The sequence below is a fragment of the Rattus norvegicus genome, chromosome 7 (genome assembly GCF_021556685.1).
Source record: "Rattus norvegicus strain SHRSP/BbbUtx chromosome 7, alternate assembly SHRSP_T2T, whole genome shotgun sequence".
Classification (NCBI taxonomy): Eukaryota; Metazoa; Chordata; class Mammalia; order Rodentia; family Muridae; genus Rattus; species Rattus norvegicus.
Window position 1 is genome coordinate 32,731,316 of NC_141540.1, and position 72,089 is coordinate 32,803,404.

General features: G+C 43.8%; 1 protein-coding gene and 2 pseudogenes across 3 annotated transcripts; all 3 read right to left on the bottom strand.

The window, feature by feature from the left end:
• Window positions 1-22,655: 22,655 nt before the first annotated feature.
• Gapdh-ps33 (Glyceraldehyde-3-phosphate dehydrogenase, pseudogene 33) lies at window positions 22,656-23,507 on the bottom strand (annotated as a pseudogene).
• Window positions 23,508-37,801: 14,294 nt separating this feature from the next.
• Window positions 37,802-45,682, bottom strand: Spic (Spi-C transcription factor). Of its 3 annotated transcripts, none has more exons than NM_001400954.1 (6): window positions 45,446-45,495; window positions 42,930-43,026; window positions 42,210-42,303; window positions 40,748-40,863; window positions 40,108-40,216; window positions 37,802-38,579 (listed from the first exon to the last, which is right to left on the bottom strand). In NM_001400954.1, exons 2-6 carry the CDS (start codon window positions 42,930-42,932, stop codon window positions 38,173-38,175), a joined length of 729 nt encoding a protein of 242 aa, NP_001387883.1. In that variant the 5' UTR covers window positions 42,933-43,026; window positions 45,446-45,495; the 3' UTR covers window positions 37,802-38,172. The 3 variants fall into 3 exon arrangements, with proteins under 3 accessions (NP_001387883.1, NP_001387882.1, XP_087413248.1); NM_001400953.1 differs by having other exon boundaries at window positions 42,210-42,327; XM_087557122.1 differs by lacking the exon at window positions 42,930-43,026 and having other exon boundaries at window positions 42,210-42,327; window positions 45,446-45,682.
• Window positions 45,683-50,927: 5,245 nt separating this feature from the next.
• On the bottom strand, window positions 50,928-64,221 carry LOC148004608 (small ribosomal subunit protein uS5 pseudogene; annotated as a pseudogene).
• Between the last annotated feature and the right edge of the window lie 7,868 nt (window positions 64,222-72,089).

Consider the following 72,089-nt stretch of genomic DNA (forward strand, 5'->3'; position numbering starts at 1 on the left):
TCCACATAGTGCCTTCCAGGCTATCCAGAGCTACAGAGTGAGTTCTGTCTTGAAACTCAAAAAATAATAATATAAAAAAGTAGTTAAACATATTAATAGGAAACAATATATACACACATTCAGAGATTTGCTGCTGACCTGTATTACAATGCCTTCTCACTTTTCATGCCATGTATTATGTGCAACCAGGATAAAAGAGGAAAGAAATAGACACTACTTTTTAAAAATACTTTATGTGTACGTGCATATGTGCATACCTGCAGGGGCCAGAAGAGGGCGTCAGAGTCCTTGGAGCTGGAGTTACAGGTGGTTTGTGGGCTGCCCAATTGTGGGAATGAAGCTGATGACATCACCTGTCAGGCCAACCAGGGGGATGCTATGACAGAGGGGCTTAAACCTGAGGACTGCCTAGGATACACAATGAGTTCAAAGTTAGTTGGAAGCCAGCACGGTGGTGCTTGTTTTTGATCCCCAGTACTCAGGAGGTAGAGACTGGTAGATCACTGTGAGTTGGAGGTCAGCCTGGTCTTCACGGGGAAGGGCAGGCTAGCCTGGTCCACATAGCGAGACCCTGTCAACAAACAAACAAACAAACAAGCAAACAAACAAACAAGCAAACAAACAAATAAATAAATGCAAGCTATTACTGGCCACATAGTGAGACCAGGTCTAAAACAAAAGAGCCAAAGATGATGAAAATAGCATCTACTCTAAACAAAGTAAAAAACAAAACAAACAAACAACACAACACAAAACAAACAAAAACCAACAAGAAGAAAACAGGAACAAGAGGAAACCTTTTTTTGTTTATATGGGTGCTTTCTCTTCTAGAAACTCATTCTATACAAAAGACACTTGAAGGAGAGTAGGGGGGGATGGACCACGAGACGTAGCTATAGATCAGGTTCCAAAGAGCTATAGAAAATTAAAAATTCCATTTACTATAGGGGCGGAAAATCAAACAACCCCAAACGGCAGGACTCCTTTCTTTGTATAATCTTCCCACTGTCCTGTATCCATATACTTTATGTACAGCTTTTCTTCAGAAACTACCCGGTTTTTATTATTTTTAAAGGCACCTGAGAGACGGCTGGGAAGTGAACGGCTTGGGTTGCTCTTCCGGAGAACCTGGATTTGACATCCAGAGGACCTGGCTACCCCACATAGTAGTTTACAACAACCACCTGTAACTCCAGCTCTCGAGGATCCAACACGGAGTCTGGCCTCCTCGTGGACCAGGCACTCACGTGGCGCTCCCAAGAGCGTGCAGGCAAAACACTCATGTACATAATAAAGTGATTTAAAAAAAAGCATTTGAACTGCAAATAATGAAGCTTTTGCCTTATCTCATTGTACATTTATTTTTATTTATCTTGTGAGAATTTCATACACGTATTCAGTGTATTGGGATCAAAATTACCTCCACCAGAAGTTATTCAGTTTTAAAGAAAATCTCTCATTTTTAATCTCCCCAATCTTTGTCTAAGTATTTTTTTTTTAAAGACATTTGGAGTTTTCCTTTTCCACCAAACTCTTCCTCTTTGTCAGCCTCGTTTAAATCTCGCTGCAGGCCGTTGCTAAGGGAAAAGCTCCCGCATCTTCCAAAAGAGAGACCGAGGAAACGATCAGATTTCTTTACTGTCCAATGAGGCCAATAGCTGCGGGAATACGTTCACACGGAACGGTGGTGTACCCGGCCACGTGAATAAAAAGGCTGTGTGGAAATAATTTCAATTCTTGCTAAAGAAGTCGGCAAAGTCACAGAAAAATAGATCCTCGGGTGGGCAAGGAGCGGTGTAAGTCTCTAGGGAAACACGAGGGAGAGAGAAAGCCTGGCTGATGATATACCTTACTCCGAAACTGACAAAGTGACGTGAGTGGAACAGGAAATGCGGAATCAGAAGGGCTCTGCCACAGAGTGATGATGGAAAATTCTGTGAGGATCGGGTGACAAGGTCGAGTCGAAAGCCTGTGCACTGAGCTCCGTGAAGTTCTACTGTTTCATGCTCAACAAACCTTATAACTTCAGTTACACTAGGATTTTTCTAGCTCTGCCCTTAATGTGCTGTTTTGGTGGGAGCTGGATTTGGGGCGGGGAGGGGAGGGATGCCCAGGGCACGTGTCCAAAGTCAATTTTCCTTGCAGAGAAGCAGTTTAAGGCTATTCCAGCCTTTGAGTCTCTGCTACGGCAAATACGGAAGAACACGTTTAAAACACAAATACAAGGATAATTTTTTTAAGGATCAATAAATGGAAGGCATGGTGGCCTATACCTCAGGAGAGCTGTGAGCTCTGAGGGTAGCCTGGTCTACTTTGTGTGAGTAAGCTTTCCAAAGATGATGAGGATGAGAGAAGTGGGGGGCGGGGAGGTGTAGGCACATACATGTTAGTTTGCTGGTTGAACGAATTCCATAGTTAGCTGGACAACAGTAAGAGTCTTCCAAGTTTGACACCGCTAACCACTGTGGAGAACACCAAGCCCTATCTCAGACTCCAGTTACAGGAGTCGTTGCTTCCCTGTTACTCCCTCTGCTCGAACTTGACTATGTTCCCAAGTGAGCAAGGATCTTTCACATCAGCTGCAGACAACCAGGGCAGTTATAAATATAGGCTCAAATGGCCTCACTTGAGAGTTTGGGTTTTGGCTTCTGAGTCTCCATGTGCTTGCTAATGGTTGCAGCAAACGGCTGGCCAATAGTCCGCACCCACTCTGTTTGCAAGTAATTTATTACCACAGCAGTATCTGAACTAGTAAGGAAATCTCCCCAGCCTCGTCCCTTTTTCCTTTACTCTATTCATGTTTCAGTTCCGTGACCAGAGAAGAAAGCAAGGCACGGTGGGTGGTACTTGCCTTTAACCCCAGGCCCCAGGAACAGAGGCAAACAGATCTCAGAATTTGAGGTTCAGCCTGGTCTATATACCAAGTTCCAGGACAGGCAGAGCTAGGCAGTGAGATCATGTCTCAGAGAAATAATAATAATAATAATAATAATAATAATAATAATAATAATAATAAGAGAAGGCCATTCTTGGCTCTGTCTCAGGGCTACTGTAGTAATGAGTGATTTTAAACACTGGTACAATTTATCAAATATGATAGCCCTGTGTGGTAGAATTATCAGTCCCATTGTACAGATATAGAAACTTGGGAATAAAGGCATCTGTATTTTGTTTGCTTCTAGGCTGTGCAGATGTGACTTCAGACTGTCTGGCTGTGAGCATCCTGAATGCTGGCCAACGAACGTACAAGCTAGTTTGCACACTGGACTGCATGCCGAGTCTCAGGCCTTACTTTCCTTTCCTAACAATAAACAATGTGTTCACTTTGGCAAGATCAGGTGATATGCTTATTCCTGGTGTGATTTTTTTCTCAACAGTTCACTGTCATGTGTGACACGTGACCGTATTCAGTGTTCCGTCTCCTCAGGCTCCTGGGGACACCACTGAACAGTTGTACAAATTCTCCCAAACCAGGAGCCTCCGACAGCACGCCCGCCTCAGAGGTGGTATTTTAAGTTACAGTGAGGTCATTGTGTAATCCCCTCCTGCTCCCTATTCTGACAGACCCACCTGCTGTCCCTGCTTTCACGTGTCTTTCCGCTCTTCACTCGGTGTTCCCTTACTTTTGATCTGACACGATTTTTCCTACTGTCACCAAACATCGTTATGATGATAAAAAGCAGGGGGTGGGGGAGGGAGGGGCAGGGGCAAGGGAGTACCTACCATTTTATTTTCTTCCCCAGGGTGCCAAAGGGAATTCTCCCTTCTCTCAAAGCCCTAAAGAGGGAGGTTTCTTGCTTAAGTCAGAAAATCCAGGAACAGGAATGGGGCTGGAGAGATGACTCAGCAGTTAAGAGACTGACTGCTCTTCCAGAGGTCCTGAGTTCAAATCCTAGCAACCACATGGTGGCTCAGAACCATCTGTAATGGGGTTCAATGCCCTCTTCTAGTGTGTCTGTGTATTCATATAGAATAAATAGTTTTTTTAAGAAAGAAGGAAAGAAAGAAAGAAAAAAAGAAAGAAAGAAAGAAAGAAAGAAAGAAAGAAAGAAAGAAAGTCCAGGAAGAAGGCAGCTGGAGACAGCCGGTGGCAGGAGGTTAAAGGAGCAAGCTTTTGGAGACTGAATGACAGAGAATCTTCTGGAACACACTGTAGGTGGGAGGGGGTATTAATAGTTGTTGCTGAGAGATGCTCTTGGGTTCTCTTGAAAGCCTTTGCAAGTAAGTGTTTGGGAAATTCGGGTGGAAGGCTGGACTTTTGCTCCTTTAAAAACAACCCCATGAAGAAAGTGGTACTTAGGGACCCCCACCCCTCTTCTCTACATATTAGCTCTTGGGATACCTCCCCCCCCCACACATGTTGTAAGGTATATCCCTGTATTCTCAATTGTTTATTGCTGGGCTGCTGTGCCAAGCTAGCTGGATATGTAAATGTTTGTCCCCTCATCATCTGCCCATAAAAGACAGGCTAGGTCCGCTGGCGAAGGTCATTTAGTCCCCCCATGCCAACTGGGTGAGTAAGAAGTGTGGCCTTTTGCATAATAAAGAGCAGGTGGCAGGAGCTGGGGCAGAAGACTGGGCAGGAGACAGATACAGAGAGACAGAAGGGAGACTGGAACTGAACAGAGAGGTAGAGCAATGAGAGCCTTGTGGAACGATGAAATGGCCGAGAAACCGGGTTAAGTGAGAAGCTAGCCGAGAGGCTGCCCTAGCAAACAGACCAACAGTCTTATATGACACAGATGACTCCTTAGGTCTCCTCCTCTTTAGTATTAAACCTCAATCCAGTCCCCCAAAAGCCTCCCAATAATTAGCACTACATTATCAGGCACAGATCAGGAAGTGGACCTTTAGAGGGATTCAGAGGAAACCATGCTGCCTTCATGGAAATAAGGCTTAGTGCACAGGAGAAAGTGTGAGCCCTCTCCTCAGGGCGGGATAGATCATGGCGGTGAGAGATTTCACTGTCTGAGCTCTCTGTCATGTGCAGACACAGCACTAGCAGATGGCTCTGTGTGAAACAGGGTCCTCAGCAGACGTGAGGCCTGTTTGTTTCTTGACCTCTGGGTTCCCAGCTTCCAGAACTATGACAAACAGGCAGATGTCATTTCAGGTCTTCAGTCTACAAAAAGGTCATGGGCTGGAGAGATGGCTCAGTGGTTAAGAGCACGGATTGCTCTTCCATAGGTCCTGAGTTCAATTCCCAGCACCCACATGGTGGCTCACAACCATCTGTAATGGGATCTGATGCCCAAGTCTGGTGTGTTTGACTGAAGAAAGCAACAGTGTACTCATGCATGTAAAATAAATAAATCAAAATTTAAAAAGTTATAAGTCCAAATCAAGCAAGACAAATGGATTAATTTATTTTTTAGATTTCCAATTTACTGTCAGGTGCTTAGATTTTGGGGTGCAGGTGGTAGTGGGATTGTGGATCAGTTAAGGGACTTTCCAATCGGTCTAGTTGGCCTCCATTCAGCCACAGGGAAGCACCTTCACGGCACCAAGGTACACAGTGCACAACCACAGCCTCATTCAGCTGGGGAAATGCTTACAGTTCTAGGCCAGACTCAAGGACACTTGTGGCAAGGCAGAAATTGATGGATGCTGTTAGCACTTCCTCTAGGCTAGGCTCAACAGTTACCTAGCAACAGCTACCCCACACCCCCCCACACACATACCTACAGGAGCCTGACTGACTTGTAAGAAGTCTCTCTCTGTGTCTCTCTGTCTCATGTCTCTCTCTGTGTCTCTCTGTGTCTCTGTCTCTCTCTCACACTCCTGTCTCCTCTTTCCTACTCTCTCTCTCTTACTTCCATGTCCCCAGCCAGCCTCTTCCTCTCTTTCTCCCTTCCTCTCTCTTTCTATCCTTCTCTGTCCCCCCTGACTTGTCTAGGAAAATGAATTAAGGGCCTTGAAGCCAGGTGCCCTGGATACAGCCCAGTCTCTGAGGGTTCTCCCTTGGTTAACCCATAATGTCAAAACACAATTGATCACACTGCTGCTCCCCCACCCCACCCTCGGGTCCCCCTCAGCCTGTTTCCCATCCTGTAAAAATGTTGTACAATCTCCCTTCAGCGACAGGACGAAGTTCAGACCCCGAGCTGGCTGCCTCCCTGAGGGCTCAGAAAATAAAGCTTTTGTTTCTCAAAGCTTCCACCTCTGAAGTGAGTTTTCTCAGTCAGCTTCCACATCATGGAAGACACTGAAGGAACTCGACTTGGTACATCACTGTGTCCCTCTCAGGCATGTATTTGAGAGAAGTCTCCCAACTATTAAATTCTGTTCTACCAGCAAAGGTACTCTATCTAATTTGTAAAAGGTGAAAAAGAACATATTTGTATAAATAGCTTATATTAGCCAGGGTTCTCTAGAGTAACAGAACTTGTAGACTGAATATTTACACACACACAAACACACACACATACACACACATACACACACATACTCACACATACACATACACATACACACACATACTCACACATACACATACACATACACACACATACTCACACATACACACACATACTCACACATACTCACACATCACACATACTCACACATACACATACACATATACACACACATACTCACACACATACTCACACATACACACACACACACACACACACACACACACACACACACACACACACACACACACAGTGTTCTAGGCAGAGGGAGGGAACAGCATCATAAACACCATGCAGTAGGAAAAGACTTGCTATATCTTGGAACTGAAAAAAACCAGAGAGAACGGATGTGTGGTGAGTCTCCCCTTCCCTCCTTGTGTTTGTGTGTGTACATGTGCATGTGTGTGTATGCTTGTGATGTGTGTGCATATGCGTGTGTGTGTGTGTGTGTGTGTGTGTGTGTGTGTGTGTGTGTGTGTGTGTGTGAGGGATAGGCAGCCTGGTAGTTTGGCCTAAGTGACTGTCCTACAATGTCTACAATACATCTGTTCATCGAAGGTGATTATGTCACTCCTAGAAGAGGAAAACTTAGGACTGGCACTCTCTGTGCCTTAGCCTCTGAGAAATGTCACAAGATTGAGAATTGGATCATCTACTTGGGCAAAGATGAGCCAAGTTTCAGGTAGAAGTAATTCTTTCTTGAGAAGGAATATAGATGGCCCATGTGCCAGGCATTTGACTAGATCATTTGGGGGCGTCGTTATCTGTGGGGACACATGGGATAAGTTACTACAGCCACTTTGTGGATCTTTTGGGTTTTCCTCACACACCATCCTCACTGAGCTCTGGGCTCTGTGTCCCAGCTCACTCCTGGTTTTCCTCATAAACAGCTATGTGTGCTGTCTTTCCTAGAGGAGAAGCGAACATGGGGCATAGTCACCAGGCTGAAGAAACACTCCTACCTTGGATCTAACTCAGTGAACAATTTATTGACATCATCTAGAATAGCCGTGGCTCAGAGTTTCCTCAGAAGAACATGGATGACTCCGGCAGCTGCATCCCTCAAAACCGCACCCCAGCATGGATGAACAGGCATAATAGCTTCTACGCTAGTTTCTCTCACAAGTCCATTACAGAGGGTACCACCCTCTCTCTGCCAGCCCGTGCTGTAAAACCTTGGGAAGAGGAGGTGGTGAGTTGGGTAATACTCTTGTGAGTTCCGTGAGCCTCTCGGTCTCTGCAGGAGAAACTCAACCTAAACACAATAATGCTGTCGCCTTTCTCTGCTTTGCTGACCCACCTCTGAGCATGGGCTCTGACTTGATGGAGTGCTTCCACAATCTGCTTGCATTTTCATCTAGTTCACCCCTACCCACTCTCCTCTCCCTGAGGAGCACCAGCCCCCCCACCCCATCCCCTAGGGCCCTCTCTCCAATCTCCTTGACTAACCACGCCCCTTGTCATGCACAGGCACTCACAGCACCATGCTTGCCTTCTCCGACAGCCCTTGTCATAGTCATGATGCCAGATTAGTGGGTACGGTCTGTGGATTTCTCCCTAGAAACCTACCTCTCTGAGAACAAGACCTCTTCTCATTGGAGGCCAACAGCAAAACCATCTTCCTTAACAAAGCACCTCAAGGCAGAGTCCGCCTCTCCAGGGCTATGCTGGTCTAATCCTATGCCCTGCCTTCTTGGAACTCTGAAACTTCTTGGAACTTTTGGAAAGGGGACTCTGTGCTTTTCCTTTTCCACTGGCCCCACAAACTGTGTAGCCAGTCTTGAAAATTAGTCTGAGAGCTCAAATTATTCTGACCGCTCAAGATGGCGGTAGGGACTGACTCCACACAACCCATGGGTTCCCTGTCTTGTTGACGGTTACGCTCAACGATGGGTCTGAATCGGACTCTATCTGCCCAAGGGCTTTGCTTTCCTACTCTTTCCTCCAAATTGTTTTCTCCTGGGACAGCTCTAGGGTAGTGTTGCATCGGTTGCATTCTCTGGCATAAACAGACCTCTGAGTCATAAAGCAAGCCCATCGAGAGGGCTGCAGCTGTCAGGCATCTGTGACTTACTTTGCCATGGCATGAAAAATATCTCCCGATTGGTTCACTCCACCTTATGTCCTGCGCCCAGATTTGTAGGGTTGACATTTCTGCAGAATACTTTTATATATGTATGAAAAAAAACAACAACAAAAAACAGCACCAGCTGCCAAAGGGAATGGGCCCCAGGCCGCCCTCAAATTCAACTGAGATAATCTGTTCCTTCAAAATTAATTTCATTCTGATTTGAAGGTCACTGAGCCGTTTCTGGTCACTGGTCACTTAAAGTAGTAACAAGAAGGGATTAGACTCAGAGTCAGGAACCCGAGGCAGGAATAGATAGAGCGTTGGTTTGGAAGGGGTAAAAGGAATTTGTGAAATGGCTTGCCTTCCCAAAACGCAGGAGCCTATCTTCGTGATTAAGATTGCAGCAAACAGGGCTGGAGAGATGGCTCAGCGGTTAAGAGCACCGACTGCTCTTCCAGAGGTCCTGAGTTCAATTCCCAGCAACCACATGGTGGCTCATAACCATCTGTAATGAGATCTGATGCCCTCTTCTGGTGTGTCTGAAGACAGCTACAGTGTACTTACATATAATAAATAAATAAATCTTTAAAAAAAAAAAAGATTGCAGCAAACAGATTCCTAAAAGCCTACCTTGAAACAGCCATCAAAGTAGAAAAACTCAGAGCCACCTTTGGTGCGCTGCCCACTGGGCAAACATTTAGGTCTTAGAGAGTGGCGGAGATGAACCGTGTGCCAAAAGCTGCCTTCAAATGGCATGCTGAAAAGAGACTTACTTGGGTATTTCAGCCAAAAGGTAGCAGTCATATTCTAGGTGAGGGGCAGGGAACAGGAGGTGCCACAAAGTTAGACTTGCTCTGGGCAAAGCATTGCAAACCGTTCTTTGATGAAAAGGCCATTTTTCCTGGGGCCATTTTTTTTTTTTTCTTATCAGCAATGATTTGCCATCTCAACCAGATCCTTAACCCATCATGAAAGTTCTCAACCTGCTTTTCAGTTTGTCCTCCTGGGGTTGTGGTAGTGGATAACAAAATGCTTACAGGTTCCTTGGAAGGTTTAATCTATGAGCTGCTCCACTCTGAAGGACTCTGTTAACTCTGTATTCTAGAGAAATTCATGAGTCTCTGGAGGATAAAGACTGCATGATACACTCATCCATTCAGGAAAGATTAAGAACTTTCAAATGCTGATTTATTCTGTCTTTGATAGCTTTCTAAAAACAAAAAACAAAACAAAACAAAAACTCTTCAGGAATGATTTCCTAACAATGACTTGTCTTTCATAAAACAATAAAGACAACAATAATAACACTTATTTTGTTTTGTGTGCTTTGAGGGAAAGCCCTCAAATGTAGCCCAGGCTGGCCTGAAACCTGCTTTATATCCTAGTCTGGTCTTGAACTTACAATCCTCCTACTTCTGCCTCCCAGGGGCTAGGGCTATAAGTGCGTGCCACTAAATCCGTATTATCGCTGGCCGATTTTGCACGGTTACTATACACAGAGGCTATTGTGGTTATTTCACTCACGTTAATGTATTCCCTACAGTGACTCTCTAAAACAAGGTCTATGGTCACCGTCTTGACAGATGAGGGAAATGGGCACAGGATGACACAGGGTCATTCTACCTTGAAAAGAGACCACAGTGGTTACCATAGAGATGTTGTTGTAAAAATATAAAAATAAAAAATTATAGTTGTCTTTTACCCCACTAGGTCCGCACCGAGGTGCCCCAAGATATCTGCTAGATATCTTGGCGGAAACACAGCCCAGCCGCACACTTTCCTACACTCAAACCCTCACATAAAAGAACACACAACACAACAATCTTAGATCCAATTGATAAGATATAATTGCCCACTTAAACATACAAAGCCCGGTACCATCCATCCCTTAAGAACATTGATAACAACCTGTAAATACACCGAGCAGAATCTTGTCCTGCTGCGGCCTCTCTCCCTCCTGTCTCTTCCTCTCTCCTCGTCTCCTCCTCTTCCTTCAAACTTCTCTTCTGCCCATCCTTCCTTCTCCTACAAAGACAGGCCTCCTTCTATCCTGTACCTGCCCCTCACCTGTACTTTACAAATTCAATGGGGAAAAGGTTCCGATCAAGTCACCTGATTCCTGAGTATGTGACTAGGCAGCTGTCCTTGGGGCACTGGAATTAGCATCAAAATACAGTTAACTTCAGGGCAAACCACAACATAGAGATACTTTTTTTTTTTTTTTCAGAATTCTGTATAATAGGGTCCAACAAAGGTGACTTGATAAAATATTTTTAAGCAAACTGAAAAGGTTGTGATATTAAAGGATAGGGTTTACATAAAAGGCAAAAAAATAAAAATAAAAACAAAAAGGGAACCAATCTGGTGTTAGAATAAAAGGCAGTTGTATTGTTATGGCCACTATTCCGATCGTTACTTGAGGTCCTAGGGAGGGAAGCGTGTTCACTCATGCATGCTAGCATTGAACTCATGCATCTCATGCATCTACCACTGAGCTGCACCCTCGGCCTGAGACATGCACTTTAAAAAGTAAAGTAAAGCTTACAGCCAGTCTAGGAAACTCATGCCCAAGTAAGATAAAGAAGGGTTTTTCTGTGTAGCCCTGGCTGTCCTGGAACTTGCTCTGTAGACCAGGCTGGCCTCGAACTCACAGATCTGCTGGCCTCTGCGTCCTGAGTGCTGGGATTAAAGATGTGAACCACCACCACCCAGTCTGTCTGGTGTTATCCCTTTCTACATCAGAGCAGACCACTTTAAGGCTACGCTAAATGTCATTCAATGCTCTTCCAAAGAATATGGGGTGACTGTCTAGTGTTGACCCCCTTGGGGTCTCACATTGAAGCCATAGCGGTGACTTATAATTTTGAGATCCCAATCTGCCTTCTTTTAACTTGTTCAATGAGTTCAGTTCACCTAAGCCGCTTTTAAAAGCATCATCAATGTCGAGAATCAGACATAATGGCATTTGCCTATTATCCTAGCACTCAGAAGACTGAGGCAGGAGGATCACAAAGTCTAGGCTAGCTTGGGCTACATGGTAAGGCTGTCTCAGAAAACAAAAAGCTTGTGCATTGGGAACTTTTGCACGGAACTAATTCCTCTTCGAACCTTCCATAGGATATAAATCAAGCTGTCAGAATAATTAAGGGAAACATTAACAGAGAAAGAAGACTAGGTCTTTAAGTTTCCATGTCAAAAGAGACCTGCCCAGGCTGGAAATACAACTCTCTTTGGGCAGGTGCAGTTTATTGCTGCTGCCATTCCTGGTGACATTTGACTCCTGCATCTTCAGCCTTCAACTCAAACTCACACTGGCGACCCGCCAGGGAGCTTATGGGCTTTTAGCCTCAGTTTGGGGCAGCACCATTGGTCCCCGACTCCTGGACTTAGCTGCTACTAGCTTCACTCTCCAGCTTGCAGACCAGCCATTGTGGACAATATGCAGTCTTAAAAGTCAGGCTAGTAAATTTGCTCCCATAACTGTTATTCTTTTATTTCCCATCTCCTGAGCTGGAGAGATGACTCACTGGTTAAGAGCAACTACTGCTCTTATAAAAGACCTATGCTTGGTTCCTACTACATACATCAGGGAGCTCATGGCTGTAACTCTAGCGAGGGGTCCAACACTCTTTTTTAGCCTCCCAAATCACCTGGACTCACACCCACAGGCATAAGCTCTGATCTATACATATACAAATAATTAAAAAACAAAATAGCCAGGCGTGGTGATACACACCTTTCCCAGCACTTGAGAGGCAGAGGCAGAGGCAGAGGCAGGCAAATGGATTTCTGTGGATTTGAGGACAGCCTGGTCTACAAAGTGAGTTCTGGGACAGCCAGAGCTGTTACACCACAGAGGAGCCCTATCTGGGAAAACCAAGCAAGCAAGCAAGTAAATAAAGATGAACTTTTAAGGGGTTGGGGATTTAGCTCAGTGGTAGAGCGCTTGCCTAGGAAGCGCAAGGCCCTGGGTTCGGTCCCCAGCTCCGGGGGGTGGGGGGGGGGCGGATGAACTTTTAAAATAAGTTCTCACTCCAAACTGTAAGGCTAAATGGTGGCAGTTGTAGAGGTAGCTAGAATTAGTGCTGACAATCCAAAATAAAAGTGAATCACTAAGACCCTGTCATATCACACAAGGCTACTTGTTTATGCGGGAACACCCATAAGGTATATTGAGCACACACAAGTGTGCATGCGTGTGCGTGCGCGCGTACACACACACACACACACACACACACACACACACACACACACACACACACACCCATGGTAGATCCTATCTGAGAATGAAACCAGGACAGGGACCAGCAGAAACAAAACAGGGAAAAACCAAGTCTTGATGACATTGTCCTTGAAGCTTGGTATTGACCTGGGCTTAAACCAAAGTCTGTGCTTTCTTCTGGCCACTTCTCAACGGTGCCTCGATTTCTTTATTTTGTTTACTAATTTGAATAAAATTTCTCTTTTAAATCCATTGTGTTTTAATTCATAGATGGGATACTCCTTTCTGCCTTCTAAAGAATAATGCTTTTGCTGTTTTGATGTGCTTTAGAAGTGAACATACAGCGTTTGTTGTTGTTTTGGTTTTGGTCTTTTTAGACAGAGTCTCACTGTGTAACTCTGGCTAGCCTAGTACTCTCACTTTGCAGAGCAGGCTAGCCTGAGACTTGCTATGTAGCCCAGCGTGGCTTGAACTCACAGAGGTCTGCCCTTAGAGTTCTGAGATTTAAAGCACTTACCAGCACGCCCAACCAAATACAGATGTTTTATAAACTGGTTTTTTTTTTTTTTTTTTTTTTGGTTCTTTTTTTCGGAGCTGGGGACCGAACCCAGGGCCTTGCGCTTCCTAGGTAAGCGCTCTACCACTGAGCTAAATCCCCAGCCCCTATAAACTGGTTTTAACAGCTGTGCTCTCTCCAATGCAAGTGTGGCTTTAAAACAATCCATCCTTACAACAGCTGGCAAGATTAACGAGTTACTGATCTGTTCCTTGGGGATGACTCTGTAGTCAAGGGGCAGGTTCCATCCTGTTGCAATTTGTGTCGAGACGGTGACAATTTGCAACACTTCCCCGTGAAGGCAGCTTTGCATTCATTTCCTTTACACAGAAACTCGAAATAATTGTGAACTGGACAAAGGTGAAACACTCTTCTAGAAAAAAAGACCAAGTTTAAAAAAAAAAAATAGAGAGGGCTACGAGAGGGAGGAGCGTCTCTCTTCCTTCTGTTCCCTTTGAAACTCTGGCTTTGCTTTCTTGATAATTTTTAAGTTATGACACATTTTTTAAAAAAAGAGAGGGATAACAGATAAAAGAAAAAGAAAGGAAGAAAATGGGCAGCAGTTTCGTGTGAATCATTTGTCTGTTCAGCCTACGCTGGCTAGCCAGTGATCCCCTGGGAGCTACCTAAGTCAACTGGGTGACACTGCAGTTATAGACGCCTGCCTTTACGAGGGTGCTGGTGATAGGGACTTGGGTCCTTGCGTTTATACAAGTACTTTACCCACAGAACTGTCCAGCCCAAACAGTATGATTTAGTGAGCTAGGAATTCTATACATAAAGGAAATGATTAGAGATCTGGAAATTTCCAAGATACATAATTTTTTAAATTAATTTATTTTATATGTTTGGGTGTTTTGCCTGCATGTATGTCTGGGTACCATGTCCTTGCCTTGTGTCTGTGGAGGCAAAGAGAGTGTCAAATCCCCTGAAGCTGAAGTTACAGACCACTGTGAGGTGCCCGGTCTCCAACCCCCAAGACACATTTCAAGTGGACCCACACAGAGAGTCACATCAGCGTTTGTTCAAAAGCAATTGTACAAGGTTTCCCCAGGAACACTTCTATAGCCTGGGTCATCAAACAGACACGGTGATGCTGATGTGGGTTTGTGGCTGCAAGCCACAGTCTGAAGAAGACAAATGCTACATTCTTACCCTAATGAAGGAAGTGTGGTTTCGATCTCTTCAGACATCACCAAAAAGGAAGCTGGGAAAATTTACGACTGAGAACCTAATTTTATATCCTAGTAAAAATACGATACTGCTTGTTCGGAAAATTCAAGAAGAATCTATTTGCAGATCTAATTGTGTAAGGAAGTTTGTCGGGTTACAGGTTAGCCAAGCTCAAACCTCAGCCCTCCCCGGTAAGCTTGAAGGGAGGCGGGGAAGCTGAAGTAGCAAACGAGTTTCGCCATCTCAGGATGTGCTAAGACTTGTGGTCCTTGTGTAGAAAGCCCAGATTAGAACCTAACGGGAAGGTTGCTTTGCTCATTATAAAGAGGGATTAGAATTATACCGACGAGAGTAAGGGCTAAGTCACACTGAGCATGAGTACCAACCCAGTGGCACGCAATGCTTCCCTACCTGCTTAATCCATCAAACTTTAACCGAGGCCATAGTCATGGAACCCGGAGCACAGAGGGATGGTGTAGTTTCCCTTAGGGCATCTGGCTGCAGAGAAGACACCTGTACTAACCCATAACGATGTTGAACATGTCAACTGTGGCCAGTCACCATGGATATGTGTTATACTTAAAATCAGATTTTAAAGGCGTAACATAAAACAAATAAAATGTGCCGTTTACATTTTTGTGTTCATTGTTAAGGCAGTGTAATGTTTCCCTCCATGACTATTCCATTGCCAACATGAAACATAGATAACGCGTGACAATGAAAAAAAAAAAGCGGGGTTGGGGATTTAGCTCAGTGGTAGAGCGCTTGCCTAGCAATCGCAAGGACCTGGGTTCGGTCCCCAGCTCCGAAAAAAAGAAAAAAAAAAAAGCGATAGAGAAATCTGCCGTAATGACAATAGCTCGGTTAATATATATAAACATATATTTATATAATGTAATATTTATAGTATATTACATACAAATAATATAATGGTGTATTTATAATAATATAACAGTAATAAATGTAACTATATAATTTTCTCTACCTGTACCTACTCTCAAATATACATATATTGGGAACTGAAGAGATGGTTTGTAGAGACAATCTCTTACAAGCAACACCTGTCAATAAAAGAGCTCATGGCCAATGAGCTAAGGCAGAGAGTAGGAGGTGGGCCGTACACAGGAAGAGAGAGAGAGAATTCTGGAAAATCCTGAGAGGCATGGGAGATTCGAGCTGGAATGTGGAGGAGACAGATGTACAACAGCAGGCACCTGAACCCAGGCTGGAATTGCTGTTGCAATTTCCAACACCAATAAGCCCATTTAAAAAAGATACAATCTAATTATTTTAATTATACGCTTTAAGCCTAGATTGGGTAGATCTAACACTATACTAACTTAATCCCTCAGCTATTACACCCCTTGCTCCTTGTAGTTTGTCCTGGTCACTCATGGTTCTGGTCCATCATTGCCTCTTCCCCCTTTCCCCTCTTCCCCTTCCTCTTCCTTTCCCTCCTCCTCCTCCTCTTCCTTTCCCTCCTCTTCCTCCTCCCCCTCCTCCCCTCTTCCCCCTCCTCTTCAGTCCTCTCTCCTACCTCTCTGGTCCTCTCCTCCCTTCTACCTGCCCCCACACTCTAACCTCCAGTCCCACCTTTCCCCTCCATTGCCCAATCACAAGCTTTATTGACCAGTTAAAATGGGAAGAAGGTTCACGTGAGCTCACCTGCGTATGTGATGGGCTGCTTGTCAAGGGCAGCCCCTCTAGAAGAAGCAGAATTAACGTCAGAGTACAAGCAGCACCAGGACTACCCACAGCGTCCAATAAAAGGGATACTAAGTTACAAGCAAGTCAGAGAACAAGCTGAAGCTTACCGCCTAGGCGTTTATGAATAATAGTCTCAGGTCCTCACTCAGGGAGCAGGGCTTGGGAGGAGAAATTTGGGTATATTTTACAATGGTTCAACAGTTAAAAGCGCTTGCTGGAAGCCAAGGCCTTGAACCAGACCAATGGCTCATTGCAGTGAACATTTGCAAGTAAAGCTGTGTGGGCAAAGGGTGTAGTGTGACAAACACCAAGACACACTGCAGCTTCCACAGCAAGATATTTTTATGCTACTTTCCCTCTATTTTGTTGTTTTTATTTATTTTTGTTTTCTCTTAGGGGTGAGGTTGCAGGGCAGAGGGGAGGAGAAGGTGAATGAGATTGGGGTGTGTGGTGTGAAATTCACAACAAATTGATAGAAAGTAAAAGAAAAATGTAAAACTGTAGGACTTTGGAGGAAGTTAAGATTTAATGCGTTAGTAAATAATTGGAATTAATAAAGGTTGAAGATGAAGAAAAGAAAAAGAGGGGAGGGGAGGGGAGGGGAGGGGAGGGGAGGGGAGGGGAGGGGAGGGGAGGGGAGGGGAGGGGAGGGAGAAATTGACTTGCAGAGGACCAGAGTTTGACCGGTGTTACAATTGTTTCTAATTCCTGCTCTCCCTCTTCCAATATCTGTGAGTACAACATGCACCTGTGCACAGACACCCCACAATACAAAAAATTTAAAAATAATAATAATATTAAAATTTGTTAGTATGAAATGCTTCTTCATTTGGGCCTGCCCCCGCTGTTTGTTTGTTTGTTTGTTTGTTTGTTTATTTTGTCTGTTTGTTTGAGGCAGAACATCATGTAGCAAATTTTAAATGCTCAAGAGCTATGCTGTAAGTATTTAAAAAATGCTCAAGAACCATAATATTTAAAGGTACTTACGGGCTGGAGAGATGGCTCAGTGGTTAAGAGCACCCGACTGCTCTTCCAGAGGTCCTGAGTTCAATTCCCAGCAACCACATGGTGGCTCACAACCATCTGTAATGGGATCCGATGCCCTCTCCTGGTGTGTCTGAAGACAGCTTCAGTGTGCCTATATATAATAAATAAATAAATCTTAAAAAAAAGTAAATTTAAAGGTACTTACAGTTGCCAAATTGCACGGCACAGTATTAAGCATTCCTAAAACCCCAGATAGTTTTATCAGGTAGTCTGCTGCAAATTTACTTGAATTGTTGTTATTGTTATTACAAAATAACAACCCACACTTACTTTATGAAGATGAACATCTCTGAAACTCCCCCCATGAAGGTTCTATTGTAATTCCCATTTCCGGTGTGGAAACTAAGGCCTGAGAAGTGTTGCGGGGATCTGAATGCAGTCCATCAGGCACCACAGTGGGTTTCAGTCATTCTCAGAGTGTGGCCCCCAGACTGCCGCCAGCAGCAACGTCCGGAAATGTGTTCTAAGTACAAGGTTTGAATGAGCAGCTCCGGTTGGGACCACGCCCACCTGAGCTCTAACTGCCTTAGCCTGTGTTCTCTGATTTACCCAGCACAGGGCTACACCTTGGCTACCAGCATCTTTTAATTAGATGCTATGTCAAAATCTTTTTAGAGAAAGTAATGAACCGTTTGGTGATGTGGCTTCGTGGCAGAGCAATTAATTGCTTAGCATACACTAGGCTTTGGATTTGATCCCGGGTTCCACACGGGCTGCAGGAGTAATTGTCAATTGCTGGCAGACCCGCACCGGTTCTTACCCCACACAGATTCAAGAGTTTTTCTTTTTTCTCCTTTCACATGAGATCACAACAAGAAGTGCTCTAAATCAGCTCTCTGGCTCCTCTGTTTTCTTTTGTTGTTTGTTTCCTATTTATCGAGACATGGTTTTTCTGCATAGCCCTGGCTTTCCTGGAGCTCACTCTGTAGACCAGGCTGGCCTCAAACTCAGGGATCCTCCTGCCTCTGACTCCCAAGCGCTGGGGTTGAAGGTGTGTGCCACCATGCCCCGCTAGCTCTCTATAAAAGAAGAACTTTATTCTCATATTATTTGTGGGAGAGGCAAACGGTAAGGAAGCAAAGAAATAAAATGGTAGATGCGGATTTGGAAAAGGAGCAGAAAGGCTGCCGTAATAGGGATAACCACAGTCACCTGGGTAGCGTTTCTGAAAACACGTGACTGATACACGAAGGAAGAGGAGGAGCCTGTTAGCCAAAGGGCCTTGAAGACAGGATTCTAGACTGAAGGACCACATGTTCAAAGACCCCGAATAAGGAGCTCGACTGACTCTAGGAACTGACTTTTGGTGGGACAGGTGGCCTGAACCGGAGGGAGCCGCTGGAAGAAACAACGCCATGCAAGGCAAACCGGGGAGATGCTCTCATCCTTTGAAACTGAAGTGTGTTTTAACAAGGAATGGCTCAACCTGGTCATTCTCTTTCCCAGTTTTACAGGATTACCCCGGCATGAAACGGCTTAAGAGTTAAGGGTAGGAGCAGGAAGAACCCTAGGTTTGCGTCTGTGTCCTTGAGGTTCAGGACATCAGAGGTGGTCGTGAGTAGATGCTGTGTACCCGGTTCTGGATACTCAGGCAGCAGTGCATATGTGTTCGCTGAACGAATCGAATGGGCACGTCTTTCTGGATAAGTGGTTCTCATCCTTCCTAACCCTTGAATACAGCTCCTCATGTTGTGTGACCCCCAACATGGCTACTTCGTAAATGTAATTTTGCTACTGTTATGAATTGTAATGTAAAAGGGTCGTTCCGCCCCCAAAGGGGCCATGACCCACAGGTTGAGAACCGCTGTTCTAGATTGTGACTCTGAGTGATATCTTATTCAGTGTAACACCCCCCCCCCAATACTTACCCTGGTGCTTATTTAATATTTATTTACTGAGCAGATAAATCTGACAAGGGAATGGTAAAACTAGATTATAGTAAGAAATACCATACAGGTTTTCCCCCCTCTGAAGAAAAATAAAAGGTGGTTACTCTAACTAACTTGGATATCTTTTAATATGCTAATTGTCTTCATAACAACTCTCCGAGGTGGCGTCATCCTCACCTGCATTTTACAGGAGGGAAAACAAAACTGCAGACGCTTAATGCATTTATTTTGCAAGTGTTTTGCGAGCCTTGCGCAAAGGACTCGTGGACTGAGGCGTTGGGGTGAATATTGACCCCCCCAACCTGCTCCATAACGTATGAGTAAGAGTAAGCATAAACCAGAAAAGCAACAGAAGGTTGCGTTTTGTAGAACCGTGAAAGCCATAGCCTTGACCTTTCATCCCCAGCTCGGAATGCTCCTATATATGACACCAGGATCGCTTGTCCCAGGGTGGAGACAAGGAGTTGGCGGGCTCCATGTGTCTGCATTTCTCACTAGCTATCCCCAGGGTCCAACTGCCTGTAGCTCCCTGACATTACGCCTTGATGGCTAAGTCCAGCCTGGCACAGGGGACGAGATACTCCAAGGCTCCAGGAGCTGAGAATTCTTGCTGGCCGCTCGGGGAGGGCCAGATAACACCAGAGAGATGCTGGCAGGCTCCAGAGAGGCAGAAGCGCTATTTTGAGAATCTGGTCCCAGTAACGGTTCACAGTGGAAAAACAGTGGCACTCAGCAGCAGGATGTGACCCGACATGAGTTATGGCTCCGGCGTCAGTGCCCTGGGTTTCTATTTTTATTGCTGAACTTGCAGTTGGAACTTTGAAAGAGCCGGCCCCCTAGAAAGAGGTAGAGGTCGGTGTGGAATTAGACAAGTTTTCTGGAAACTTGACCACTTTACAGACAAGGTATCCCTGCCAATTGTGATCTTCTTAAAAATCTGACAGGGGTCTTCAAATGTTTCTTCAAGTCCTTCTGATAAAATTATATACCCAGTACTGGGATTCAGTAGCACGCATCCGAAATCCCAGCACCAGGGACATAAAGACCATTGGAGCAGGGCCAGAGAGACAGCTCGGTAGTGAAGGCCCCTGTCAGTTGTTTCCTGGGAGAAGTATCAGACCTCCACTTGAGTGTTGTAGCGCACACACACTTAAATAAATGAAAATGTAGTTTAAAAACAAAAAGTGCAGTTGGAGAAATGGCCCAGCGGTCAGGAGCACTGGATGTTCCTCTAGAGGACCCCAGCCCAATTCCCAGCACACACACAGTACCTTGTCTGTAACTCCAGTTCCAGGGGATCCAGGACACCAGACATATATGTAGTGTACATGTATATGCATGCAGGCAAAAGTAAAATAAATAAACCTTAAAAAATGGCCTCCAAGACCTCTTACTTCATCTCATCCCAACCTTTCTCTTTTCCTCCCACCCTCCTTTCTGTTCCCTTTCCCCACTGAATTTCCTTTACCTGCATCCTGGACCAACTTTTCCCACGGCTGCTGGCTTCTCCTTCAGATCTCAACGCAGATGCCATCTTCCCAGGCCAATTGGTACTAAGTATGTCACTGATCATTTCTGCCTTGCTTTCCCGCAGTTTTAATTCTCTGCAGAACAGGGCACTTAGGAGCTTTTCGTTGGTTTGTTTAGCTTCTTGTTTCATTCTCATTTGTGTCCCCCTTTTGGAAAGCAAGCCCCGTGACCCTGCCACCCTACCTCTGTGTCACTGTATCTTTATTTCCTTGGACGTGGCCTGGAGCATAGCAAACCCGGCTCTATGTGTGCTCAATGAACACACAGCATAAATTATATAACATTTATATCACCTAAATTACATAAAATTATGAATTTCTGAAATTTATACAGTGTCGTGTTCAAATTGTACTGGAGTGGTTTTTTACATCAGCGTGAAGATTTTCTTTAATAAAAACTGGGTGCTTCACACACTGTGGAGGCTGTACCGTGGGGATTGTGTGAGTGCTACAGAAAGAAGAGAATCTCGGCATTGTTTATGGATCTGGGGCTTGGAAAGAGTGCACGTGTGCACAAACACACACACACACACACATACACACACACATACATATACATACACACATACATACACATACACACATATACATACACACATACATACACATACACACATACACACATATACATACATAGACATATACATACACACATACATACACACACATATACATACACACACATACATACACATACACACATACATACATATACACACATACACACAAACACACATACACATACACACACACATACACACATATACATACATAGACATATACATACACACATACATACACATACACACACATATACATACACACACATACACATATACATACATATACACACACATACACACACAAACACACATACACACACACACAAACACACATACACACACACACACACACACACAAACACACACGCGCGCGCGCCACATGAAAGAATGCTTCCTTATGTGGCGAGTAAATTCCATTCTTAAGGTCCTTTCTGGGCCAATTGTCCAAGCCAGACTTTCTCAGTATAAAATGCAAATTAAGGTCTGGAGCTCTCTAGTCTGAAGCCTGGTCTTGGACTCCAAACCGGCCTATTCCTAGTTGATGGTTCCTTAGGCAACTTTCATAACCTTCCTGGCCCTTGCTTTCCTGGTCTGTGTGCCATGGGTAATAACTACTTCATGCCGATGCCAGGATTTCCATACAGTGAGGGCTCAGGGGCAGCAGTCGTTGGAGAGAGATGTGAGGAACCCTGTTTGAAGCAGGGTTTGCTCTTTGCTTAGAATGTTTATTTTAAGGTCCTGGTGGAGATTTGTCGGTCACAAAAGATCCCCCGAGATATCTTTTGGTGCCACACTGAGTAGCTGTGTGGATTTAGTAAGATAAGGCCTGAAAGCCCTTTGCAGAGTGCCTGGCACACAATAAGAGCTCCACAAATGTCCCCTGCTGTAGCAGCACCGTAGATGCTCCTAAGAGTGACATAATCTCACATCCTCCACAAACCATCAGCATGAACTTTCCAAAGTAACAGCAGAGAGGGTGGCATCTCTGAGGGGGAGGAGTGTCCAGACACGAGAGAGGTTCAAGTTGTAGACATTTAAGGACCCCCGTTGCATGGGTTCTCCTTCTTGGCTTTGTGAGAACTTTTAGTACGGAGTGTTCCTGCAATTATTTTGTTATGAACAAGATAAGAAATACATTGTGTCTTGGAGAAATCAAGGTGTGTGTTCAAGATTAAAGGCTTAAGCTCAAAGTTACTTTTGGGGGTGGGGTGGGGGTGTAGCGAACTTTATTGATGATATTCAAGAGAGTAGGGAGGGGCTTAGGGATTATTATTGGGGGTCTGGGATGGAAATTGTGAGGGAGATGCTAGTGTTGGGGGCTGAGTGGGACAGGGACTCCTCAGCAACTGAGTACCTCTCTCTTGTTCTCAATGTCCTGCCTGGTGTGGGTGGTCCAGGGTTTCTTATTCCTTGGTGGCCATGTAGGCCATGGAGTCCTCCACCCGGTTGCTGTAGCCATATTGTCATACCTGGAAATGAGCTCTACAAAGTTGTCATTGAGAGCAATGCCAGCCCCAGCATCAAAGAAGGAGGAGTAGAAGCTGCTGTTAAAGTGTAGCCCAGGATGCCCTTTAGTGGGCCCTCAGATGCCTGCTTCACCACCTTCTTGATGTCATCACACTTGGCAGGTTTCTCCAATAGATATATTAGGGGTAGGAACCCGGAAGGCCATGCCAGTGAGTTTCCCATTCAGCTCTGGGATGACCTTGCCCACAGCCTTGGCAGCACCAGTGGATGCAGGGATAATGCATCCCCATGGCCATCATGCCACAGCTTTCCTGAGGGGCCATCCACAGTCTTCTGAGTGGCAGTGATGGCATGGACTGTGGTCATGAGCCCTTCCATGATGCCAAAGTTGTCATGGATGACCTTGGCCAGGGGGGCTAAGCAATAGATGGTACAGGATGCATGGCTGACAATCTTGAGGGAGTTGTCATATTTCTCCTGGTTCACACCCATCACAGATATAAGGACATCAACAGAAGGGGTGGAGATGATGACCCTTTTGACCCCACCCTTCAAGTGAGCCCTGGCCTTCTCCATGGTGGTGAAGACACCAGTAGACTCCACGACATACTCAGCACCAGCGTCACCCATTTGATGTTAGCGGGATCTCGCTCCTGGAAGATGGTGATGGCTTCCCGTTGATGACAAGCTTCCCATTCTCAGCCTTGACTGTGCCGTTGAACTTGCCGTGGGTAGAGTCATACAGGAACACGTAGACCATGTAATTGAGGTCAATGAAGGGTCGTTGATGGCAACAATGTCCACTTTGCCAGATGCAGAGCAGAAGGCAGCCAATAGGCCAAATCCATTCACACTGACCTTCACCATCTTGTCATGGGACGAGACTGGTACTGGAGGAGACGATGTTCACCAGAACAGGGAGAAGCAGAGAGCTCAAAGTTATTGTTACTTTAAGTCTGATCTATATTGTGAGAAGAAATCTTATACTCTCCAATTATATACACAGCGTCTCTCTCTCTCTGTCTCTCTGTCTCTGTCTCAGTCTCTCTCTCACACACACACAACATACACAATTTTTAACTATATATATTATATACATATAAAATATAATTTGTTAGGAGGGGTGTGTGTGTGTGTGTGTGTGTGTGTGTGTGTGTGTGTGTGTCTGTGTCTGTGTGTCTGTGTGTTCATCCCAGGCAGGCTTTGAACTTGTAATCCTCTGCCCCATTCTTTGAATTAATTGCTCCCTACCACCAGGCCCAGCTACAGACATAATCTGAAGCTAAAGCTGGTCAACATGCCACATAACTGTATCTCACCTACTTGGAATGCTGAGACAGGAGGCTCACTTGAGCCCACCAGGACAGAGGCAGCCTGGGTAACATGGGAAATCCCTTTTTAAAAATTACAAAAGATGGGATGAGAATGTAGTGTGACATCTTAAATTTAATCCTCAGCGACACGTACGCACATACATGCTACCTCACGTTCTGCTATCTCAGGAACATTTGCCATGCCATAAGCCTTGATCTAATACCCTTTCAGCTGCTTCATTCACTTATGGTTGCCTTCTCCCCCAGGTCCCACACATGACCCCCCAGATAATATCTATTTCATCAGGAACCCCAGGCAAATCCGAGGGACAAATTTTAAAGTTCTCTCCTTTATTCCAAGCAAAATAAACATCTTCATACTCACCCCACAGAAGTCAAATACGCTGAATAAGTTATTCAGTTTGGAGGAAATAAGATAGCAAAAGTATTTTTATGAGGTGAATTGACATCCCATCCCAACTGTCACTCAGGGGACATGATAGGACATTCTTGCTCTGCAAAAATGTTTTTGCATCATCCTTCTATCCTGCAATCTTTCCATATAAATGCTTCTAAAAATACTCATAATAAATATTAAGTTGGGTTTTACCTTTGGAAAAGAAATACATAGAGAGGTTTAAAAAGGAAAAAATGTTTCTCATGAACGACTGCACAGAACCAGTGGTCTTTGTTGTATTCTCTGAGACAGGGTTTCTCTGTGTAGCCCTGGCTGTCATGGAACTTGCTCTGTAGATCAGGCTGGCCTTGAACTCACAGAAATCTGCCTGCCTCTGCCTCACCACCACCCCCAGCTCTTTGTTATATTTTCAGCTGCCTTATGGACTGGAAATACTGCAACGCCATGTCTTTCAAATAGTCCGTAAGACACTAATGTCTCTTGTATCTACCACTTGCTCCTCTTCTAATAGATTAGGTTGATCTCCTAGCCATTTAATAAGTGTCACATAAAAATATTTTAAAAAGAAGTGACACGTGAAATTAGTAAATCATGTCACTGGCATTGAGCAAACTAGTCAACTTACAAAAGCAGGCAAAGGAAAAAAATTATTGCTTGATAGGCAAGAGAGATAGATATAGGAACAGTTTATGCCATTAACTACAAGGAACTGCAAAGAGGCAAAGAATGAATGCACACAAAGTGTGTTTGACAGATAGAAAAGCCAGAAGTAAAACATGGATAGTTTAGAAACAGTAAGATGACGAATCCTAAAACAGTGTTTAAATAAAAAACATCCAACTCCCAGGTGGCCCAGACCAGCCACTGCACACTTTCTTACACTTAAATCTGCACATGAAAGACCACGAAACACAATAACCTTGATCCAATTGATAAGATATAATCGCCCACCTAAACATACAAAGCCCTGTACACATCCACCTCTTAAGAACATTCGTAACAACCTGTAAAGGTACAGTGTGGAATCCTAACACCAGCCTCCATGTTGCTACTCTTTCCTCCTCTTCCTTCAGACTTTTCTCCCACCCATCCTTCCTTCTCGTCCAATGACAGGCCTCCTTCTATCTTGTACTTCCCTTACCTGTGACATCATCCCACACTTGGAAGGTAAAAGCAGGAAGATCAGAGCCTTTTTGAGTATCTAAAGAGTTCAAGGGGAGCCTCAGTGACAAGGGGCGCTGACTCAAATTAAGGAAAAATGAGGAATAGTTCTAAATGTCTGTCGTGTAATGTTCTGAAGTTTCTGGAAAATGAACAATATAGAATGAAAGAAAATCAAAATTATATACAGTCGTTACTTCCAAAATGTTCTCCTAAAGTACAAAGAAAATGAATCCTGGGAAACATCTCAGAAGAGGGGGGGGGGAATTTACTTATTTTACCTTCCATTAGTAATACATTGGGATCTAATGGCATAGCTCAGAAGTAGAAGAAACAAATGAATGAGGCCCTAGATTTAGTGTTCAGTGCCCAAAACTAATAAACACCTTAATATTTTTTGTCTATACTCTGTAAATTTGGCTTTAAGAATCAAGTACTATATTAATTTTATAGCTTAATACCATGTTTAAAATGTATAAGCTTATAAAGTCTCCATCTGATGATTCTTCCTCTTCTCCCTCCTATCTCCCTTTAGAGTTTCTTTTCCTTTCTCCCTTCCTTTTTCCTTCCTCCCTTTCTCCCTCCCTCCCTCCCTCCCTTCCTTCCTTTCTCTCTCTCTCTCTCTCTCTCTCTCTCTCTTTCTCTCTCTTTCTTTCTTTCTTTCTTTCTTTCTTTCTTTCTTTCTTTCTTTCTTTCTTTCTCTCAACAGGGTTTTTCTGTATAGCTAACCTTGACCTCACAACCTCCTGCTTCAGTCTCATAAGATCTGAGAGAACAGACATGTGCCCACACAAATAGCTTGATTCAATGTTTAAGTCATGACTTTTAAATGAAGTGCTAAAATGCCATATGCATGTAGACTATGGGACAGTTTTACAAAGATGTAGGTCATACCTTGGAAAAACTGAACCCCAGTCTTCAATTAACTGTCTCTGGTTGGATTAAAGTGAGCTGTTCCTAATTTATCCTTCAATGGAAGTGAGGATAAATCCTTTTAGAAGGAAAATATGTCATCCAGAATTGTTATTTTCCATAGGCAATGCCTGACTGAAAAAAACACTTAAAATTATTAGATATGTCAAGAAACGAGGTCAAGAGGGAAAACAGACATTAGAAACAAAACCACAAATACTCAATAGAGGTTCAATGATTATCTTGGCCTAGAAGAGAAAACTTGAACATGTGTGTCCACAGAAAGGAAAACTCAAGAGCTAAGTCAGTTTTCATTTCTTGAGAAGTTCAAAATTTTGAGGCACAAGTGTTACAGAACTCATGGGTCAACATAGGCTTGAAAACAAAGTGATTGTCTAACAATTTCTAAATGGAGCCGTTGCATCTGTAGGCCCCCTGTCTTGAGAGGTAGCTATTCTTTGATTGCAGATTTCATGTGACACGGAAAGTTGGATTAAGTCGCTCTAGTTTAGGGTGGAGGACAGAGGAAGCCAAGCCTGAACACGGACATTGTGAGCAGCTGCTTAGGAAATAGAGATCCCTTGGTACTAATGTAACCTGCTCTGGAAGTGTGGAAGCCAGGCACGAGAACTTCAAGTCTGGATTCTGGAGTATTCTCCTTAAAAAAAGTGCCTTCTCCAGGTGATAATGTTCACCCCATCCCCAAGAGGAAATTTTCAACAACATAGGGTGTCTGAGTTAGGCTTTTACTGCTCTGAGCAGACACCATGACCAAGGCAAGTCTTATAAAATACAACATTTAGGGGTTGGGGATTTAGCTCAGTGGTAGAGCGCTTGCCTAGCAAGCAGAAGGCCCTGGGTTCGGTCCCCAGCTCCGAAAAAAAGAAAAAAGAAAAAAGAAAAAAAAATACAACATTTAATTGGGGCTAACTTACAGGTTAGAGGGTTAGTCCAGGATCATCAAGGCAGGAACATGGCAGCATCCAGGCAGGCCTGGTGCAGGAGGAACAAGAGTTCTACACCTTCATCTGAAGGCAGATAGCAGAAGACTGACTGGCTTCAAGGAGGCTAGGTTGAGAGTATTAAAACCCATGCCCAACAAGGCCAGAACTATTCCAAGGCCACGCCTCCTAAGAGTGCCACTCCCTGGGCCAAAGCAAATAACAAGGACACTCAAACCACCACAGAAGGTGAAACTTACTTTTGGTTTAACTTGGTATTTGGGGAATTTAAGTACATTACTAAAATTGTCTTCTCAGAACAGTTAAGGAACCATGTAAACTCTTATGGTTACAGAAGTACTTAGATCAAAGAGACTTTTTGGACAGTAGTCAGATGAGCAGAGGTCTTTAAAATCACTTCACATGCCCCGATCCTCATTCTTGTAGTTAAAATTTCAGTGAACTTACATCATTCTTTTGGATTCCCAGCATCTTCTGATTTCCTACATGTGGGGGATTTTTGATCTTGTGAGTCTGAGTAGCAGAGAAAAATTGGCTCCAAGTGCACAAGCTGAAAATTGCAGATAATAAAATTTCTACTTTTTATGCCAAACAGAGGCACAAGACTTTGTCGCATCTAATCAGAATCCCTCTTCCTAAAATTTGAATGGGGAATTACCAATACAGTGCCAGGTGCCATCACATTGCCCTGAGAGTAGCAGCAATAATATAAAATCTTTGTTCAGTGACATACGAGATGACAAAAGGTCATATACAGGCAAAGATATAATGTCTTAACTTGGCCAGATCTTTGATATACTTTGGGACTTTGGCTGACTCTAGTTTTCGCGGAAATTCTTTAAGCGATCTTTCAAATTTTTTTCTTTTATACTAAATTGAGCCAAAGCTGATGGTTTCAGCTAGTGATAACCAAAAAAATTTACTGTTTCAAAGACATGGAATTTTATTTATCCGTAAAGAAAATAAAAACGAGATTAAGAGGGTCGGATGATGGCACACACGCCTTTAATTCCTGCACTTGGGAGGCAGAGGCAGGAGGATCTCTGAGCTTCAAGGCCAGCCCGGTCTACAGATCAAGTTCCAGGGCAGCCAGGACTGTTACACAGAGAAACCTGTTGTGAAAAAGCAAATAGCAAACAAACAAACAAAAAATGAAATTAGGAAAATGAATGGAACTGGAAAATATTATACTGAGTGAGGTAATCTGGACCCAGAAAGCCAATCACTCTTGACCGGAAGAAGCCTTGATTTGGATAATGTTGCTCACAGACAACAGATAATGTTGCCATAGGTTATTAGACAAAGATCCCAGTATCAAATCTAGGTTAACATCCTATGAGTTGTTGGTTAAGAAGCTCATTCCCACCCCCAAACAATACAGGCTTGTGCCGTTCCTCTCGGTGGCCCACCAGAATGATAAGACTATTACTGAAGACACCACCGTGGTGGGTGTTGGTTGCAGGACACAGAAATCAAGCTAGAACTGAGCTGGAAACGTCTTCACAGCTGGTTAACTCCCATAGTTCCAAATTGCTAGGAGAGAAAAATCATCAACTGTACCTACCACCCTATGCTGGACCCTACATTCACTGGTACAGTAGCGGTACAGCTGTCCCAGAGGTAACCAACTGCTCTCTGAGTGAATCTGAGTTCTATTCCACAGGAAGAGATTCGTGCCTGCTACTGTAAACCTGATCAAAAGCCTGTGGTTTGGGAAGTCACAGGCCACAGGAAATAGGCTTTTTTATTTACCAAGAGGAAACCTACTATTGTTGTTTTGCTAAGTAGATATGCCATACTACCTTCCAAATTTTTGTTTCGTTTGTTTTTATGATTTTAGAGGCAGGGTTTCTCCGTGTAGTCCAGGAACTCAATACGTAGATCACAGACTGGCCTCGGACTTGGAGATTCGCTTGCCACTGCCTCCTTGATGCTGGAGTCAAAGCATGTGACCTGGACCTTGCTGTGTAACCATACTTTCCTGCCTCTGCCTCCTGAACGCTGAGATGAAAGTCAAGTGCCACCATGCATGGCACTAAATATTATTTCTATACCTATAGATTAGTGCTGCCCTCAACCTTAGTCAGTAACGTTTCTTCTTGTAGTGGACAGCTGTCGCCATAGTTTTTTATTTATAAATCCCAGCGGTGGGTTCGCCACCCCCCTCAATGCTTAACGTTCCCTAATGAAAGAGACACACAGCCTTTATATTTTGATATTGAAAGAGCATACCCCTAAATGGGGAGCCGCGTCTCTCACTCCAATCGCGGGGTGGGGTGCCCCCAGGAATCACGAGTACCCTGTCTTGATGTAACAGCAAGAGGTAGCTTTTATTAACGAGATCCCTATTTAGCGGGATCCCGGGTCGGTACGTATCTCACACAGGAGACAGAGGAATCGACCCCGAGCTTCCAAACTCGGGGGTTTATTTAGGGGAGGTTAGGGGCATTCTCACGGTTACACATGATTGGTCATTTCAAATGGTGCACAGTTACTTTTGGCGTGAAATTACATCAGTAAGGAGTACGTGCTATCTAGCAGCTCAGCAGCGCGGGTAGGGTGGTTCATCTCACTCAGGGGGATGACTCACTTCTGGGGAGTGAAGGAAGGGGAGGGGGTGGCTACGGATGGTCAGTGTCCTTGGGGCTGGTAGCTGGTCCGGCAAGTCCTATCTCTGGCTCTCCCTCAGGCACGTCCGGCCCTGCACATCCGGACTCTGACAATGAGTAACCTTTTTAAAACTCTAGTTCTACAATATGCCTTAAACAGTGCAAGAGCTGGGCCACTTCCTGACCTCCACTTGGCTAATCCACCTCCCGCCGATAATCCCAAGTTACTACTTACTAAATTCTATATTCTACCCTGGCTGCCCTGGACCCAAGAGGGCTGCCCCACTGGACCACACTCTCCCAGCTCCCTCACATGGGGGCCATGCCTGTCCTCAACTCTTCTCAGGTCTCTCCTCTCCTCCACCTTTCCTGGCATGCCTGAGCTCCTCTTCCTTTTTCCTTTCTGCCCCAAGCCGGGAATCCTGAAAGTCCTGCCTCTGTCTGCCCTGCCCAGTCACAGGCTGCCGCCATCTTTATTTACCAATCAGAACTGACTGGGGGCAGGGTCCCTCGTTGTCTTACACACAGGCACTTGTGCAGGCAGTTTTGGGGACCAAAATTAACATTATAATATAAGCAGCATTAGGCCAAACTTACTGCCCCATTGGACCACAGTGGTTACTGCAGAGACTTACGAGTGAGCAAAGCGCTGAGAAGAAGCGATCCTCAAGTGTTCATCCCTAAGCAGAACATCTGTTTATCAATCCCTCTTCTCTTCTCTCCCCCTCCCCACCCCCAAGGCTCAGGAGACATCGTGGGGAAAGGGGAGCAGAAGGAATGCAAGAACGGGAGAATGAGAAAGAGTTCTGGGAAGTTCCATCTTTTGGAGAAGACATGGCTATTACATTCATGTACTCATAGAAGTTGAGATGACCTGCACACGACCTGTACAAGACTGAGCTCTTCAACATTCCAGCTCGGACGGAGAAGGGGCTGATGAGGCTGCGACCCCTGGATGAGGAGCTATTGGTAGTTCGTGCTTTGTGGAGACAGCCATTTTTCTTCAGCATTGCGGCCATTCATAAGTTGTCTATTGTCCAGTAAATAACCCCTACCCACGTTCATACAAGCAACCCAAATGAAGCTCGGTGGGTCATTAAAAAAAAAAAGTAGGGAGTCTTGCTAGGAAGAAAAGTTCAAGTGGGAGTGGAGAGGTGTCTCAGCTAGGGTTTCTATCGCTGTGAGGCGACACTATGACCACAGCGATTCTTTTTTTTTTTTTTTTTTTTTCGGTTCTTTTTTTCGGAGCTGGGGACTGAACCCAGGGCCTTGCGCTTGCTAGGCAAGTGCTCTACCACTGAGGTAAATCCCCAACCTATAGGAGCCATTTTTATTCAAGCCACCATAGAATATGATTAAAAAAAGGGGGGGGAGGGCTAGTGGGAGGTGAATATGATCAGAATACATTATACATAGCTATGCTATTGTCTAAGAAGAATTTTAAAAGAAATGGAAAAATTATTTGTGTAACAATTGTTCTAAAATAAATTTCTTTATGAGTTGTCTTAGGGTTTCTATTGATGTGAAGGGACACCGTGACTACATAACTTTCTTTTTTAAGATTTATTTATTTTATATGTTTGAGTACATTGTAACTGTCTTCAGACACACCAGAAGAGGGCATCTGATCATATTACAGATGGTTGTGAGCCACCATGTGGTTGCTGGGAATTGAACTCAGGACCTCTGGAAGAGCAGCAAGCACTCTTTAACTGCTGAGCCGTCGTCTCTCCAGCCTACATCAACTCTTAGAAAGGACAACATCTAATTGGGGCTGGCTTACAGTTTGGAGGCTCAGTCCATTGTCATCATGGCAGGAAGCATGGCAGCATCCAGGCAGGCATGATACTGCAGGGTTAACTGGGAGTTTTACATCTTGGTTCAGAGGCAGCAGAATGAAACTGTGAATCACACTGGGCATAGCTTGAGCATGGGAGACCTCAAATCCTACCCCCAAAGTGACACACTTCCTCCAACAAGGCCACAACTCCCAATAGTGCTACTCCCTGTAGGCCAATGATTCAAACACGTGTTTATGGGAGCCATTTCTATTCCAACCACCACATGAATTATCTTCACAAAACAAACAAAAAGAACCAGGAAATGGGATGTTATCAATGGCAAATGCTAAATTCTGGATCCAGTAATCCTAGCCCACTGAACTCATTCATTTATTACTGCATGTCCTAAGAAAGAAAAAGAAGTCTAATTCTTGTTTCAAATACTGCTGTAGAGAAGATTTAAACAAGATTATCCCATAAGGCAGAACTAAGCAAAAAAAAAAAAAAATGAAATTAGGAAAATGAATGGAACTGGAAAATATTGCACTGAGTGAGGTAATCCGGACTCAGATTATCATATTTGTGAATATAATAAAGGATATTACAGCTTGTGTAACGGGAAAGGCCTATGATCCCAGTATTTGGGAGGTGGAGGCAAGATCAGGAGTTCAAGACCAACCTCTGCTACACAGGGAGTTTGAGCCCAGCCTGGGTTCAATGAGAACCCTTCTTTCTGTCTTAGTTAGGGTTTACTGCTGTGAACAGATACCGTGACCAAGTCAACTCTTATAAGGACAACATTTAACTGGGGCTGGCTTACAGGTTCAGAGGTTCAGTTTGTTATCATCAAGGCGGGAGCATGGCAGTGTCCAGGCAGGCATGGTGCAGGAGGACCTGAGAGTTCTACATCTTCATCTGAAGGCTGCTAGAGTAATACTGGCTTGCAGGCAGCTAGGATGAACATCTCAAAGCCCACACCCACAGTGACACACCTACTCCAAAAGGCCATACCTACTCCAAAAGGTCACACCTACTGGAACAGAACAGGGCCACACCTTCTGATAGTGCCACTCCCTAGGCCAAGCATATACAAACAATCACACCATCTCAGCAGTAACAACAAAGGACTTCTAGTAATGACAATCAACACGGCCAGGCGAGAGATCAGTCCTCTCCCAGGCAGGAATCTCACCATTCCTACAGTTAGACAGATGCAACCCGGGGGGGGGGGGGGGGCGGGGGGGAGGCGGGCTTGTTGATGGCTCTTGTCTTTACTAAATTAGACTCTATACCGTGGTCCATCACTGAACAGTCATAAGCAAATGCAGCCATGGACAAAGGAGACCAGTGAGTGTTCCTGCAGAACTCCCGGTGGTTGAATGTAGCAGCTCTGTGGGAGTTTCAGGTGCTGCCTCTCAGGGTGTGTGTGACTAACTCCCACAGAAGCACGAACAGCATTTGAAATGCATGTAGGGCTGGAGAGATGGGTCAGCAGTTAAGAGCACTGACTGTGCTCTTCCAGAGGTCCTGAGTTCAATTCCCAGCAACCACATGGTGGCTCACAACCATCTGTAATGGGATCTGTTACCCTCTTCTGGTGTGTCTGAAGACAGGTACAGTGTACTCATATAAAATAAATTAATAATAATATTATTATTATTAAAATAATTTTTTAAATAAAAGGAAATTATGTAAATACATCATCCAGCCAAAGGCTAGACTGTGGTGTTCCGATTTCCTTCCTGACAAAGGACTTCTAGGAGCAACTTTCTCCTTTCGGGCAATATTTGTTTTACTCAGGGGTTCTTTCCTGCTCCTCTGGGAGAATGAAACTTCCCTTCTTCAGAAGGAGTTCCCGTTGTGTCTGTACTCTGAGGCTTGAGATATTCTGGGGGATTCTGGAAGGTTTTTTTATGGGCACACAGAGACACACACGCAAGCACGCACGCACGCACACACGCACAAAGTCAGGTGTTTCCACACACCTAGTACCTTAGGTGCACTGTAACAGTGATTCTCAATCTGTGGGTCACGACCCTTGCAGTCACATATCAGATATCCTGCACATCTGATATCTACATTACAATCCATAACTAGCAAAATTACAGTTGTGAAGTAGCGAGGATGTAATTTAGTGTTGGGGGATCACCACAGTAGGAGGACTGTATTAAAAGGGTTGAAGCATTAGGAGTGAGGACCACTGCTCTGTAACCTGAACTGTAGATGGTTCAGGCAGTTTAGAGAACGTCCCTACTTCTTTGTGATAATGGATGCATTATGAAGCCAAATGGGGGTAAGAAGTATATGATTTCCTTCTAGGGTTCCTTATGCCTTGTGGGAAACAAGCCAGAACTTTCTGTTCTAATTACCAATATTCAGGTTCCTCCCTCAGTGTATTGTTTGCTGGTCTCTAATCTTCTATCAGCTCGAGAGATTAGAAAAACACAAATCAACAATAAACTTTGTTAGCCTTGGGGGGGGGGGGGGAGAGAGCGAGCGCGCGGGACAGCAGCGCCTCCCTGTGGCGGAGTTGTAGTATAGGAAACAATGACCCCCACTACATACTTAACCTCGGAGATTGAATTGCAAAATGACTTATGGTAGCTGGGATCTTCAGAACGATATTATTACAGTGCCATTTTCCTCATTTTCTGGCGTCACAGCCCATGAATGGAAGTGTGGAGAAAATACAGGCGAAAGATACAGGAAAACGCGCGTGTGTACTTAATTATTGTCTGTCTGTGAGATTTACGTTTGATGCGCCTAGCCATCTTGGGCTGGCCGTTTTGGGGTAACTATCGTATTTCTATTGCCTCAAATAGCGTTCTTTGCTTTAAGAACGTTTAAAATATCTATTCTGAAATAATTTCTATTTTCAAGATGTATTATTTTTGTGTGTATGCATGTGTGTTTTTGTGGGTGTATGCCCCGTGTGTCCATGTCAACAGAGGACAGAAGAGAGTGTCCAATCCCCCAGAGCTAAAGTTACAGGCAGGTGTGAGATGTGTGGGTGCTGAGAAACAAATTTTTGTTTACTCAGGACAAGCTGAGCAGAATGACATATAAAATGTCGTTATTAACTGTCACCTTACTGTGGACTAGAACATCAGGACTTTTCTAATCACAACTCTATTTGTTAGCCAGCACCACTCCAGTGCATATTCAAGCCCCTGGGAACCCCATTCTACTCTACTGCTATGATCCAATGTCTTAGATTTCATTAAAATGACTTATTTCACCTACTTCCTGTGCCTAACATTTGACTCACATGGTGTCCCACGCCTTTAATCCATGCACCGGGGAGGCAGAAGCATGCTATTGAGTTTGAGGCCAGCCTGGTCTACACATTTCTAAGCCAGGGAAGGATACAAACTGAAACCCTTGAAACAGTTTTTTGTTGTTGTTGCTGTTGTTCTAGGACAGCCAAGGCTACACAGAAAAACTCTTGGCTTGAAAAACAAAACCGAAACCATTTTTCTAAGGTTTACGGGTGTTGTTGCAAATATTTTCTTAGCGTGCATCAATCGCGCTAATCAATGGGCTTCGTGACTCCCCTTTTACAGATGAGTGTATTAAGCACTGGAGAGAAGCAGGCTCGATGAGTGCACCTTCTAAGGCAATTTATTAGATTGGCTTACATGATATGAATTGAGTAGCCTAACAGTGGCTATCTGCATGCGACCAGAGAATAAGAACCAGCAACTGCAGCCCAGGAAGCTGGTGCTGAAGATCCGAGAGCCTTGTTGACTGGTCTCCAGCCTGCAGTGCGTTGCTGGAATTCGGCTTCGGCAGCACCAATGGCAGTACAGGGTGGATGCACGTGCTCCATCAAGTCGGCGGGTAATCAAGCAAAGAAGCACTGCCCACCCTACCCTGTCCCCGCCCCAGTTAATCCTCCCTAGAAATACGCCCTGGGCAAGCCTAGTTGACTCCAGATTAAATCAACATGACAATCACTCACCTTCACTTCCGGGTGTGGTGGTGCACGCCCTAAATTCCCGCACTTGCGAGGCAAAGGCAGGAGAATCTCTTGGTTTTGGAAGCCAGTCTGTTCTAGTGAGTGCCCGGACAGGGCTACATAGAGAAACCACAAGACAAACATTTGGTTATTACTGATATTTACCAAGGCACAGCTTTCTGTTTCTTCTCCCTCCTACGGTTGCAGATATCTCTTTTGGCATACTGATTTCAGCTACTTTGGGGACATACACAAGAGCAGGATGGTGGTCTATTTTTTTTAGTTTTATCTAGAAAATTCCCACTCTTTTCCATGCCTGTACTAATTAGTGTCAACATCATCTAAGTTCCCTGTTCTTCAGATCCTCACAAAACAATATATATAAATAAATATATATATAAAAATATATATATAATATATTCTAGTAAAAACCTAGTTAAAACTAGTACAAAACGGAACGGGCTGGAGATGGCTCAGCGGTTAAGAGCACTGACTGTTCTTCCAGAGGTCCCGATTTCAAATCCAGCAACCACATGGTGGCTCACAACCATCTGTAATGAGATCTGATGCCCTCTTCTGGTGTGTCTGAAGACGACTACAGTATATATAATAAAGACTTAATAAAAAATCATTAAAAAAACTAAGACAAAATAAATGCTGGGCGCTCACACACACACACATCAGTGTGTTACTATCTGAAAAAAAATTAAGATGAAATCTCACAGCAGCCTCATATAATACTTAACATTATTAATGTAATAATGAAAGCATTATTAATGTAAGATTATATAGATAAATGGAAAGATCTCTGTTGTCTATCAACTTTCTCTGAATTGAAATATTCCCTTCGGGTTAGAGGCTTATTAGAACTCAGGAGTAAAAGATACTTAAGCCTCAAGAAATAAGCAAAAACTTCAAGCTTACAAGAATCCCAAGACTCCTCAGAAAGGGTAACAGTTGCTGGAAGGGAGAACTAAGCTATCTGCATGTCATATAGGGAGCTCGTGGATACATCTCTCCTAAGTTACCACTCTTTCCAGTGTCACAGCTGCCTTTGACTCACCTTTACTTGCTAACTTTTACTTTTACACAGCTCAGGGTCCAGCCTAGAGAATGGTGTCACCCACGGTGGGCTGGGTCAAGTTATAATCAAGACAACTCCCACACTGAAATGGGCACACGCTAACTTGATCTACGTAATTCCTCACCTGAGACTCTCTTCCCAGGTGATTCTAGGTTGTGTCAAATTGATGTTAAAACCAATCCACCTGCCTCAGCCTCTCAAAGAAGGAATTTTAGGCCTAGGTCAAGCTCGTTCCCTAGGATTTCCTTAATTCGATGTAGTTGACAGTTAAAACTAAACCATCCCAGTACAGAAAGAACAGGATCCTTATCTTGTATCTAAGAATCAACTCAAAATAGATTATTTTTTAACACCTACAACTAGCCAGTCCTGGTGACTCAGGAGACTGAGGCAGGTGGATTACTTTGTTCAAGGCCAGTCCTTGAGATCTCAGAAAAACAAAAACAACCCCCTCCAAACCTACTAGAACAGGAGAACTTTCCTGACAGTAGGTTGAACAGAAATTTCCTCAATATGGCCCCAAAACACAAGCACATGTCTTTAATACCAATGCTTTTAAAGATGGGTGAGTTCCATCTAATCCAGCCAGGGCTCAGAAAGCCTGTCTCCAAAACAAAATACTTGTGTCTAGAATCAGAAAAATGCAAATTAAAGCCACAGTGATCACCTAGCATTAGATTGGGATTACAAAAAAAAAAAAGTTAACATTACACTGTGATTTTAAGCCACAGACGTAAATTTTGGTACAACCTCTGTATTGCAGCCCCTGTTGAGTGACTTTCTTCTGAGTACATGCCAAGAAAGTGCTTTTAAATCAGTGTAAGCCTGGTACAGTGGCACACGCCTGTCACTTTATCAACTCAAGGATAGTCTAGGCTACTCAGCAAACCTCAACAAAATCCAGTGTGCACTCACATACTCTAGGCAAAAGTGTTTGTGTAGCAAGAGACAGTGTACAAACGCTTTTTTCAGTTGCTTCAAATTCAATCGTTTATTTAAAAATACCAAGTGCCACTGTGTGTCCCCATTTTTCTGAGAAGACATTCTGGCTTCAGGATGTTCTTGGATACCCAATTCACGGACACTGAGCCCGTTGACTAGAAATGGTGATCTTCAGGAAGCATGCTTCTGAAACATCTACATTCCCTTCAACACCAGTATGTCGGCCCTTAAAAGTTGTCAGGACAAGCGAAGTCCAAACATGGCCTGTTTATATATTCTCTTTCTGCGTTTTTGTCTTGCTGGTGTGGAATCCCAAAACCGAGAAGCAATTTGCTTTGGAAATCCTAAAGCATGGGCTCTCTTGACACTGGCAAGGCAAGAAGAAGCTAATGTCAGCTCTGGTAACTGGCGTGAGCGTAGTAATTTGCATTCCAATGGTTTAAATTGAGATAGCCCTGATCAGGCTGCTTATACTGTGAGTAGAAGAGGTCTTTCCCCAGGAAGTGAGACGGAGCAAGTCTTTGGAGAACAGCTTCACTGAACTGGTAGGTCAGCTTTCTCCGGATTTTTGTGATCTCCCCAGTTCTGGCATAATTCCTCAGGGCTCTGGCCATCTTCTGGTAAGTCATGGGTTTCCGGTTGCCTTTTCTTTTCCCCCAGAGTTCAGCGAGTTTTTCTTTGTTTTTTGATATAAACTGAAAGATGCCTTTGGCTTTGTCGACCCACTGGATACAAGACACCATCTCCGAATTGCACAGGGATTCGAAAAGGTATTCAAATAGCCGAAGCTTCCTCCTGCCTGCAATGGTGGGAGAAAAAAAAAAGAGAGATGTTAACTCCTTTATGGTTGTCCCTGAAAGGTCCCCTGGAAGAACTTCCTGAGCCTCAGTCATGAAAGCTACAATGAGCCTGCTTCCTCTCACTGACTTAGGAATGCAGTTACTGGCAGGTCAGAAAGATCCATGGGACTCTTATAGTTTGCACTGGACCTAAATCATGTGGAAATTGTTAAACACTCTTTATTGTTCTCTGGTGGGGGTGGGGGAAGCCTGGATCTCCTCATCTGGAGATCCATTTGAAGTCAGGCAGTCTTCAGTTAAAGTTCGATCATAGTTTCACATCATGAAACATACAAGGGATGAGGGTTAGCTCAGCTGACCCCTGGGGTGCTTGCAGAACAGAATATACTCAGGTTCCATTCCCAGAACCCACATAACAGCTCACCACCATCTTTAACTCCAGTTCCAGTGATATATATATATCACTGTTATCTCTTCAGCCCTAAAAGTAATCCTAAGAGAATTGGTAGTCGTGACTCAGATTTTTTTTTCTTTTTTTCGGTGCTAGGCAAGTGCTCTATCACTGAGCTAAATCCCCAACCCCCAGATTTAGTGGCTAGCTCTGGAGGAGCCATAAAATGTCCTGGAGTAGAAATGACAAAAAATAAATGTTTTCATGCCATTGTTCATGAGCGGCATTGTTGATCAATTTCAGTTATGAAATCAGTGCTAACGTCAGTGTTCTTTTATCGTGTAATCACTGGTGTCTGAAAACGACTAGAAAGGGAAAATCCAGGCAATTAAAGTGACAGTCACTTCATGATATCAGAATTAGCTTAAGCATGCTGTAGCCTCCCTCCTCTAGGTCTATCTGTAGTTAAACTACTCTTGGCTACATTCTACAATTTTCCCTTTGAGAAATTAGCATAGTTTAGTCCAAAACTGCTGGTGTACCCCACCACCCCTAAATCTACTCATATATCTTGGATTTAAGATAACATCTTCTGTCTGTTGTCTTCTGAACATGGTATGGGCTACTGGCTGCCTCTGTGTGTGTGTGTGTGTGTGTGTGTGTGTGTGTGTGTGTGTGTGTGTGTGTGTCACTTTCTTCAAGAGCATAACGGTCAGTAAGTTGCTTATGGTCCAATAAATAAATAGCCAAACACCCTTGGAGTGGTTCAATTCATGTTGTCTTAACATTTTGGGGGGGGAGGATAAAGTCTAACATGTAGCCCAGGTTTGCTTCAAAGTTACAATCCTTCTGCCTCAGTGCTGGACCTATAAGCGTGTACCATAATGCTCAGCTACAAGCTAATACATACAAATGTATTTCTGAATACCCTTTATTCCTTCTGGCATGGACCTGTGTTCCTGGAAACTCAGCACTCAGGATCCTGAGGCAGGATTGCAAACTTGAAGATAGCTTTGTCTACACGGGGAGTTCCAGGTGGCCTGGGCTACCAAAATGAAAGAGGAAAAAACAAAACAAAACAAAACGGAAACATAACATCCCTTTGAACCCATGTCAGGAGTAGCATGGCAACTTACCTCTTCCTCCCTTTTCCTGGAAGAAAGGGGCTTGTACCAGCTGGGTTTCAGCTACGTTCTGTAGGGATTGATGGAAGCTTCCTTCCAAATACAGGTCCGCAGAACCATTCTATATACAAGACAGCAATGTGTGTTAAGTAGGAATTTGTCCTTTGGTCCCCCAATCAGTGACTGCAGACCAATGCTAACAATGTACCAAAACAAAACAAAACAAAACAAAACAAAACAAAACTACATTCTCAAAAGCACTGCACCCAAAAAACACCCTCGGATGGCCATCCAACCAAGAGAAGATCGGGGGCAGAGGCTAAAAGTTTGGCTTCTCCCCCTTGAGAAAAGAGAGATGATTGTTCTTGTTTTGTTTTGGCTGTCCTGAAACTCACTCTGTAGACCAGGCTGGCCTCAAGCAGAGATCTGCCTGCCTCTACTTGCTTCTGGAGTGCTGCTGGGATAAAAGGCATGTATACGTGCCACCACTGCCAGCGGTGATGATTCTTCTGAAGATACTCATTGAGAAAGAGAATCTGTGTAGCAGCTCACAACTGGAACCCCAGGTGTGAGAAGCACTCATTTTAAACCAAAAGCCTGGCTGTTGTGGATCTTCCCATACAGGGCAGTTGATCTTGGTAAAGATACTCACTGTTACACCTCTCCAGTCATAGAGGGGTTCCTCTGTGGGTGGTAACATTCCACAGTAGTTAGAATTGCCTCTGATGTGAGGATAAGGGTTAATGATAGCCATGTAATTTCTATGTTCTAAATAAAAGCAGAACAGAAAGATACCCCATAAGACCAAGTTTACAGGCACACATGCGTTTATATACGAACACGTCTGTAAGCAGCCCAAGATGACATCTGTTTTATTGATTACTGCTTTTTAGGCTTTCTTACCACTTTGTATTTCTACCACGGCATTTATCCCAGGACTTTTGTATTATGGACACTGTTCTGCATAACCCATTCCCTCTATGGAAAAATATTCCATATACCTATAGTAAGTATAGAAGTGTTAATCTGGAACTCCCTGGAATACTGTCTATAAACTCAGTAGACAATATATGGCATTTCATCAAGATCAAAGGGTCTGTAGGATAAATGTTATAATCTGTAGAACAAGTTAAGGATAAAAATATGCCTTTTCCCATGCAGTCTTGGGTGAGTGGAAGGCCTGAAATATATAACAAAGTGTTTTGTTTTTTTCTGGTCTGGGGAGATAGATGATACACTGTGAAATGCACTTGCCATGGATGTGTAAGGATTAAGTTCAGAACCCCAGAACCCAGGCAAAGCTCTGTGACAAGATAGGGGGTAGAGTTAGGAGAAGCCCCAGAGGCTCTCGGGCCAGCTAACCTGGTATATGCTATGGTTCTGAGACTCTCAACCAAACACAGTGGGAGGCAAGACATTGTCCTCTGACAAGCTAACTATGGCAGAGATAATATGCCTTTATACACCCACAAACACACACACACACACACACACACACACACACACACACACACACACACACGTGTGTATATATTGTTTTACCAGAAGCTAATTCTGGAAAGTCAGGATGATGTAGTAAGCACTTGGTAAGCAGGCGTAATGTCTATTCTTTGTCTTATTGACAGAGTCTGGCTACCTAGCTCAGACTGGTCCCAGTACCGTTATCACCTTTTACACCTTTCACATTTTATGTCTATGGATGCTTGTGTGCTACATGCAGGTGTGCATGTGTGAGCACACATGTGTGTGAGCCAGTCAATCTCCAGCTATCCACCATCCATCTTTCTTTTTTTTTTTTTTTTTGGTTCTTTTTTTCGGAGCTGGGAATCGAACCCAGGGCCTTGCGCTTCCTAGGCAAGCGCTCTACCACTGAGCTAAATCCCCAACCCCACCATCCATCTTTCAACAGCCCTGTTTGACACACAGGGTCTCATTGGCCTAGAACTCAACAGTAAGGGTATAATGGCTAGCCCAGACGTCACAGGAAAAGCCGCCCTTCCCCAGCTTTGCAAGTTTATGAGGCTTCCTGTTACTCTTACATATGTATGTGTACATATGGCTGTCACGTCTGTCACGTATGTGCCAAGAGATGAGAGTAAAGGACTTATTTTTACCTGGGGGGTACTGCATTTCTCCAGTGGAATGTTGTGTCAGTACTTCGAAGGCGTCTTCAAATGCTTGGCCCAGGCTGTCTTGCTGGACGAAAGTCTGTGGAAACAGTTCAACGCAAGTCTGTGGAAACAATGGCAAATGTAACTCTGAGACGTTTGCTAGGAGTTTCAACTTCAGCACCATGGACGTCGTAGACTGGCTAGGTTTCCATTGCCGGATGCTTTTCCATACAAGGCTCACCAGTTTCCTGGGCTCTCCCAAGAAGGAGCCAGAGATCCTAGCTCCAGTCACGACGATCAAAAGCGTGTTGTCAAATGTGACAGCCACTCTCCTGGTTCAGTTTTTAAAGTGTTGACCTTTTAGTCTATAAAAACCATATTAATTTTTATATAGTATGCAATTTTATATGGCATAGTTAAACAATTATGGGTTCAATCCTCCAGCACCACATAAACACGAGCATGATAGCATTGATCTTTTAGTCTTTAAAAACCATATTAATTTTATATAGTATGGGATTTTACATGGCATTGTTTACAACGGGTTCGATCCCCCAGCACCACATAAACATGAAGCATGATAGCGCAGGATGATCAGTGTTTGTTTGGTCAAGTTCATCCAATCCTAGCCACAGGGCAAGTTCGGGGCCAACATGCGGTGTATGAAACCCTTAATTTCAAAAATTAAAAATTAAGACTTTTTAAAAAAAAATGCCAACTGACCATTATTCATGAATTGAAGAGTCTTGGGTTGAGGAAACAGCGGCTAGTAAGCACGTGCGTACTGGCTTGTGCAAGGCTCTGGGTTCAATAACAAGTTCTGGGGGAGGAGGAGAGAAAGACCAATTAAATAAAACAATTCCAAATAGGTTTGTAATTATTTGTAAATTTGTAAATTGTAACATTTATTATTTGTCTTTTGGTTCTTTTTTTTTTTTTTTTTTTTTTTTGAGACAAGGAGTCTCAGCCTGTAACCCAGAATGACCTCCAATCCTCCTGCCTCAGCCTCTTGTGCACTGGGATTACCTGTAGGGGCTTAAAAGAACTTATTTTTAATTTGATTCTAAATGAAGATCTTGCCCAGGAAGTTTTGTTCGGAAAATGTTATAAATGCAAGATACCATCATCTGAATATTTCACTTTCTATCATTGTGTGTGCACACGTGTGTGTGTGTGTGTGTGTGTGTGTGTATGTGTGTGTGCGCGTGCGCGTGTGCATGTGCTGCTCATGCAGGCTTATTTATATATATAAAATGGGAGCAGAAGTTGATGCCACTCCTCTCTTCCTTATATAAGGAAGCAGGATCTCACTTGAGTCCTAGAACTTGCCCTTGGGTCTTATTAACCACCAGGTACCACCTCTGCCTCAAGTGCCACTGTCTCAAGATTACAGGAGGCCACCACACCCGGACAAGCCATACTAGTTTGGTTCCTAGTACTAGGATAAAACACCCTGACCAAAAGCAACCTGAGAGACGAAGGTTTATTCCCTCTAACCTTTCTATGACATCATCGGGGGTGGTCAGGACAGAGACCACAGAGGATGTGCTTGCTCAGCTTGCTTTCCTACCTGACTCAGGACCACCTGCTGAGGTACGGCATCACCCACAGCGGTCAGAGCCTCTCACAGCAATCATCAATCAAGATCTACAGGCCTACCCAGTCAACTTCGTTGAAGCATTTCCTCAATTAAATCTCTTCTACCCAGATGACTCTAGTTTGTACCCAGGCAGCAAAACCCTAACCAGCACATGGGCATGAGTTCTGGAAATTTAAACTCTGGTCCTCTTGCTTATGGTGCAAGCACTTTTACCTGCAGAGCCATGGACTCAGCTCCTCTAACTTCTTTTTTTTTGGAGCTGAGGACTGAACCCAGGGCCTTGCGCTTGCTAGGCAAGCACTCTACCACTGAGCTAAATCCCCAACCCCTCTCTAACTTCTTAAATGTGAAGACAGCTGACCTTAATCACTGCCGCTGCGTAACTGAGAACACAGGGACAGCCGGAACATATTTAAAAATTCCACCAACTTATTTCCCAGTGCTTGGAAAGCTGAGCCTATAGAGTTTCTGGGGGTTAGAGGCTGGGATTTTTTTTTTTTCAAGATCCACGCTATCTATCCTTTCTAGGGATTTGTATTTTCTCTAAGACACCAGTAGTTGGAGATGAACGCCTTAAGTTCTCTGTCCTCTTGGGACTTGCTGAATGGTGTAAGAAAAGTCACATGAGATAAAAGTGTGGGACTTTTCACACAGATTCCTTCATCAGTAAACGGAGGCTCAAGTTCTTATCCTGTGATCATAGTTGATACTGCTTAGCATTATTTAATATTCAGCCCGTAATACTGATCATGAGATCACAACGTATCAACTTTGCACGAGATCCCTTAAAGGAAAACATAAGAACGTTCATAAATCACAGTTGAGGCTGTGTTCTTCATTCATTGGGGAGGGCCTCTGCTTCTTTCCTCTTTTCAGACAATGACTATGTAGCCTGGTCTAAGATCGCACACTCACTCTGTAGTCTAGACTGGTCTTAAACGTATTAATCTTCCTGTATCAGCCTCCCGAATGCGGAGATGGCTGTCATGTGCTAACCCACTGATCAAATGAATGCTATCAGCACTGGGTACTTTTAATTCCTGACTAGCCATTCGTGACTTTTAAACCATACTTCACCCTGTAGTGCTGAGGGTTGCTGTATTTTGGGTTTTTTTTTCCATGTGGAAAGGTTTAATAAGAAGAAGAGTAGAAGAGGGAATAAGTAAAGGAGGCCCACCATGGGCATGTGGAGGGAAGGAGGGATGGGGAGAGAAGCGATGGGGGAGGGGGCAAGAGCAAAGAGAAGAGCAAGAGAGCAAGAGAGGAGTAAGTAAGAAGTAAGAGCGTTGCTGTATTTTGAACTCAGTTTTTAACAGCGTCTAGAGTGTTTTCGTAGAAGCAAACTCTTTACTAACTCTCCAAATCAAGGTTTCTATGAACTGTAAATAAAGGTGCTTGATCAGTTTAATTAAAGTCTGTGTTATACACGGACTCAAGCTTCTGCAGCTGGGTCCCCTCCAGCCTCCGTTTCCAGCCCCAGAAATGTATCAACTGATGTTTCAGCTTAGTATATCAATTGCTTACTCGCTTACTCCCAGTTGAACCGACAATAAGACACTAGCCCAAGAAACATTCATCCCAAGGAGAAAATGGAACAGTTACTACACAGGGTGAGGGAAGACATAAGCCAAACACTTACCAGGAAGACAATGTTGCGATATCAGTACGATGTTAAGGACTCTCACTATCCCCAACACCCTGGCAGAGTTGCATTAAATAGCTATTTTTAAGGAAGTGCTACAAAGGGGATTTTTTTTAAAAGACACAGTGCCTACATAATTCCATTTCTTGATGTGACCAAGACACTAGGAGCTATTATTTTGAAAGGACAAGTAATAGTTTGCATTCTCTTGACCAGGGCATTAGAATCAGACTCAAGGCTCGGCACCCCGCCCCCCGCACACGCACACACACGCGCGCGCGCACACACACACACACACACACACACACACACACACACTACAGTCTCCCCTCTCCCCTCTGCTCCACTTCTGCTAAACCCATCCAGAAACCCCTGACATCGCTTCTCGGCCTTTTGGCTAAGATCAAGTGCAGAAACCCCTGACCTATATCTCTTAATCTCCCCTCTTTTCTCACTTCTTTTTTTTTTTTTTTGGTTCTTTTTTCCGGAGCTGGGGACCGAACCGAAAGAAAGAAAGAAGAAAGGAAGGAAGGAAGAAAGAAAGAAAAAAAGAAAGAAAGAAAGAAAGAGACAAAGAAACAAAGAAACAAAGAAAGACAGAAACAAAGAAACAAAAAAAGAAGATAAAAAAAAGAAGAAAGAAAAGCATTTTAAAAATCTAATTTCAATTTTTTTTTTTTTGGTTCTTTTTTCCGGAGCTGGGGACCGAACCCAGGGCCTTGCGCTTCCTAGGCAAGCGCTCTACCACTGAACTAAATCCCCAACCCCCTCACTTCTTAATATATCTTCTCTTCCCAGTTTTGGACTTCACACTCTAGACTATGTATGGACTTCAACAGTTTGCCCTAAGAGCCCTTTAGTTCAGCCTCCCCACAATAAACCCTACAAGGGCTGGTTTGTCACCCTTCCTTGAAGACTTAAGAGCCCCAGCCTCCAAGTGAGAGCTTTTGGTGAACAGCTTAAACCTTAGTTCCCACAGTTCATTCAAGACGGAGTAGAAGAGACTTGAGACCAAGTCAAGACACTCACCGCCAAACCTGATGACCTACATTCTATCCCTACCACGGTGAAAGAGAGAATGGACTCCTTCAAAGATTGTCATAGCTAGCCTTAGTATCACACTAATTACTACACTTACATAGTGAGTATAGTGAGTGAGAGGTGAGAGGACCCTGTATGTTTAAGCCTGGCTACATCACAAAAAGAAAAGGGCTACCTCTCTCTCTCTCTCTCTCTCTCTCTCTCTCTCTCTCTCTCTCTTTTCTTTTTCCGGAGCCGGGGACCGAACCCAGGGCCTTGCACTCTCTACCACTGAGCTAAATCCCCAACTGGGCTACGTCTCAAGAAATGGACTGGGGAGATAACTCAGAAGTTAAAAACACTGGCTGCTCTTTCAGAAGACTCCTGACCTGACATCCTCCATCTCCTGGTTTCTCCGGGTATTTTAGGGCTACATGAAGATTGACATACACAAAGGCTAAACATTCATACATAGAAAATGAGAGAGACAGAGACAGAGTCAGAGACAGAGAGAGGAATAAGGACAAAGAGAAGGAGAAAGACCTAGAAGTCTAGGCTATCTTTCTCGTTCCTCGGCAAAGGGTTGGCTTAGCACGGAATAGCAGCTAAATCATCTGGTCTCTGTAGCTGATCAGGCATGGATGAGGGACAGCTCTTTACTTAGCCTTAAGGTTAAAGTAGCTTTTGGTAACTTCATTGGAAACACTGGGAATGTCCCAGATCTCCTAGGTACATCCTCCCCGTGCACCCAGTTCACTTACCTGTCCAACGCAGAGTCTGACAGTGCAAGACGGAGACTGAATCCTTCTCTGACATCCTCTCGTTTGACCTGCATCCAACCTCCTTTTAAACACCTTTCTCTTTGGCCGGGGGGTATCCAAACAAAAAAATAATATCAGTAAATCTTGTGGGTGGGGAGATTGAGAAGGGCGTGTTCACCTCTGATAGGGAATTTGTTTTTGGATGAGACTGTTTGTCATGCAAACACAGTGAACAGCTCCTCTTTTCAAATGTAGACATTAAAGTAATAAAAGTGAAACACTAATCACCCATGTTGATTGATTTTTATCGGATCCCAAGCCCCACTGAGTCTTCACCCATGTTCAAGACACATAGTCTTTGTTTTCATTTATTAATAAATGTATATTGGAGCTCTTTACGCTGTAGGCATTGTCTTGTGTCTAAGAGCCAAGTCTTGGGATGAATTCTAATTTGGGAAGAATAAATACTCTCTCTCTAATTCATGAAAATAAATAATATATTTTAAAAACTGGGAGTGGTAGCATGCACCTTTATTTCCCCCAAATCACAGGATTACAGGAAGATATTTTCTGTGAGTTGGAGGGCTATCCTGGTCTAGGAAGTAAATTTCAAGGCATCCAGGACTACATAGAGAAACACTGTATTAAATAAACATATCATAGCCCCCCGGGCCTGGCAGCCACATGCTTATAATCCTATGTTTGGATTACATGACTTCAAGTTTAAAATCAGTTTAAGCCACATAGCTGAGGTTCTGAGCACACGAAGCCTCACAACTCTAATCCCAGCAACTTGTACAGCTGAGGAAAAGTTTGCTAGCGTGAGCTACATAATGAGTTTCAGGCTAGCCTGGGCAACACTGGGAAAGCCTGTCTTGAAAAACACAGAGAGAGGAGTGCAGGGCCCTGGGGAGGGGGTAGGAGGTTGTGGGAAGGGTTGCGGGGGGTGGGGGGAGTGGGGGGGAGTTTCGGGGGTGTTGTGGGGGCAACAGTAGACAGGATGGAGATCTAGCACATTCAAGGTACAGAGCAAAGGCTAAAGAAAATAAACATGGGGTGGGGTGGGGAAGGAGAGCTGGACAAGAAGAAAAGTTAGAAGAGGATTGAGGAGGCAGGAGCTAGCCCAGTCCTAAGGGTTCCACGAAAGCTGGTCTTTTGTCTCAGGTTTGTCAGCATTTTAAAGGAATGCAAGGACAAGAATGTTCTGAGCACTAGGGATTCATCGGAGTGTGGCGGTATACTCATACTCCCAGCACTCTGGAGGCAGACACAGAGGATTGCTTTAGTGATAGCCTCAAAAATCCAAAATGAAAGAAAGCGCAAATACATAACAAAACTAGCAAAGATGTTGAGGACAGGCCGGAGAAGTAGTTTGCTTGGTAGAGTGTCCAACAAGCAGGGAAGCCCTGGGTTCAAGTTCCAGAACTACTTGAAACTGGGCACGGTGATCCAAGCCTGTAGTCTTAGCACATGGGAGGCCGAGGAGGACCAAAGTCATTGATGTTCTAGTTAGCTACATGGTAAGTTATGGGACAGACTGGGCTATAAGGGACCTGGTCTCAAAGGAAAGGTTATGGTCAACCTACAAAAAAAGTGCTAAAGCTTCTTTACGGAAGCTGAGGGGCTCGCTGTGTTGGGGGCAGCGCTGTAATCCAGATGACAAAGGAGAAAGGCAATCTTTCTTTCCAAAGAGTCTTGGCCATGGAAGAAACCAAGGAAATAAAATCTTGTGCATACAGCAGGATTGATGAACATGAACTCACAGAGACTATGGGACCATGCACAGGGCCTGCATAGGTCTGCACCAGATGGAGAGCTCAGGCTCCTAACCCAGAAGCTATCTGTCCAACTGATTCCCAGAGGAATTAGTTTTCTCCAGTGTCTCCCTGGGTACACAAACCACTCTTAAGGGTATATAAGCTACCCTTCCCCAGCCAACGCAGTGGTGTTTTGACTTTTTATTTCTTTTTGTCTCATGATGTTTGGACTAGGCTTTTATTTTATTAATTTATGTTTACCTTATAGGTATCTTGCTTATATATTATGGTTTCTGATTTTGTTTCTTCATTGGATTTCTCTCTGTGTGAATGTATGTCTCTAGGGGTATATGTGTGTGTGTGCATGTGCGGGTGTCGTGTGTGTGTGTGTGTGTGTGTGTGTGAGTGTGTGTATGTGTCTGTGTGTGCGTGTGAGTGTGTCTGTGTGTACGTGTATGTATGTGTGTGTGTGTGGGCACGTGTGTATGTGTGTGCGTGTGAGTGTGAGTGTGTGTGCGCGAGTGTGTATGTGTGTATGTATGTGTATGTGTGTGCGTGTGAGTGTGTGCGCGAGAGTGTATATGTGTGCATGTGTGTGTATGCGTGTGTATGTGTGTGTCTGTGTGTCTGTGTGTGTGAGTATATGTATGTGTGTGTTTTATATGTATATCTATTTCTTGTGCTTTTCCTTTGTTTTGTTTTTTTCCTTTTTTCAGATGCCTGTTTTCTAATGAAAGGATGTGGAGAATCTGCAGGGAGAGGAGAAGCTGTAATCAGAACATATTGTATGAAAAAAATCTGTTTTCAATTAAAAATGTGAAAGAAATACATACTTTTTTAGAGCTTTGGAAAGAAAGTAAAACAGAGAAATGCCTTAAAGGTACTCTATGAGGCTAAAGCACAGAATGGTTTTGATAACTAGAAAAGTTATGGAGGGAAGTCAAATATCTTATTATCAAGGTCAGAAGGTGCTGGCTTACACCTTTAATCCCAGCCCCGGAAGGCAGAGGCTGGCAAATCTCTGAGTTCGAGGTCAGTCATAACAGAGTGAGTCCCCCGGGCTGGAGAGATGGCTCAGTGGTTAAGAGCACCGACTGCTCTTCCCAAGGTCCTGAGTTCAAATCCCAGCAACCACATGGTGGCTCACAACCATCTGAAATGAGTCTGATGCCCTCTTCTGGTGTGTCTGAAGATAGCGACAGTGTAATCATAATATATAATAAATAAATAAAATGTTTAAAAAAAAAAAAAAAAACAGAGTGAGTCCCAGGACAGCCAGGGATACACAGAAAATCCCCATCTTCCAGAATCTGATGGACGTTGGGAGGTCTTTCCCCAAGAAAAATGCCTTTTTTGTCTTTCCCTTATATTTAAGTCGAGGACTTGTCACATGATCCAGTTGGCTGCCTTTGAGACATGGCCACCTAATACACACAGAACAGGGTTTTCCTTCAGAAGGAGCCTGGGACAGGCCAATATTGTCCTGCAGTTCAGAAGTGAGCTGAGTAGACAGCTGAGGGCTCCACAGAGAGGCTCCATAAGGGACAGGCTGTCTTTTGCAGAAGTTCACTGTCCGCAGTAGCAACAGAGATTATTCTGGAAAATCTTAAGCAACAGATGTGCTGGTGTCTAAATCAGATGGTGCCCAGCTTCAGGTGGACGACTACATTTTCTGAGAATAGGGAACCGCGAAAGGCAGCAAAAGTTCAAGCCCTCGTTTCTAGTTAAGTAAATATTTAGAGGGTTAAAGGGATGGTTCAAAGATAAAGATCTTTGCAGGATCAATAAGCTTATTTTATTTTAAAATATTTTTGCCATTTATATATTTATATATAATTTATATTCATACAGTATTTATATAATTATATATTTATTATATGACCACGTTTCTTTTATAAAAAAAACAGATTTAATTCATTTATTTTTCTTGTATAAAAACACTTATGTGGTGGCCACAGCTGGAGCCTGGGTCCTCTGAACAGAGACTCTGGTGTGGGTTTTCACAAGATGGTCAGTGAATCCTGATAAGGAGACTTGGTGAACAGTCTCTTTCCAGAGGTCGGGGGTTAGGTAGTTATAGGTCTTGGAAATGGCATCAAAGGTGGCCTTGGCAAAGTTGCCCAGGGTGGCAGCACATCCTCTGACTAAAGTGTAGCAGTCATCTATACCGGCCATCACCAGTAGCTTCTTGAGCACAGGAACAGAAACAATGACAGTGGCTCTGGGGGCAGGGATGAGACCCACAAGCAGAGTCACAGCGGCCTGTCACCTTGCGTGATGGCCCCTTGGATGACAATGACAAGCTCCTTGGAGTACTTAACACCAAGACCAACGTGACCATTGTAGTCCCCAGTAGAGACCAAAGCCTTAACCCTGGTCTGATGGCCTGTCCAAATCTGCTCCCACACTGGCATGATTTTCAGACCCTCATCCTTTAAAGAGGCACCCAGGAAAAAGTCAATAATCTCAGACTCCTTTGGACAGGGAGAACAGGTAGCTCTTTATGTCATTAACCCTGTGGCCCAGCTTGGTGACCGGAATCAACTCCTTGTCTTTAGAATCAACTCCTTGTCTTCAATTTTACTTCCATGAGCCCCGCTGCCTTGACCAAAGCCATGGCCTGGACCAAGGTCTGGACAACAACTGCTGTTCTCCTCCATGAAAGCTGCCGCCACGGCCTCCTTTGGGTTAGGGTTGGGTTAGGGTTAGGGTTAGGGTTAGGGTTAGGGTTGGGGTTGGGGTTGGGGTTGGGGTTGGGGTTGGGGTTGGGGTTGGGGTTAGGGTTAGGGTTGGGGTTGAGGTTGGGTTAGGAATGCGTTTGGGTTAGAGTTAAGAGTTAGAGGAAGAAATGAAGAAGAAACAGAAGAAGGGGAGGAGAACAGGAGGAGGACAGGAAGAGGAGGACAGGAGGAGGAGGAGGACAGGAGGAGGAGGAGGACAGGAGGAAAAAGAGGAGTAGGAAAAGGAGAAGGAGGAGAAGAAAGGACATGAACGAGGAAAGGAGAAACTATAAACAATTCTTAAGTGTAGGCTTCTTGCCCAGCTATAAATGGCCAACACTAAACTAATCCAGTGGTCAATTTTGGAAGAGGTTTTTGTCTCCTTTTAACAGGTCTTTCATATATGTTCTGGTTTCCAATTTTGCACTTTATGGCATTTCTGTGTGATTATGTGTGTGTGTGTGTGTCAGTGCCTATATTGTTTCTTATGCTTCTTCTTTGGTCCCCTTTTTTCCATTTGTTTCTTTGTGGCTATTCCCTGTGGTTTTAAGGCCTAACCTGCTCTGCAGAGTAAGGAGCAAGACAGCCTGAAAAGAAAACTTTTAAGTCTTTTTTTTTGGTTTGTTTTTATTTTTTATTGTTTTAATTATATATATTTATTTGCCTGTGGATTTGGCTGGAGTAGGGAGGAGTTGGGTGCAGGGGAAACCATAATCGGAAGGTATAAGCAAGAAAAAAAATCTATTATCCACTAGGTGTGGTGGTGGACGCCTTTAATTCCAGCATTTGGAAGGCAGAGGCATGTGGATCTCTGAGTTCCAAACCAGCATAGTCTACAAAGGGAGTCAAGGACAGAGGCTATACATAGAAACCCTGTTTTAGGGGTTGGGGATTTAGCTCAGTGGTAGAGCGCTTGCCTAACAAGCGCAAGGCCCTGGGTTCGGTCCCCAGCTCCGAAATAAAGAAACCCTGTTTCAAAAAACCAAATAAATAAAGAAAGAGGATAAAAAAAAGAAGAAATAAAAGCATTTTAAAAATCTAACTTCATTTTTTTAAATAAAGAGCAGTGTTTCCCAACTAGTACTTTTAATTGAAAGCTAGTGCTGTCATCCATACATTACTGAAAACCTTTTCCTTGGGTAGGTGAGACAGTACATAAAGGCACTTGCCTCGGAACCTGACAACCTGAGTTTGATCCCTGGGACCCATGTGGTGGAAGAGAACCATGCACTCTGGGGGCTATGTTCGGGGCTAAGCACTGAGAAATGATGTAATGAATGGGTGATGGACAATAACAGCAAGAGACCAATATATACATCCACGTATCTGTGTAATAACAAGATGAGGTGAGTTGAGCAGGAAACTGAAACTGAAAGTGCACATTACGTAATCATTAAGGAAAGGAAGACTGGGGCTAGAGAGATGGCTCAGCGGTTTAGAGCACTGACTGCTCTTCCAGAGGTCCTGAGTTCAATTCCCAGCAACCACATGGTGGCTCACAACCATCTGTAATGGGATCTGATGCCCTCTTCTGGTGTGTCTGAAGACAGCGACAGTGTCCTTATATATAATAAATAAATTAAAAAAAATAAAAAGGAAAGGAAGACTGTTAAAGCTGGGGAAGCCGGCTCACGTTTGTAATATTAGCACTTATAAGGCAGAGACTGGAGAATTGAGGCCAGGCTGAGCTACAGAGTAAGTTCTGGGTCAGCATGGGCTACAGAATGAGGACCTACATCAAAAAAAAAAAACAAAAAACAAAAAAACAAAAACAAAAAAAACCCCAAAAAGCAGGCTAGAGAGACTGCTCAGAATTTAAGAGCACTGCTCTTTCCTGTGTGGTACCCAGTTCCCCCAGGTGGCTCACAGCCATTTGCAACTCCAGTTCTATCAGACTTGATATTCTCCTCTGACCTCTGACCTCTGTGCGTGGCTGTTACACAGGTGATGCACAAGCATGAATGCAGACAGAATAAGTGAAAAGCAAAGACCAAAAACAGCTCACACCTTTAATCCCAGCACTTAAGAGGTAGAGGCAGGTAGGTAGCACCCTGTGGTTTTAAGTCCTAACCTGCCCTGCAGAGTAAGGAGCAAGACAGCCTGAAAAGAAAACTTTTGGGTTGGGGATTTAGCTCAGCGATAGAGCAACTTGCCTAGCAAGGTCCTGGGTTCGGTCCCCAGCTCCTAAAAAAAGAGAAAAAAAAAAGAAGAAAACTTTTAAATCTTTTTTTTTTTGGTTTGTTTTTATTTTTTATTGTTTTAATTATATATATATACATATATATATATACACACACACACACATATGTATACACACACACACACACACACATATATATATTGCCTGCGGATATGTTTATACATGCATGTCTAGTACCCTGGGAGGTCAGAAGAAGGTGTTGTATGCTGTATCTCTTGGCCTTGAGTTACATGTGACCTCGAGCCACCATGTAGGACTTGGAATTGAACCCTGAGTCCTTTGGTAGAGCAGGCAGTCCTCTTAACCACTAAGCCATCTTTCCAGGCCAGAAAGAAATTCTTTAATTAGCCTTTATTTTAGCTATCTCTCATCACCACATACAGCAGAGGACCGCCTGGTCTGGCCTCAATGAGAGAAGGAGCACCTTACCCTTGAGAGACTTGAGGCCCCAGGGAGTGGGGAGGCCTGGTGGGGTGTGGGGTGTGGGGTGTGGGGTGTGGGGTGTGAGGGGACAGTGGGGACATCGTTTTGGAGATAGGGGAGGAAGAATGGGATGAGGAACTGTCAGAGGGTAAAATGGGAGGCAGATAAGGACTGGACTGTAAAAAAAAAAATCAAAGATAATTAAAAAAAAGAAAAAGACTGAACCTCCAGTGAATGTGATTGTTGTGGGGAGGGCGGTAATGCGGGGAGGATGGGGAGGGGAACACCCATAGAGAGGGGAGGGGAAGGGGTTAGGGGGATGTTGGCCCGGAAACCGGGAAGAGGAATAGCAATCGAAATGTTAATAAGAAATACCCAAGTTGGGGTTGGGGATTTAGCTCAGTGGTAGAGCGCTTGCCTAGCAAGCGCAAGGCCCTGGGTTCGGTCCCCAGCTCCGGAAAAAAAAAAAAAAGAAAGAAATACTCAAGTTAATAAAGATGAAAAAAAGAAAAAGAAAAAGAAAAACAAACAAACAAACTCCACAAAAGTCAAAGAAAAATCTATGACAGGTACAGCCAGGGCTACACAGAGAAACCCCATCTCAAAATAAAGACAAAATGAAATTAAAGTGAGGCTGGAGAGATGGTTTACTGGTTAAGAGCACTGGCTGCTCTTCCAGAGGACCTGGGTTCAATTCCTAGCACCCACGGAACAGTTCACAACTGTCTGTGACTCCAGTTTCACGAGATCCAACAGCCTCCCACAGACATACTGGCAGGCAGAAACATCAGTGCACATAAAGTAAAAGTAGACAAATCATTAAAAGAAAGGTTTCAAAATCAAATAAGGAAAAAAAGTAAACAAAGTCAGTACTTATTTTTTAAATCTATTCTTTTCCAAAAGCAATTTCTTTTTTTTTTTTTTTTTTTTTTTTGCTTTAAAAAGTTTCTTGGAACCAATCTCATTATGCTTGTACTTAATTTTTGTTCTCATCTAAAAGTGCACATCCCGACTGTATAAAAGAAACTTGGGCTTCTTTTTCTCCAAGAAAACACCAAATGCCAGTGCAGCGGAGGACTGGGGTGGGGGTGGGGATTAGGAGGATGAGGCAGCTCTCCCAGCGGTATTAGGGGTCCTGGTCTTGATGGTCTCCTGGAGGTAAAGCTGAAGACAAGGAGTTGATCCCTGTCACCAAGCTGGGCCGCCTGGTTACGGACATGAAGATCAAGTCTTTGGAGGAGATCTACCCATTCTCCCTGACCATTAAGGAGTCCGAGATCATTGACTTTTTCCTGGGTGCATCGCTAAAGGATGAGGTTCTGAAAATCATGCCACCAAAGCTTCCCAGAGAAGCAAGTCCTGTAATTATGGTCCTATGGATGCTCCAGAAGGGTGGTGATTCCTGTGATCTCAACTGTGACTAATTGTGTGCAAAGGAGCTCTGACATCTTCCTGAAGCAGCCAAGCTCAGACACCTACTGGACCTACTTGGACAGCCAACTGTTATCTAGGCACACAGAGGAGCGGTCAGTTTGCTGTTGTTGTTGTTGATGTTGTTGTTGTTGTTTAACTAGTAAATGATAGGACGGGACTGGAGAAATAGCTCACCTGTTAGGAATACTTACTGTTCTTCAGAGGGCCAGAGTTTGGCTCTTAGTGTTCAAATCAAGGAAGGAACAACTTTCTGCAAACACAACGCTTCAAATCTGATGTCTCTGGCCCCCAAGAGCACCTGCACTCTCTGACATACTCATGCACAGAGTATGGTGAAGGGCATTGATTGACTGCTCTTCTGGAGGAGCCAGGTTCAAATCCCAGCACCCACATGGCAGCTCACAACTCTTTGTCACCCCAGGATCTAGCATTCTCACATAGACATATGTAGGCAAAATACCAATGCACATAAAATCAAGGTAAATAAATTTAAAAAAAGATTGTAAAAACATTATTTAACAATGAAACTACTATTATATTTTCAGTCATTGATAGTGTATGTTGAACATTTACCTCCCCTGCCCCGCAATGCCCTCATTCCAGTTAGATTCCTTTGACCCCCTTTAAAAGGTTAGTTCTCTCTCTCTCTCTCTCTCTCTCTCTCTCTCTCTCTCTCTGTGTGTGTGTGTGTGTGTGTGTGTGTGTGTGTGTGTGTGTGTGTGAAGAAAACTTTGAAGAGTTGGTTCTCTTCTACCACATGGGTCCCAGGGATCAAACTCAGGTTGCCAGGTTTGGAGGCAAGTGCCATTACTTACTGCCTCACCTACCCAAAGAAAAAGTTTTCAGTAATGTATGGATGACAGCACTATATTTCAATTAAAAGGATTAGTTTTAAAAATTGAAATTAGGGGTTGGGGATTTAGCTCAGTGGTAGAGCGCTTGCCTAGGAAGCGCAAGGCCCTGGGTTCGGTCCCCAGCTCCGAAAAAAAGAACCAAAAAAAAAAAAAAATTGAAATTAGATTTTTAAAATGCTTTTCTTTCTTCTTTTTTTGTTTCTTTGTTTCCGTCTTTCTTTGTTTCTTTGTTTCTTTGTCTCTTTCTTTCTTTCTTCCTTCCTTCCTTTCTTCTTTCTTTCTTTCTTTGGTTTTTTGAGACAGGGTTTCTATGTATAGCTTTGTCCTTGACTCCCTTTGTAGACTATGCTGGTTTGGAACTCAGAGATCCACATGCCTCTGCCTTCCAAATGTTGGAATTAAAGGCGTTCACCACCACACCTGGCGGATAATAGATTTTTTTTTCTTGCTTATACTGTCTGATTATGATGTTCCCTCCACCCAACTCCTCCTTACTCCAACCAAATCCACATTAGAATAGCCAGAAACAAACAAATGCAAAAAAAAAAATCAAAGAAGAAGCATAAGAAACAATATAGGCACTGACACACATACACATTCACACAGAGAGAAACCAGAAATCCCATAAAGTGCAAAATTGAAAACCAGAACATATAGGTAAAGCACTTGTTACAAGGAGGCTGAGAGGGCTGGAAAGATGGTTCAGTGGTTAAGAGCAAAAACTCCTCTTCTGGAGGTTCTGAGTTCAAATCCCAGCAATCACATGGTGGCTCACAACCATCTGTAATGAGATCTGATGTGTCTGAAGACAGCTTCAGTGTATTTATATATAATAAATAAATCTTAGGTTGGAGAGATGGCTAAGCAGTTAGAAGCACTGACTGCTCTTCCAGAGGTTCTGAGTTCGATTCTCAGCAACCACATGATAGTTCACAACCATCTGTAATGAGATCTGATGCCCTCTTCTGGTGTGTCTGAAGACAGCTACAGTGTACTCATATACCATAAATAAATAGTCCTTCAATAAATAAATCTTTAAAAAAAAATCTTTACAAAAAAACCAACCAAAAAAACTGAGGAGACGGTGAGGTCTGAATTGGACCCCTTCTAGGACCCCTTGAATGAGGCTCACAGAGGCAGTGATCGGTGCAAAAGCAAGAGGAGCTTTATTCCAACATGCTGGGGTTACCTCCCTTCAGAGAGAGACGCCCCTGAGCAGACTCTAACAGGGAGTTATATACCTTGCAAACAATCGGGGCAGAATTTGCACAATGGTAACTAGGCAGGGTACTATGCACATTTGGTGGACTAAAACAACTTTCAAATCGACTCAGTGTACCACTCATGGCTTTCGGTTGGGAGTTATAAGTGGCTCTGTTCAACAATTTGGCTTGTAGCTGTTCTAGGAACTAAACTAGCTCTATTCCTCCTGGAATAGATTGACCCCCAACTCTGGTTCTTTCAAGACAAAGCCTCCTCCAAAATAACCATTGAATTAATTTTGCATTGGCTATTTACAGCTGGGCATGGGGCCGGCCCTTAAGAGTTGTTTGTACACCCAGTAAGAGTATGTTAGAAAAGCTATTTTTCCTTTGTGAGTGGTTATCAACTGGAGAAAGCTTCTGGGTTGGTGATGGGAGCCCATGTACATATATATATATATATATATATATATATATATATATATATATATATATATATGTAGAACAGAATGCTGTTAGAGTCATTCATTGTATTGCTATGTTTCCTCATTATTATTTTTTCCCCTAAGTCCATGACCTAGCTAAGCTCAAGCTTGTGGCCACCAAGCAATATCAGCTTTATGTCTAGTCAGACAGTGATTGGCTGCTCCCACAAACTTTATACCAGTAGTACATCAGTGTATCCTGCAGGCAGATCACCACTGTAGAGCAAATGGTTTGTAACTGGGTTGATGTTAACCTTTCTCCCCTTGTAGGGTGCAGAATACCTTCTAGCACCATGAATACTAGTCAGGAAGACTGAAGGCTCTAGGTAGGCCCCCGCTCAAGGTCTTTTTGTTCATTGTAGGGCCTAGCCATCAGTTTGTGGAGAACCACCAAAGGCCTTAGCAGCAGCTGTGTTGTTTGGTGGTTTCCATGGCTCCCCTTTGGCCAACTCAATTAGCTGTAAGCCATTCCTGAATCTGGAGGCTTCACTTGGTGGTGAGAGATGTCTAGTTAGGGCTTTGTCCTTTGCATCATTTCATGATTCCATTTAGAGTTCTCTCATATATGTATATATTATAGGAAACGTCTACTATATTTATATGACACCCCCTGCAAATGACCTTTAGTTTTAGCTTTCTTTCCCTGTACTCCCTTCCTCACTTCCCTTTTCGCATTTGATCCTCTCATTCAAGACCAGCCCGACCCCCAATCCATCCATAACTTTCTATTGTATTTCTCCTTTCTAGGGAGATCCTCCAGTGAGTCCCTTTCTCTCTATACTTAAACTCTGTGGTTATCAAAGACTGAACAGCTAACATCCTCATACGAAGGAATAGATACCATATTTGTCTTTTTTTAGTCTTGGTTAGCTCACTCGGGATAAATTTTTTTGGCTCCATCCATTTTCCTGAATTTTATGACTGCACTTCCCCCCCACCCCCAAATGGCCAAGTAATACTCCATTGCGGAAATGTGCCGTATTTTCTTTATCCATCCATCCATTCATTCATTGGCAGACAGCTAGGTTGCTTCCAGTTTCTGGCTATTATGAATAGCGCAGGGCTGGAGAGATGGCTTAGTGGTTAGGAGCACTGACTGCTCTTCCAGAGGTCCTGAGTTCAAATCCCAGCAACCATATGGTGGCTCACAATCATCTGTAATGGGTGGGGGGGGGAGAGAGAGAGAGAGAGAGAGAGAGAGAGAGAGAGAGAGAGAGAGAGAGAGAGAGATCAGTCCAGTCTCAGGGACTGGAACTTATCTCCAACAGGTAGGTGTGTCCTGTTCTAAGCACTTTTCTCTTGCTTGATCGCTACATTTTTACCTCCGGGTAAATGCTATTGTTACTGAGGCACACAGATTCTCAAGGCTGTCACCGGGGGCGAGGTGACATTAAACACTGCCCTTTAACTGAGAGTTCAAGGCCTTCATTGGTCCGGTCATTTTGGGAAAATGTTTCATACGGGCCTGCATTGTGGATGCCAGGATCTTGGCTACCCCAGAAACCCAAGAACAGAGTCATTATTGAGAACCAAACTGTTCCAAAGGCCCCTCTCAGGCTGTGTTTAGCCTGGGACAAACAGTCTCTCAAGTCCTTGCCTTTTTTATGAGTGAATGCCATCGTGGAATAACCTGGCTCTCACAGAGCTCTAATTTAAGTGGGCCTCTCAACTCTGCTCAGACACATTTTCATCTAATCAATTAAAAACCATCTTTTAGGGGCCAGAGAGATGGCCCAGTGGTAAAGTGTGCTCTCCGTGGCCAAAAGACCTGAGTTCAGTTCCCAGTGCTCACATCTGTTCTGGTTATCCCCTAGAGAAGACTACTCAGACATGGGTTTACGCCAAGTGAAAGTCTTCGTTACCAAGCCGACAATTACACTTCATGTTCAGAATCCCGGTGTAGCCCTGGAGCCTTCCTCAAGATGAGCCTTTGAGCACAAATCCAAATTCTGGGTTGACACACTCCAGTTAACAAGGACAGTTAGCCAGAAACAGAACTATAAAAGTAAAAAAAACAAAAAAACAAAAAAAAAAAAAAAACCCAACAACAACAAAAAAAAAAAAAAAAAAAAACGAGAACTGTGGACTTTGATGAAATAAATCTTTGTTTTCATTTTTTTTTTTTTTTGGTGGGTGGTGCTGTCTACAGGATGAGTTTTACAGCCCGAATTGGTACATCCAGCGTGGAGTCAGTGGCGCTAAGGTCTGGGGCCTACTGAGGTCTGGGGCCCTATTACACTGAGCTGTTCACAGCTACCTTAATGCAAGCTCCAGGGGCATTCAGCTACCTCTGACGTCATTGAGCAGCTGCACTCAGGTACACAGACCCACACAGGTAACTTGCCTTCTTCCCCTTTTTGTCCCTTCTTGATCGCTTCGTGCTTTACCTATCCAGTGTATGTGAGTGAGTGCTCTATCCTCCGGAAGAGAGCATCGAATCCCACTATGGACAGTTGCTTAGCACTTTACAAACCCACTTTACAGACTGGTCTAGGTTGCTCAGAACTTCCAGAGCCTCTCTTACCTCATGAGTATCGCGGTCTGTAAAGCCGTAAAAGTACCATTCTGGTACTGAGGCCCCTGATGCGTTGTCTTTTCTTAAAATCTTTTTTTTTAAGATTTATTCATTTATTATATATAAGTACACTGTAGCTGTCTTCAGGTACACCAGAAGAGGGCATCGGATCTCTTTACAGATGGTTGTGAGCCACCATGTGGTTGCTGGGAATTGAACTCAGGACCTCTGGAAGAGCAGTCGGGTGCTCTTAACTGCTGAGCCATCTCTCCAGCCCGTTAATGTCTTTTCTAAGTCTCTGGTGATCACGGTCTCTCCCTCAATCTGCTAGTGTCTCTTTCTATCCGGTCTGTCTGTCGTATGAGTGTGATCTGAATGTTCCCGTCTGTGTCTGCCCGAGTTTGCCTGTCTCTGCGTCTGTCTCTAACGAAGAGTTTCCAGCACAGAAAGCACCACATGGTGTAGGGATGGCGGGTGCTTTAAAAGACCTGTTTTGGGAGAAGATTGCAGTGATCTAGACTACAAACAAAAATATATGCTTATCAGCAATATCTATAGGTTGTGTCCAACATTTATGGTTGATATTCATTTATAAGGTCCCTTTTGTTCTATTTTCTGTTTCTTAGAAAATATTATCATAATTTGCATAAAAACACATGTAGTCCTCTGAGTTGGGGTATAGAAGGTACAATAGGACATATAGGACAATATATAGCATCAATATATAGGTCAATAGGATCATAATGCACGTACCAACGCACATACATTATTGTAGTGGAAACCTCTAGTGTCTTTGGAACGTTAGTTATGTCAGTTGATATTTTGCTGGGGCACACAGGAGAAAAGAATGCTAAAGCAAACACATGAAAGACTATTGTCCTGAAGCAGACACAGGTGGAAGGAACTTTGCATATAGCAGACACGTGAAAGGACGTTTGATGGCAGAGTATAAATCTGACCCCACAGACACTGACGATTGGTTTGTTCTGCCTCGTTATTCTTTGCTAACTACTATTGGTCCACCTTACTTGTGAGAACATTACGATTGGGAGAAATCCACCCAAGAGCTGGAGGTTCCTGGGCAGCTTGCCGCGCACGTCCACGGCCTCGTCTTAGGCCAGTTAACCGGCCTGGCAGTTTCTTTGAGATTAAACTACAGTTGCTGATTCATGTGTGGTGTCTGCGGCTTCTGCATCGCATTTGGTGTTGGCTGCGGGACTGACCTGCTACCAAAAATCAAGCTTGCCCCCAAAGACTTATTGCTGAGCCGCCCCACTTCCCCCATTTCCTAAGAACTTTCCTCTCCCACTACTCCTCTGCTAGAAGGGAAGGCTTCAGCCTTATCAATAGTAGGTTGCAAAAAATGTATGCTTACACATTACAGTGGTCAAGGAATGGGAGGTACACGTCTGTGGGTTCCCAAGCCAGATGAGAGCACCTATACCACAGACTTCTTTCCGAGAGAGAGAGAGAGAGAGAGAGAGAGAGAGAGAGAGAGAGAGAGAGAGAGAGAGCGCACGCATGGGCAGCTCCCAATGCAAATTAGGTCCAGGCCTGCTTAACTCCTCCAGAGAAAGAAAGGCCCTTTCCTGATAAAGTCAGTTAAGCTTTTGTCTCCTGAACAGAGAGGTAGATGTTCAGATTATCATGTGACCAGCAAATCCCCGTCTCCTGGGAGCTTTGCTATTTGAATTGATGTAGCAATAAGGGTTTGCCTGTCTTCAATCAGGTCCACATAAGCAAATTAGGTGCATTTCTTTCTTGTTCCCGGCCCCAGACTTGTAAATCATTGTCAACAAACGAACTGTTGTCTGAGAAAGTCTTCCAGGTCATTTATACCCGCCGTGCTTATTTACGCATGCGTGGGAAATGAGTGTGTGGGTGTCTCATGGTCTGCTTCATGCACGGCCTGCTGTGTTCTCACTCACTCCAAGGGGGCTTGCCAGTCGGGGTAGGGTTGTTGGTAGGCGTCTGCTCTGCCACAGGGCATGGCCTCTAGGGGAGTTGGAAGGTGGCAAGTTTGACTGCTGCCTACCCCTGGCCGCCTCTTCGGCAGCCGCCTCCACCACAGCCACCTTCGCCTCTGCGGCAGCCGTGTGCCGCAAACGGCAAGGTCTTAGGGACAGAGTTAGCCAAGCCTGTTTGTGAGGGGTCACCTCACACTATAGCATGCACAGCTGTTGACTAGAGCAGCCTTGGTCCGACCTCTCCTTTCTATGCCCCATTTCCCTCTTCTAACTTGGGGATATTCACTCTGGACCTTTAATGTTCGAAGTATGGTACGTTCATTTTTTTTTCCTTTTTCTAATTTTAGATGGGCTCACAGCTAAGAGATTAGCTTGAGTTAGACAGACACTCTGGACCTATACTGTAAATAGTATCGGAACCACTGAAGTTTAGGAGACAGACTGCATGCATACATTTTGCATTATGAGATGTCAAGGAGCCTTTGGATAGAGGCAGGACATTATGGTTTGAAGGTAAAATGTCCCCTTGGAGACTTGGACCACCGGATGATGGCATTATTTAAGGGAGGTTGTAGAACTTAAAGAGACAGACCTTTGGTTGGAAGAAATAGATCACTAGAATATGCCATTGAATATTATAAGAAGCCTGGCCTCAGTTTTCTCTCTTGCTCTCACCTTAGCCCTCACTCTCACCCTCACCTTGGCCCTTGCTCTTGCCCTCACCCTTCCTCCACCTCTCTCCTTCCTCATCCCCTTCTCTTTCCCTTTCCCCTCTCTCCCTCCCCCTTGCAGGGCTCCTCCAGTCAGGAAAGTAATGGCTTATGATGTAGATGGGGCTTCATCACAAGATAACAGGTAGAAATGTGTTAGTTATATCATGCTTTGAACAATTAAAAAAAGGGTCCTGATGCTGGAAATGTTGTAACTGAGGACCGAGATCTACTGTAAGCTTGGTGATCATGGGAGACTTAGCCTAGGAGGTACCATACCTTTTCCTCAAAAAAAAAAAAAAAAGTGTGTATTTGCTTAGAAGATAGCAAGGTATCTTTTAGCTCAAATATCTTAATTATTTTAGTTCTTTTTTCTTTCTTTTTCTGTGCAAATATTTTTTAGAGTGGGAAACCACCTACTGGAGCAAATGTCCAGTGAATGAAGTCATGTGACTTCTTTCCATATTGCTCATTTAAATCTGACTGTCTCAGGCTGCCTCCTCTGGCACTCTTGCTAAAACTCTGCAAGATTGCCCAGTCATCGTTCTCAGAGGAGCATCACGAGTCATGAGTAAGCAAATTTCACTGACTAAGGTAGACAGATAGCTTCCATTTGTTTGGCTTTCTCTGGGGTAGAATCTGAAAGCTCAGACTTGGGGTTGACAATCTCCTCCTAGAGCCCTATGTTATTCATCATTCTTTAGAAAACCACCACCTGACGTCATTTAGCGCTAGTTTCCTCCTGATAATAGAGTGTAAATGTTTTCTGTTCACTAGAAGAATATGTTTTTTAAATAAAAGAGGTTGGAGACTTCAGACTTGGGCTGGGGGTTCAGAGGAGGCCATGGCATAGGGTCCTGGCTGCCAGGTGGCAGAGACCACACCATGAAACCCGGAGGAAAAACAACTGCTAAGCCACGTTGCTCTAGTACAGAAGAAGTACATTTCATTACCAAAGGTCACCACCACTCAGTACAGAGCACACCCAGCACCCAATTAAAGTTTTGAAGCTAAAGTTTTTGTTTGAAGCCTTTCCTGATCTGCCTCATTCGGACTCATGCATGGCTTACTCTGTTTGTTTCTTTGTCTTCATTTTTTTTTCTTTCTTGAGATGGGGTCTCTCTGTGTAGCCCTGGCTGTCCTGGAACTCACTCTGTAGACCAGGCTGTCCTTAAATCCACTGCTCTGCCTCTCTAGGGCTGAGATTAAAGGCATTCACCACCACACTTGGCAAGGCTTAAGTTTTAAGTCTAAGTGGGTCCTTTATCTCATAGTTTTGACTATAGCACCAGATATTCCTAAGTGCTGTCCCATCTAAATACCAAGGAGGCTTGAGCCCTCTTAGCTTCTGAGATCAGTTGAGATCTGGCATGTTCAGGGTGGTATGACTGTAGATCCATTTAAGTGTTTAATGTTGCAAAATTGAAGACTATCAACGGAAACATTAGATAGATAGATAGATAGATAGATAGATAGATAGATAGATAGATAGATAGATACATAGATACATAGATAGATACATAGATAGATACATAGATAGATAGGGTGGATAAGGGACCAGTGAGAAACCTTAACACATAACATTAATACAATGAGCATTTTTTCCTCTAAATCTAAAGTGAGTACCTACATGTGAATTCTAGCAGCCTGATCTGCTGGAAAGATTGTCGGAAACCAGGAATAGAGGCTGGTGACTTAGTGAAGTTGGTAATGGCCCTTGCCACCAAGCCTGATAGTATGAGGTTAATACTGGGACCTACAAAGTGCAAGGAGAAAACTTGACTCCCAAAAGCTGTCCTCTGACCTCCATATGGGCAGGTGGTGCACACACATAGATGCACACACACACAAACACATTAACACACATGGGCACACATGTGCACACATGCATAGCACATACACACAATACACTCACACACAGTGTAATAATAAAGAAAAATTTGAGATAAATTTATTATTATTATTATTATTATTATTATTATTATTATTTGCAATGTGTAACTTAACCACCTGAACACCACCATTCATAGAATGAGAGTTTGTCGTTCTTTGACTTCTATGCTGGTTCACCATCTCAGAATTAATCCCTGCTAATAATCAAATGAACCCACCCTAGTATATTTTATGCACATACTCACCAGTGGCTATTTCCTTTGAATATAAATGATAGCATAATGTTTATACTGTTTTGATTCTTATTATTTTTTAAAGCTTTATTTATTTTACGTATATGAGTACACTGTAGCTGTCTTCAGACACATTGGAAGAGGCATTGGATTCTATTACAGATGGTTGTGAGCCACCATGTATTGCTGGGAATTGAACTCAGGACCTCTGGAAGAGCAGTCAGTGCTTTCAACCACTGAGTCATTATTATTATTATTATTATTATTATTATTATTATTATTATTATTATTCTTTAACAATATATTTTAGCGAACCCTTTGTATTGGTTCAGGCAGAATTATCTTATTGTTTGCAAACAGCCGCCATGGGGAGGAGACTGAAGAAACGGTATAAATGCAGATAGTGTTGGGTAGCATCTGGAGTCATCTTCTGCCAACACCTGGGAGATCCACAACACTGCGGCAAAGTCCCCGTGGATGATCAGTGAGCCTCCAAGCAAGGAGAAGATGCTCGGGTCTGCACTGATGAAACCACACGAGGTTTCAGTGCATACCGTCGCTGTCCCATGGAGTGGAGCAAGGTGTCCTTTCTGCTATCACCTCCCAGGAAAGCTTTTCTGTCACAACAACTTGTCCAGTTCTTAATTTTGGTATGGCACACAAACTCTTCAACTTTGAGTAACAACATGAAAGACTCAAAACTATCTTTCTCTGTGATGGTGCAAACCTTTAATCCCACACTCCGGAGGCAGGGTCTGGGGCAGGGTCTGGGGCAGGGTCAGGCTGATCTCTGCTTTCAAGGCTAGCCTGAACAAGAGAGATACGGATTCAAAACAAACAAACAAACAATCTGAAACAAAAAACAATTATCTTTATCCAGGAGCATTTTATTTGGTGGTATCCGTTGTGGAACTTAGCCTTACTACCCTAGGGCAAGTGATCTCCTACTGAGCTGCAGCCCAGTGGCTGGGACATTACATTTTTAAAACACAGTGTTTGAATCTTTTGGTCACGGTGGCAAAAGCTGTAATCTCAGCACCTGATGGGCAGAGGTAGGAGATCACAACAAATGCACTCCCTGGCTGTACAGCGAGACTGCCCAACGAGAGAGACAGGTAATTAGTCAGAGTTCTCTAGAGTCACAGAACTTATGGAATGTCTCTGTTGATGGAATCTAGTAGTTGCTCAGTCCCACGAGGCTGGTTGTTTGAGCCGGTCTTTTGTGGAAGTAGGTTCCAACAGATGTGCTGGCAAGTAAGTGCAAGCAGGCGAAGAAGAGTGAGTCTTCCTTCTTCCAATGTCCCTATGTAGGCCTCCAGCAGAAGGTGTGGCCCAGATTAAAGATGTGTACAACCATGCCTGGATCTGGGACTTGCTTTGTCCCAGGCTGACCTTGAACTCAGAGCTCTCCTTGATTCAGTCTGCAAGGACTAAAGGTGTGTACTACCTTGCCTGAGCCTAAGTTTTTCATGGCTACTGTGCCTCAAGATCTCCATGCCAAGATCAAGGTCAGAAACTTGTGTCTTCCAGCCTCAAGATCTGGCTCACAAGTGAGCCATCCAATTCTGGATGGTAGTTCATCCCAGATAGAGTCAAGTTGACAACAAGGAATAACCATTATAGATAGATAGATAGATAGACAGACAGACAGACAGACAGACAGACAGACAGACAGATAGATAGATAGATAGATAGATGAGATAGATAGATAATAGATAGATAGATAGATAGATAGATAGATAGACAGATAGATAGATAGATACATACATACATACACACATACATGCACATATACATAGACAGATAAATAAGACACAAGGTCAGACAGAGGCAAGATGAGGCGAGGTGAGACAAAATTAAGGCTGACAAGGTGACTCTTCTTTTTTTAAAAGGAAGGGCAAGACAGCTTTGCAGCCTGGTCTACAGTGAGTACATGATAAGAATCTGTCTCAGAAAACCAGAAAAAAAAGGTGATACTTTAGGAAGATCCTGCATGGATAAAGATGAGAAGGAGTGGGAGAGGGAAGACTGGGAAAGAGTGTCTGGGCACAGGGACTGCAGCACTCGATCTTCTCAATTCATTTCAGTATAGTGTGATGTTGAACTCACCCTTCAAGTGAAAAGGAATGCATGCCAGCTTGCCAAGTGCCAACATGCGTTGTAAAGCCATTCATTTCCTGATCCGAGATTTTATTTAAAATGTACAAAATAGTTTATCATCATAGTACTTTTAAAATAGATGTTCTTAATCATCTCCATTGGACATCAACAGACTCAATATAATGAATTTCTTTTGCCAGCTTTTATCAAGTCCCAGATCCTGTGCTTGATTCTGGAGATAAAATAGGAAGGCTAAAAAATAAAGTTTCAAATGAATACTAAGCTGAGCACAGAAAGCGAAAATGTGTTCGTTCGTGCTTGCAGGTTGACCAGTTGGCTTTCCTTCAGCACCACCTTTAGCCGTTGCGCAGTTTTCATAGAGACAGATCAACGCTTCTTCAAGCCATTCTATGGGGGTTTACAGAAGGCTAAATGAACCCTGCACACAAGAGTAGCTTTCATGCGGTTTGTATGTGAACACCCCACATGGGAGTCTGTTAGAGGAGCAAGTTCCATTGATTAAAAATATGAAGAAAAACAATGAAAACAATCAGGTCCTCAAATCTTCTGGAATGTAAAATGCATATTGTTTCGGACCGTTGGCTGCTTTTTTTTTTTTAAATCTCAGAACTACTTAGAAACAATATGAAGACCTGCAGTTTGAGACGATTCAAGGATACCATGATATAGAGTTTTTCCCACTTGGAGCACTGCTCTGGTGGTTCACAACCACCTGTAAATCCAATTGCAGGTGGTCTAATGTCTTCTTCTGGCTTCGGGGGTGGGTGGGTGGCAGAGAGCACCCGAATACATTCATGCAAGCAACACACACACACACACACACACACACACACAAATTAAAAATGGGCCTTAAAAAAAAGAATTCCTTCACTTGAACAAACATTAAATGCATATTTACTCTTAATACAGATATAACACTTTCCCCCGATGAATAACAGAATTAAGTAAATAATCAAAGTTCCTTGCTCTCTACAGAGCAAATCCAACCAATTCCTTGTCCTTTGAGAAATGTATCTGCATCTCTCTTCATCAACTTCTCTCCTTTCAGAAAATCTAGAAACCTTTTAAGTAATAAGGAAGGAAATTCTAAGCTGGCAAATGTGGGATGTGAAAACGGTCTCCAGGCATGAGAAACACACTCCTAGTAAGTTAGCAAGTTTCAAGTCCTTTACGAAAAGAAGAACTAGCTTGGCACGGCCAGTTTTGCTTAGTCATGCTTTTTTTTTTTTTTCCTAAAGCTATTTTGTACTTGTGTGCTGGCTTTTTTCGCTGGCACCGACGTGGGAAAGTCACATGAATGTGAGCTTGTGCTCATTTAGTCCCTTCCTTTCCTCTTTGCCACCTATCTAGGGTGTTGGGTGTTATGAAACCAGTAGCAAAGACTTCTAGACTTTGCAAAAAAAGGAAAGAAAAAAGAAAAACAAAGAAAGAAAGAAAAGCACCCTTTCTTCTCTTGCCTGAAGCACTCAGACTCTGTGTGTGTGTGTGTGTGTGTATGTGTGTGTGTGTGTGTGTCTCTCTCTGTGTGTGTCTGTGTGTGTGTGTGTGTCTGTGTGTGTGTGTCTGTGTTTTTTTTTTCACAATGCATGAAACTACCAAGCCAGTACACCTTTAACCCCAGCACTTAGGAGTTTCAGGCCCACCTGGTTTACATAGTGAGCTCTGGAGCATCTAGGACCTGAGAGAGGGAGAGAAGGAGGGGGAGGGGGAGAGAGAGAGGGAGAGGAAAGAGATCCTGCCTCCAAAAAGAAAACAAACCCCACTTTATATTAGAGAGGCAGTGAGCTGATTCACCATGCCTGATGACCCGCACATGCGTGCTAGAGAAATGGCTCAGCAGTTGAGAGCGTTTGTCGCTCTTGCAGAAGACCTGGGTTTGATTATCAGCACCCTCGTGATGGTTTGCAGTCATCTGTAATCCCAGTTCCGGGGGTCCAATGCCGCCTTCTGCCTTCTGTAGGCTTCCACACACATGTGGTCCACATACATACCCAGGCACGCACACATACAGATAAATTAAATAAATAAATATTTAAAATTAAAATAGGAGTTGGAGATGTAGTTTACTTGATGGGATGCCTGCCTAGTGTGCATGAAGCCGTGGGTTCAGTTCCCAATACTATTTAAACTGGGTTTGGTGCTACACACCTGAAACCCCAGAACCAGGAGAGAGAAGCAGGAGTCACAGGTGTAATGCCATCCTTAGCTACATAGCCAGTTCAAGGCTAATTTGGGATACATGAGACTCGAGCTCAAAAATAACAACAAAATTAAAAATAAAAAGTATAAAATTTAAATTCACAGAGAGCAATGAATTAGTCAAAAGAGCACATTGGCCCAGGTATGATGGTGCATGCCATCTAGGAGGTGGAGGTAATTGGATCAGAAGTTCAAGGCCAGCCTGGGCTACATGAGACCTTGATTTAAAAAAAAAAATCCAGGCTGCCAGGCATTGTGGCACCCATTTTTAATCCCAGCCCTTGGGAAGCAGAGACAGTTGATTCTCTTTTGAGTTCAAGGGCAGTCTAGTCTATATAGTGAGTTCCAGGATAGCCAGGGCTACATAGATCTTGCCTCAAAAAACAAACAAACAAACAAACAAACAAACAAAAACAAAAAACAATAGAGGCTGGGGCGAAGGGTCAGTCAGTCAGGTGCTTACTTTGCAAGCTCGTGCCTAAACTTGATCTCCACCACACCTCGTTGGCACGAGCACATGATCCCAGGGCGTCAGAGAGATACAGAGATCAGGGAACTACCGGGAACTAGTTTAGCCTAATTGATAACCTCTGGGTCCCAGTGAGAGACGTAGACTCAAAAACCAAGATATCTCCTGAGGATTGACTTTCGAGGTTGACTCTGACCTCCATGCATTTAAAGTTCACACTCCATCACTCAAGTACACCCACGCAACTTACATACGTGAGCCCGAAGCAAACAAGCAAAGAACAAACAAACAAACAAACAAAAACAGCGACCTGACTGTAAAAGCAGCAATGAAATAATTCTAGTTCTGTGAAGGAAATTGTTTTATATGCCTAGCACAGGATATAGTAAATATGAATTGGAGACCATCAGAGAAAGAACCTCAGAACTACGTGAGTGTTTGAGTTGTATACGTAAGTATTTCTGTGTGTATTCAAGTTGTCTATTTCATCTGCCCTCCTAAAAAAAAAGAAACAGAGTAAGAATCCTACGGAAATCAGACTCCCTAGACATGCCGCGCTGGTTTCCAGGGAAATGGCACTTCCCGGAGAAAGTGCACTTTCCTCCGGAAGCAGTCTTGGAAAACTAAAGTAAGAGATCAGAGTGAAGCTACGCTCATACTAGTGCCCATCTTTAATCCCGGCACTGAAGAGGAGGCAGAGGCAGGCCGATCTCTGTGAATTAGAGGCCAGTCTAGCCTACATAGCGAGTTCTCCAAGACAGCCAGGACAGCTAGAGCTATACAGTGAGACTCAGTCTTAAAAAAAAAAAGAAAAAGAAAAGGAACCAGGATGCCCAGCGACCAACGACCAGCTACATCCCACTGCCAGTGCTCCATCTTCGATTTGCTGTGACGATCAAGGCACCTGAAGTCATCCTGCAATCAGCAAGAGGATTTGGTTTATTGTCGGGATACACAGGCACAGGCACCTGCGGGCGCTTCAGTCACTCGGGGGACTGGCGCGCCCCACGGAACCAAGGATGGGCTTTTATAGGATTTTGGGGAGCAGAAGCAAGCATACAGAAGCAGATGCATGGTTACAGAGATATAATTGGTGGATTCTAATATGGCAAGGGTTTAGCCCGGGGGCAAGTTTCCTAGCTACCTTCCAGAAACATAACGGCTGACTCGGCCCCCCAAGGGTTCAGCCCGGGGGCAAGTTTCTTAGCTACCTTCGTGAAACATAACGGCTGACTCGGCCCCCCACCAGGGTGTGGGACCTCTCCCGGGGCTTTTCTCATTGTCAGGTGCTCAACGGCAGTCCTCCTGTTGCCAGGCCTTCAACCAAACACATCTTGTTTGGCAGCCGCTGTGTACTCAGTGTTCTAACCTTTCTCTGAACCAGTCATCTTAAATATAGCCTTGCAAAATGGCGTTACTGCTGCTAAGCTGGGGTCTTTCAATCCCTAGTGACACAGTCAAAGGGGGATACGTGTGTACAATTATAACAAAAGGGCTTGATATCAACAGGGCTTTAGAGCTCCAAACCCTCTATATTTGAGGCTAAACGGAGTAACAGTGGGGCAGGGGCTGGGGAAAGGCATAGAAACATCCATTAGAAGTCAGAGCCGGTCCTTACAGAAATATTCTGTTTGAAGAAAGCAAATCGGTGCAACTGGGTTTCATAGTTATGAAATTA

Bases quoted from the DNA above. Each gene is read 5' to 3' on its own strand.
- Spic (NM_001400953.1), bottom strand. The intron at 40,864-42,209 runs GTAAAAATAAGT...GCTTTTATTTAG, and splicing joins AGAAATGCAGTACCCCCCAG to AACATAGAAATTACATGGCT. The intron at 40,217-40,747 runs GTGAGTATCTTT...TCTTGTATATAG, and splicing joins ATGACTGGAGAGGTGTAACA to AATGGTTCTGCGGACCTGTA.